Here is a 72,089-nt window from a genome sequence, read left to right on the forward strand (position 1 = left end):
CGACATTCAGAGAAAATGTCCAAGCCACCGAAGTCGGTGTTTCAAGATGGTAACACCAATTGAATTATCATCTCTATGCCCGAACACACGATGCCGAGCCTTTGCATTACTGACATGGTGTTGCCACTGAATGTCAGCAATCCTTCGGAGACAACGATGATCGAACACAGAGAGTCGTCTAACGTCCTCAACTCGGAGAGACCAGGTTTCACAAGCATAGAGCGAAACTGATCTCACCGACGCGTTGTAGATCCGACCTTTTACAGCCAGACTAACATCACGAAGGCGCCAAAGGTGGCCCAGATTGGCATAAGCCGCTCTGGCTTTCACTATACGTGCATTTATCTCATCACTCACACCCCCCACCGGCACTCATACAGCTACCCAGATACACGAACTTCTCAACTACTTCTATCTGCTCACCATCCAGGGTGAGTACAGGATTGGAATCCTGCCAGTCTTGTAGGAGTACTTTGCACTTCGAAGGTGCAAAGCACATACCATACCTACGGACACTGATTGCCAACTGATTAATTGAGGATTGAACGCCTTGGGCACTATCGCACAGTAAGACAATATCATCATCCACATACTCAAAGTCGAGAAGTCTTTCTGCAGGCAACAGATCCACACCACCATTACTTACATTCATCAGAGCTGTTTCCAGAATGTCATCGATGGCAAAGTTGAAGAGGAATGGTGAGATTGGGCAACCCTGCCTAACCCCACTGCTCGAATGGAACAATGGAGAGAGGTGGTTGTGTGCCCTCACTCTGCCTGAGGTGTTTTTATATAGGGCTTTTAGGATGTTAATAAACTTCTCAGGCACACCCTTCTTCAATAGACAATCCCAGAGAACAGTCCTGTCCAACGAATGGAAGGCAGTCCTTATGTCAAGAAACACTACGATTGTTGGCCTTTTATAAGTATGGCGATGTTCTAACATTTGGCGGAGGGTGAAGATATGATCAATACATCCTCGACCAGAACGAAACCCAGCCTGATCCTCGCGAGTCAATCTTTCTCGGGTTTTGAACAACCTACGAAGTATGATGGAAGCCAATAGCTTGGACGCAATCGGAAGTAGACTTATCCCCCGATAGTTGTTGCAGGAACGACGTGAACCTTTTTTAAAGATAGGGACAACTATCGACTCATTCCATGACGTTGGTACACTCTCTAGTTCCCAAACCTTTGTAAACAACGTCGTCAATTCCTTAGTCAGAAAGTCACCACCATCTTTAAAAAGAGCCGGAGGTAAGTCATCTGGGCCAGGTGATTTGTAACGCTTCAAGAGTTGGAGTTCCTTGCGGACTTCCTCCTCGTTTGGTGGATCAGTCGTCACCGGCCATGGAGGGCAGGACAGTCTGACCGATGTTGCCGGAGCAGCAGCAACTCATACGACGGACCACAGTGCAAAGTCGTGCATGGAGAACAGCTGACAGACGCATTCCAAGTAAGGATCGGCGTCAAACAAGACTGCTTACTCTCCCCCAATCTTCTGGATTGTGAAGACCTTCACATCTCAGAGGAAGCACGGTATACATTGGACAGCTCGGAGTCAATTAGAAGATTTGAACTTCGCAGATGACCTGGCCCTTCTATCCTATACACACAAACAAATGCAGACGAAGATAGCTAGTGTAGCAGTAGTAGTGCTTAGCATACACAAGGGGAAAAGCATGATCCCCAAATACAAAATGGAGGACACAAACCGAATAATTATTGATGGGGAAACTCGGGAAGAAATGGATGCTCTCGCATACGCAGACGGCATCATCGATGAACAAGAAAGATCCGATGCACACATAAAGGCTAAGATTGGCAAAGCAAGGGCTATAATTCTACATTTGAAGAATATATGGGACTCAAAATAAAGCAATATCAAAGTGAGGATCTCCAACACATACGTCAAGACAGTTTTACTGTACAGAGCTGGAACGTGCAGAACTACCACAACCATCATCAAATATGTTCGAGTATTTATAACTAGTTTTCTACACAAGATACTCAAAGTCTGTTGACCGGAAACCGCCAGCACCAACTTAATGTAAGAGAGGACGAACCAGTTTCCAACTCTAGAGGAAATAAAGAAAAGACGTTAGAAGTGGATAGGACATATATTACGGAAATCTCATACACATAGTTCCCTTTATCATTTTGAAAAAAAATAAGAGCAAACATTTCGGCAGAATAGCATGAATTCATTTTATTTCGTAGATTTTCGTCATCCGCTTACAACTTGTGATATTCAAAATCATAATTACACAATGGGTTTAAATTACTTGCATGAGAGGTTTGATGGATGTTACGGAAATCCTCAAACTCCACCGCGAGGTAAGCCACAAATTCGAAATCTTGGAAGGAGACGGAAAAGAGGAAGGCCACGAACACATTGCGCTGAGAACTGGTGGCAGACATGAAAGGATGAAAATCGACTGGAATAGATTCTCCAGGACAGGGTTTGATGGAGAACGTCGGTGGATAGCCTATGTTCCTCCATGAGGGGTAACAAGCATAAATTCTGTGAGGTTTGTTTAACCGTTTAAGAATATCAGTTTGGAGTTAGAATTTAGTACACAACACAAGGTAAGTTTGTTTCGTTTTGCAGGATTTATCATCTATCTTATATCACTTGGCTGAGCATGATGAGTTACAAGCTGTAAAGTTGAGTTTGAAGCTATTAAATGATGGATGTCTCCGAACTGATCAACTACTACTTCTAATGAAGTTGCCCTGCCAGTGCAATAATGTTGATGTTCAACCAAATTGTTCGTCTATATTTTTGTCAAACGATGGCTCACTAAACACCGAACTAGTCAACGAAATTTTTCAAGGACAGCAAAAATGTGTTAATCAATTGTAATCCATTAACTAGTACATTCTCCAGTGTTCTTGCTCTGTATACCTCTCGTGTGTACTCTCTTATAAGCAACTTCATAATTCTGGTAAACATTCATTCGTTTTTTTGCAGTCACCAGAACATTCAAATTATATGGATACCATTACGGAGTAATCCAAACTAGTCACAAACTACGATATGCATGTTCAATGTAAGAGTAAGATGTCGCATATTTCCCGTTCTACTGAAGTGCGTTCACCACCAATATTGGTGGTCTATAATCGGAAAATCCAAAAACTTTCCGCTAATTGTGCGGTCACCTCAAGCTGATAATAATAATTCTTGTACAAAAGTGGCTCACACGGCACTGAAAGACATGAGCGTTTAATATTAGGAAAAATTGTGATGAAACAGGGCACTGAGAAGGATATGCCAGTGGCCACTTGGGATCGAAAACTTTCTCACACTATGTTGATTCAGCTTCTGGAAACAAGCTAGCGTTATTTAAAAGTGAACGAAATTAAGTAATTGAATTAACAGTATAAGCTAACTAGACAGTTTCATTATCTAAAATTTTTCAAGAATGTGTAGTGAGCCTTCTCCAATTTGCAACATTTTTCTGACGATATTTCGAAGATCATCAGGTCATCAGATATCACTTAGGCTAATATGTATTATGTAACCCACAATTTGTTTGTATTGAGTAATGTATTACCTCGACGTTGTGTACTATTTTGAATATTTTACGTAATGATGTGGGGTTGGTGTGTTATTTATTGAATATATATGTCGTGAAATGACTTTGTACTGCTTGTTAAAGCTTTTAACGGCTGAACTTTATTGAAAATAAATCTATTCATAGGGTTGATAGCGGCATGTTTTCAAAAACATTACTAAAGTGCCAGCATGTATATTCGTATGCATGCCGATGGTCGAAATCAAATATTGAACAATATTTTTGTGTTCTTAAAGCAGGTAAGAGCTCACAAAGTATCATTCGAAGAGTATGGTAAATGATTTTGTTCTAAACATTCTACACATCGAGTGAAAGTCACGAATGCTGTATTTAATACACTTTTCAAAATCATGGAGATGTAACGCCAACTGACTCATCAGCGTATTCTTTATAAACGCCAGCTTTCGTTGAAATATTGTTTTGACAGCTGCTCGACTACAATCTAAGTAGGAACAGAAGTTTCTGAATATAGATTTACTTCGATAATGTATTGAAGAAATACGCCTCTACCACTGTTATTTATAAAGATCATTTGATGATTTTTATGAAAATTTTGTCCTCAGGTTCTTGGTTTTTTGAATCCCGTGCTAAAAAGCTGTATATCAAGTGAATCTGAAACCAAATAGTTCATGTACATAATTTATTTCAGATTTGTGTAGTTAAGACATAAGGTCTACAGTCCATGTTATTCTTTTTCTAGTATGCTTCTATGAGTGTCTAGTATTCTCTTAAATAAGTCAATTGGAGGTGAGAGCATCATTGCTTCAGGTAACAGGTTCCAAGAATTGATGACTCGCTTTCATGTCTACCGTCCATAAGTTAGGATTGGCCGGTGTCACTGTTTGACACACCGTCTCATCTGCGGACTTGAATAAGCTGATTGCATAATTAAATCTCATCAGAGGTGGGAGGGAAGCTTAGATGGAAGCTCTGACTAAATAGCCCACTGTGTGACATAATACCTGGTGTTGTTATATTGAATGATGTATTCTATAAATACTACTGTTTGCTTTCTGTCTGAAGGCGGTAGTTCGTTCGGAAACTGTAAATCTCACGTGATGCAGAATGTAAATGGTTTAATAGGTAAGTGCAACGAACTCGCTAGAAATTAGAAATTGCTACAGAAATTGTAGATAAAGCAGATATTAAAGTAATTGCAGGAGACTTTGAGTCAATAAAGATAATTTTTTAAAGCAAGTGCTGAAATCTAGAATATTACGCTTACTCATAAGTTTAAGATTTCCGTCTTCGTATAGTTGAAGGCTTAACTCAGTACATACCAGAGCCATTGTAAACAAAAGGCAATTTAATAGTATGCGTGCTTATAAAATATGCCACGTGTCGAAACTTCTAAGTATACAATACATTTACGCCCCAATATGTATTTTTAGATATCTTATTTAAGCAAAGACCACACGCTTCAAACCGGCATATTACTCGAGTTTTATTTGGTTACTGTAGAAGACTATTTAAATTCATTGTTCAAAATATGCGTAAAGCGCCATACCGACGCAAATTGTTATCAAGGCTTACTGCGTAGAAAACAATAAGATAAGAAACCATCACTATAGCTGGGCAGAGAATCTTATTCGTTGAGAGATATACAAAGGTGCATTTAGGTGTTACTCATATACAGCAGTTTTCAGCTGGATTTTTAGTCTTATTGCACTAAATTACTTGGTGTCTTCTCTATGTGTTTTCAAATCATAAATATTATTACTCAATTTACGTTGAAAGTGTCATATCTTTTATTATGTTTGTTATATGAAATGACCTTTTGTACTGCAAATTATGGTTTTACGGCAGTTGTTGATAAGTGCATGACAGGACTGATTTACAGGGTGAAAGTGTAAGATTTTGTTTGCCAAAATGTTAAGCGAGGTTTAGACCTTTTTTTACCGTCTTCGGATCCGATCATTATTAAGTTCTCACGAAACGATAGCTCTTGACGTTTGAATCATTATCGTATTTTCTAACATCAACGATACAAGTGGAAATGATTTGTTTATATTGGTAGAAAAGAAAGAAACCACGAGGGAATTTATTGCTTATTAAGACGATTTGTTGACATATTATATTAGACTATCAATATTGTTCAAGATATTTAAAATAGCCAAAATTAAATTTTTGTCAGGAAGAAAAAATAATATACAGACAAATAAACGATGAATAGATTTCACTCAAAATGTTTAAATTGATCTGTAAATGGATGAAGATTTCATTTCATAGTTATAACCAACATTTTGTATTCCAAACTAACTTAAAGCTTTTAAATATGTCGACCTGTTCATTTAAAATAATGGCGATGTTTAACATGAAAACATCCCTTCGGTGAATTTCGTGTAATATTTTGTGATGTTCTGGGGTTCAGTAATCCCTGAAATAAGGTGTCATATGTTGATAATTATTATGAAATAATGCAGTGCATTTTGCAATGCTAAGATTTCGAACGTTGTTAGACCCGATGTCATATATTTAGTTATCCATTGGTGGCCGTCTCTTGAGGTAGTATTTTCTGAAAACTTTAATTAAAGGTTAAAACAACTTGATGCTAAGAGGCACTAGGATATTAAACTTCCGGTTTTTTAATTGCATGTTCATATTCTTGTTTAGTTGATTTATTTGTTTTTAAATTTAAGAAAATCACTATCGATATTTACATTTCATGAAGTATCCAGTTGTAAAAGAAATATATCCTAGGGAACACTTTCGTTTCTTAAAATTCCACAAGTTAATTTTTGGATGACATACGATGAAGATGAACTCCTTTAATCTTAGCTTTGTTATAAAGTCCTCTAAAATACATTAAAAATAATGAAGCATAGTGTAAATAATATGCGAGAATTACAGTGGATATGAGGTATAGAATACAACACTGGTCAAAATAGAATTGAATTACTCCATTTTTCCAAGGTCATGAGGTTTATGACGTATATAGTGTAGGGATCATATAGATACCACTGTTACGTGTAGTGATTAGAAGTTTATTTTGGAACTATGATAAAGTTTTTGTGGAGGTTTGCTGAGTGGTTTTAATTGATTTGGCTACATATAAATGTGCGCAGTACCAAGAACAGTTTTTCACTGTGAATAGATATGACGTTTCACTCTTAGCTCGACTAGTTAGTTTACACAAAAATGTATACATATTCATATGATTCCACACTAACCCGTTTCTTACTGCATTAAATACATAGTATTAAATAATAGGCATATCACTATATATATAGAACGTTAAGTCCAATTTTCATAAACTTTTAAGTTAATTGATTTTTACAGGTGCACGTATGAACGGAATTATCCGTATTCTGTTTTATTTTCAAGTGTTTTGTTCAAACATATATCATTTACTTCGTTTCGATAAAAGTATACTCACTTTATGTTACAGTAAACTATTTCATTATTTACCCAAGTACTATATGTACTTGTGTTTGTCTTCGTTGATTTGTTGTACTTACTGATGCCACTGATATTCAGGACTAAATTTTTAAATAGGGAAACTGCGTGGTGAACATAATTTCCGCCACCGTCTAAATATACCAAAGATAATTGAATGTTATCATTAAACAGTTTGTAAGAAATTTAAAATATTTCATCTCTTTTTGTTTTTCAGCCATATACAGTAACAAGATTTATTATTATTATATTACACTGAGTTATTCGATTGAACGTAGTTAAAGACGCATTCCGATGAGAGTTGCTGATCAGCATTCTCGATGCGTTAATAATCGATCTCACCCACCTTCCTGTACTTCAGAATGCAGACAACGTGACAAGGATCTGGAAGAAGTAGGTATTCAAAATATGTTTTTTGTAAGACGTTTGAAGCGTTAAACTAAATGTTTCTATCGTAAAACCTTAATAATAGTCTACGTAATTTTTATATGTACTCCTACATTATTTTGACAATGGATCAATTATCAAAGTTAATAATCTAACGCTGAAAAACGTTTTAAATATTTTGTTCATTTTGAACATCATATATGGGTAAGTTCTGGTCAAAAAAATATCAACGCTTTTCAGTATTCAAATTTATTTCCTTTATATGAATCTATATAAAATATAAACCATTTTGATCGACCAAAGTATTTTATATAGAGTGACGCAAGAATAGTGAGGGCGTTTTGTTCACCCACAAGTATTTAACTATTCTAGAAAAATCCTGAGATCTTTGCTATTTTTATTATTACTCAGTCATGTATCTGATTTTACCATAGCAATGTTTAATAACAACACAATGACTTATTAGTTTTGATAATCAGCATCCAAGTTCGTATTCAAATTAGAGAATATGAACATCTTTTTACTTTCTCGACTGTGGTCATTCACGGCAATTATCTGGATTGGCCGATAGATGGGGAATATTTTTTATCTTGATATTTTATTCGAGATAAATGTCGAAAATAGTGATCAGCTAATTTAATTCAATTACAAAAATGAATGAACAGGTAAATCATTACTGTTGTTGTTAGCAAATAACACACATAATGCTCAAGTCAATGAAATGACTAGAGTGGTCTTTGGAGTGCATTTCTCGATGTGATGTGAACAGGATTTCAGTTTAGGGATTTAAAATGGTTCAAAAATGTATTTTTTTATTACTGGACAAATCTATCAGTCCATGTTGATATATGTGTATTGTCGCATTATATATATATATATATATATATATATATATATATATATATATATATATACGTATAAAAACATATTTTAGGACTCAAACTGTGATTTTTTAGGCTCGTTCACGTGCTACTCAACTTGAAAAAACGATGAGATGGTGGTCAGATTGTACAGCTAGCTGGAGAGAAAAATGGGCATCATTACGTGACGAGAGAAATTATTTACGAGAGAAATTGAGTTCAACACAGAAATCTTTAGATGATGCAACGGAAATTATAGAGACGTTAAAATTGGAGAAACAACAATTACTTGAAGATTTTTATCCATCGAATAATCAACTTCATAAATATAATTCTATTTCAACTATGAAATCTACCATTAATCCAATTTGTTCAATGAAACAAGAAACTAGTCAATCAGGAATAACAGAATCGAATGCAGATCAAGATATGTGCGGTATGTGATTTTGTTGTGTGTGTTTAATATCTAACAAACTTGTATTATTTCGGCAAAATAATTGCATATGAATGAATTGGTTATTAACTTTAATGTTCATTAAGAAAAATTGCGTACTACAAACATAGTATTTAATTATCAAGTTAGCAAGTGAAAATAACAACCGAACTGCTTTCGAAGGCATTACTATGCTTATTCATGTAAATGGTTTTGTACCATGGGTTAATATAAATAAAGGATTACTGAATAGTAAAAAGTACTAGGGAACTGTAACGCTCTAGTTTAAAACTGCTCTACAGAGGATTTCTTCTTCTTACGATATACAATCAGAAAAATCTGGGTCTTGCATTGATCATGATGTTATTTGTTCGCTGAGTCGAAGCCTAGAAGTTCACTTTTCCGAATACTCATCGACTTGTAATATGATACAAGTATTGTGCTGTGCTATCGGTAGACATTCGTCTTTATTTTTAACCAGTTTTGGAAAAGGAGTTTTTCTATGTTTTTTCTGAGCGATCGAATTATACTTTAATAGCTCAAAGAACTCAAGGTTTTGAGTTAAAATCGCTTTAGCAGCCATTAGGATAAAGTTCTAAGGATTCTCTAATTTGCATAAATTTACCTAAACTTCCCTTAGGTTTTAGTATATCTTCAATTAGTCCACGATAAAATTTACTGTCATATGACATATAACGATACAAACCCACTGAATTATAAAATGTAGCATCAGCCATGATGTTTTCACACTGTTGGAGAAACTGTAACCAAACACGTCCTGGCTATTAGTAGCATGCTGGTTCAATCTCAAAAAGGACTGAAGTTCTGTCATATTAGTAATTTTCAAAGTTAATCGAAATACACTTTAAAATAATTTTAGTTTATGTAAACTATCTGAAATCATCGTATAATAAAAATTAAACTAGAAAATCTCGATAAATTCACTCGGTTTTCGATAGCTTCAATAAACTGGTTTTATGATCACGTGTAGTCTTTTTTTCAATAAAACAAGCGCACACACTTTGTTTAAAAATTCGATGTCTGTCCAAATTGATAGAAAAGAAAGATTCATTGGAAAGCTTATTAGGTCACTACTTATAACAAATCTCTTCCCAGTGTAACATTTTAATTTCATTCTCTCTTAATTTTGAGTGAAATTATTCAAGTATTTTTACTTTGTTGCTTTATATTTAAATTATTATTCACTCAGGGTTTTACTCTAAAATCAATTGCCAAGAGATCTGTACAGTAATGTAAGTGATCAAATTTCAATTTGAGCAAGAATAGCACAATTTGTCATAAAATAAATTATTTTTTAATGGCCTGTCATCAAAAGAAAGCGATATAAACGACCTACGTAGTTAGAAGTAAAAGTTTGGGAAACTCTAGTTAATGAAGCTGCAGAAAAAGTTCGAAGGGAAGATGAAAAGTTAGTAAAAAGCATGAAAACAATGTTACTCAGTGCAATTAAGATTAGAACATGTTTATGTAATGGATGAAATTTATTTAGTTTGATTTTTCTTATCAAGACAAAGGCAGGTTGACCGTATCTTCTGTATATACTAGTCTAGTTGGAAATATTTGATGACAATGGGCCCTGTAAGGTATACTTGATGTTTGTGTATTATTTCTAAAGCCTTGATGAAATCTGCTTTAGTCCAATAACGACAAAGTACCTGATGATCGTACTTATAAAGTTATTGTTTTATTTCAGGTATGGGTTCCAATGTTCATGTTCAGAAAAACTTCCACAGCCTTTTCGATTAGTTGCTTCTGAATACCGCTTTCACAATTAAATAAAAATTCACAAATTTAACTGGCGGTAGTTTAAGAAAAACACTGATCCACTTTTAATTCATTTAATGAATATTTGGTAAAGGAACCTGATCCTACATAATCTCAGTTTGTATCGATCCACTGAATTCCCCTCATTATATTAATCTTATTCTAATAACATACTTATTTTTATCACAAGCATTATTATTTAAAATCTAAAACTTTCCTTAATTTGATATACATGAATAAATATAAGTTAAAAGGAATATTATCAGAAGTACTCAATTAGTTAATTTTAAAATATCTTCGTTTCTCGATAAAAATAACGTTTAAAAGAAAAATAGAATATGAATCTTCACGACCTTATACATGGGATGTACAGTGGGTTGATAAGATGAAATGTCCTGTTTGATCAGTTCAAAGGAGTTGGCATTTTCATTTTTCTGGTATGAAGAAATGACTACTATCATGAATATTCAAAAACACATAAACTACTTATATGGTTTTCACAACTAGATATTGTTTTTAGTGACCATCCAATTCGGTACACATAGTGTAATAAGTAATTGCTTATGTTATTTTTATTATATGTGGATCTAGTGTTTTTTAAAATGATCAGCATCACTGACTGATATCATTTTGAGAGATATTAAGAAAACTGAGGATCACTAGTGTTGTATCGTATGACTGCAGATTAGACGCTCAGCGTATCTATCGATCGGATCAATGACACGTAAAACACGTACGAGCAGCCTAGAGTCCTGATTGGCCCTGTTTCGCTGTCTAGCCCAGCCAGTTGAGTCCAGAACACAAGTCTCAGCCTCTGAGTTATGAATCATTATATTTCAGACATACTCTATTTACATACCAATCAACCAGACCACATCGTACCATAAAATAGAAAACAACATTTGTACAAAATTTGACAAGTGAAATAAATATTGACCAATAGGAAATGTCCATTTAGAGTCCAAGGACACCATTAGACTTAACATGACAATTATTGGTATATTTTTCCGAATATCCTAACAACCGGAAAAACCGTCTTACTCTAGTTTGGGTCACATCTGAACTTCCATGACCCTCCTTGTCTAACACATGACTAAACAATCAGAATTTTCATTTGCTTCAGTCTGCACAGTATAATTGCGATACTGAGTTAATGCTGTTCGATGATGCGAATTTGCGATTTCAGTGAATTTGTAATTCAGAACCAACTAAATCTATTTTCGTTGGTAGTGGTTAACCGTGCTTCATTACTGACTACGTTGACACTGTAGATCCTGAATTCCTAGTGGTTATTTTTATGAATAAAGAATAAACTACTAAGAAGCATTAAAATTTTTTCAGTTAGTTATATTTATCTACGGAAAGTAAGTAGTATATGTGTACAGACGCACGATCTTTGAGTCTATTCGATTTACATTGTTTCTATTTATTCAAGCTATTGAAAAACGAAACAGATCAAAAGATATTGGAAGTCAGTCAACTGGATTTTCACATAATAATCAAGTGAGTACTAGAAGTATTTAATTTAATTTTCTATAACTATTCTTTCCTGTTTACACTCACCTCTACTATTCAAAGTGTTATTCACTAAAGAAATAGTGAAGTTGTGTTTTATTCAAAAACATAGTATATTAATGTAGATGGTGAGCAATTTTATTTTGGTATTAGAAATGTGCTTTGCAAACGTGTTCTGCATCAGATATAGTATGGTAATTAGATTTAGTTCCCTGCTTTTGTTGACAATAATTAATACCAGGTTATTTGTCACAGAAGCTCTTCTTGAATTTTTGTCTGCATGACAGTTCAAATAAATGTATGGAGCCGTGACTGAACCAGTTAGTTATTTTGTTATGCTACCATCGAGTCTGTATATTAAATGCCGAGTTCTTATGAAAATTCTGACGAACTTTCTATGAAGAGTTAGTAAATCAATAACGACCACGCCCTATTTTTTTAAAGTCTGACACTCATTCTCTGATTATTTTTAGTCAGTGTTTTCCAACTTTTTCAATTTAACCAATGATGTCTGCCGATTCGATTGCAGTGATGACCATCGATTTTCATTGGTTCAGCTTTTCATCGAAAACTGAATTACATCAAGACATTATGGTGCTTTGCCATATCTGTAAACATGTGGTAGCATTTGGGTCATACAAATAGTTTTTCGAAAATGTAAAGTGTAAAATGTAAAGTAACTACAATCTGAATTATCAAAATGCTTAAATTTCCCTCTTTTATTGACTTGTGGAAGAAGGTAAAAGTACAATAGTGAGAATATTTTTAAAAACTCAAAACAGACAGATAAATGCAATTAGATCAAAAGTAGAAATAATGAAAATGATTTTCTTTATTGAAACAAGCAGTTCAAATACCCTGAGTGATTCTCAAAGAAATAAATTTACTCTGAAATTTATGTCTATAACCTATACGCGCAAAAGCTCAGTTTTGTTTTACACAGTTGATATACATAAAGTTAGTAAAATATTTCAGTTTACCTGTCAGTTTACCCGTCAACTTTTTTATTCTAAATTTAAAATGGTAGTTGTTAGCTTTTCCATTTATTGGTTAAGTATTTTTTTTGACTCTCTAGTTCTCTTGTTTTTATATGTAAGTAAATTTATATGTGAACGCTTAATGTAGTTAGAAAGATACGATCATCGACAGTCCTGAATATTAACAATGGGAAATTACAAAACCTTTCTAATATCTCCACATCTAGTGAACAAGTTAATGAGTATCTAGACCCATGTAGCTTGGTGAGTAACGCATCAATGTGGGAAGAGTTGGGCACTAGGTTACAATCTGAACACTGAAATGGAAGTAGATGCGGCTGACATGTTTCTGAAAGGTCGAAACACACTCGCTGGTTTCCACTGTTAGTTACATGCCTAATGTACTAAACTAAGAAGTTGCTATCAATTTCTTGATCTTTCTTTTATCGAGTTTAAAAACAATATGAAGGTTGTTTTGAGCATGGACTATTGGTGCCAGATGAAATAGCATTGAAAACTATAAAGGTATGAGACAATTATTGGATACCAACTTCATTGTTGTGTGGCAAATATAGAAGAAATTCTAACTCTTGGGACTAATTTATGATTTACTATTATTCGCATTTTGATTACATAGTTAGTAGATAAGTGTATTATTGAATTAATATACTCTCCCTATTATAAGCTTCCAGCAGACCTATTGACATTTGTTATACGACTTATTATTTCTTAATTATTATTAATTATAAACCGTGTGAATCGCTTTCTACAACTTATGACATGATTGTAAAGTATGGTACTCTAGACACAACACATCCAATCCACATTGGGAACAATCCAGATATCAGCACACAGGATCTGGGAAAAAATAACGTAAAATAAAATTCCCCGATAGGTAATACAGGATGGATTGGTGTAAACTATTTTAGATACGATTGGATGAAGGAATATGAAGATTGTTCATTATAAAGCTGATATTCATCACGGATAAGTATCAACTATGTAACTATTATAAACAAAAGACCATAACAAATATATATTTAGTTCGGATTTAAAATTACATGCGAGTGTTCCCATAATATTATAAAGTCCAGACTTCAATTTTATATGGATTCATAGGTGCATACTATTGTGTGGTTGTAGACTAATCGGAACATAACTATCTGATACTGCTTAAAAACTTATCTAGTCAAATACTTTTATTATCATTTCATTTTTATTTATTTATCTTTTTATTAAGAAGTTAAACAGTAATCTCGGTAACTCAATTAGTTGCTTATACTAATTCTACGAAAGTGTATAAAAAGGTTTCAGTATTGCTTTCATATTCTGATAGCCAACCTATTGAACATGCTCTTGAAAGTTTCTTGTTTTTAAAGAAAACTTTTAATAAATTAGACGTTTTTGAAGAAATATAGTCATCTATTTACTACTACGTATTTTTGCGTATCTATTTCAATCCTTAGCCTATAAGAACACAATTACTGGAATTGTATTCAACAATCCGTTGGTGGAAGAATCAATGTATGAATTTAGAACAGGAGGTAAATCATTATGATTTCTGATTAATGTATTCATTTTTCTTTTTATTAAATTGGAATCTAAAAGTTTTGTTCATAATGGATATCAATTAGTGCTTAGTATTTCTTCAATAAATCTGAAATAAAAAAGCACTGATTTGATAACTGTTCATGTTAATGAGAAATTAACTTCATTTCTATTAAATTAAATTGTGGCTAATTTTACCGGTTATTGTGATACTTGACTATGAAATATTGTAAGCAGTTGATACGAAATCAATTAACTAGCTAATAAAGTAAATTTCATTTAGATGGTGGTTGGAGGTAGTCAACAGGAAACCCTGGACCCGGGTTTCGTGCTACTTGGCACTCGTCAGCAAGGTGTACCTGTAATCTTGAGGGAACTGGTTCTCCCTGGCGGATTCGATCTCGTGTCACCCAGCTTCACAGTCAGAGACGTTACCACTGAGCTATCCGAGCAGTGTCGAGTCACCTAGACTGGTGGCCACATTGCAACATGATCGATATTATTCGATCTGCACTAATAAGGACTAGACAAGCATGACATTGATCACCACCCAGTGATCAATCAGTTGTGAGTAAATTTCATGTTAGACCATTTGCGCATAGATATTTTACAGGGATTAATAGAAGCATTTTAAAGCCTGTTTTTTTATTTAAAGAAAACATTTTATTTAAGCTAAAAAGGTAAGTAATTTTTTAAAAGTGTGGAAAATTTTGAGCAGTAATATTGAAGTATCCTTTCATGAAGTTCATATGCTACGATAGTCACTGATCACATTCTTCCTAAAATATTAACATCAAAAAATGAATCGTCTTCATTACATACATATAAAGTATTAGATATTCAAAATGATCAAATCAGGTTAAGAAAAAAGTAAATTTTTAAATTAAAAATAACACATAAAAGTGAACAATATGGTTTCCATTTAGATCCTCATTAAGTTTTACTCTTATAAACCGTAATATTTATATGCATATATGAAAATATTAAATCAATCAAGGAAGTTAATGAGTTAGCGATAACATTGAGACAAATTACATGAATAAACATAATAAATGAAAACTATAAATTGGGCGAAACTATAATCGGGTTTAGCACAACAGGTCTTGGATTTTGGCAGAAAATTTATTCATCCATTTGGCTAACTATCATCTTGGCATTTTAGCTGGTGTCAGTTTGTGATGAACACCCTAAATATTATTCCTAACCATCAACTGTAGATGATAGTCTCAATTCATCATACTGATTTATAACCCACATTTAGCCCTGATGAGTAGATGGACATTGGCAGTGTAAAGGTCACTTAAACATCGCTCGAAAGTCGTCTATAAATTATAGCCTCATCATAAATTGTTAGTAAAAAAACAAGTGTACTGGTAGTAATGCGAATAAAAGAAACAATAAAAAATTAAAGAAATTTTTGGGAGTGCAAAGTAGGTCGAAACTTGAGAAAATAGTTGAAGAAAATTAAAATTATCAAACTGGTGTAGTAAACATGCAGTTAATCAGATAGTGAAGAAGATATGCAAAAGGGCGGCGAAGTAAAGCAAAGAATACGAAGAAATTAGTTAGACTGTTTATCATCTTATCCAAGCAAAGAAGATATCGATTTCTTCTAAATAAATTTATTGGGATTGTTAGTTCGAATCTGTTAGGATGTGCAGAAAAATATACCAATAATTATCATGTTAAGTCTAATGGTGTCCTTGGACTCTAAATGGACATTTCCTATTGGTCAATATTTATTTCACTTGTCAAATTTTGTACAAATGTTGTTTTCTATTTTATGGTACGATGTGGTCTGGTTGATTGGTATGTAAATAGAGTATGTCTGAAATATAGTGATTCATAACTCAGAGGCTGAGACTTGTGTTCTGGACTCAACTGGCTGGGCTAGACAGCGAAACAGGGCCAATCAGGACTCTAGGCTGCTCGTACGTGTTTTACGTGTCATTGATCCGATCGATAGATACGCTGCGCATGTAAATCTGCAGTAACACGTCACAACAGAATCCCCACAGCTTCTAGCATTTTTTTGGAGACGAGATCAAATCCAATTATGAAGGTGATTACTTGGAATGCATTAGTTTTACCAAATACATGACGACTGTTAATAAAATAAAGCTATATCTTGTCTTTATTTGACCGTTTTTAAACCATGCAGAGCGATGTTCACTAATTGTTTGGCTAAGTTTATTAGTGTTATGCTCAATATAATGTTCTCCACAGTAGCAAGTGAACTTGTTGATGCACATCTAAGAAGTGAAATCAAACAACATGTCCCTTGTTTGAATAAATATCAGTAGTCGGCTGGAAGACGACGAAGATTAACTGGATAGAAATTCTGTTCAACCGCTCTCAATAGTCTATTATCTAAGACATCGTTAGCTACATCCAAGTAGAAGTGTATTGTTAGAAAGAGGAATTTCTTTTGATCTATTGATAAATATTAAACTTCTTATTCACTGTACTCACGTGCTTCTACAAAAGGACCTAAGGGTGTCGTATTTTGACCAACATATCGTTGATGAACTCTAACTCCTTTACGGTGTCGTCTGAACAGATTATATTTGTTCTGTTTGTAAGTCATCTAACTATATTTTTTTCATAAAGAGTGAGTGTAAGATTAATAAGTGCGTGCGTCGACACACAGAGGATCTCTTTCTATACACGCTTTTGCTTAACAAGTCATTGATTTATTAAGACGTTGAGAACATGAAATGTGTTGTCAAATTCTTTCTCACAGGTGAATGTGATCTTCTAATCTACATTGTTGAATTGACTCAAGAATTCTCTATTGATATTCATATAGAAAATGGTAATTATATCGTCGATATAATGAAGGTGTGAATCGAATTTCTCGTTCACTTCCTATAGGGTTCCACTCTCTAGTTTGGTTAGAAAGAAAGTAACTGAAATCGGGCTCAAAGATGAAGCCGTAGCTGTTCAGTTAAATTGTTTATTATAAATATTGTCGACTAGAAAGTGGACATTCGTCTTATGCCTGAAAAGCAGTTTTGCAAGACTATGTTCAGGGAAGCCAATATTAAATTTTGTTTGCATTTAAACTCAATTGTGAAACACTGGCGAATAAAGGTACGATATCTATATCAGCCATAAGTTTTTTACAAACATTTACGTCTCCTACTTTGATAATGAAATTAAAGACATCTTAAAAATTTCTCTTAACAACTGGTTTGTGCAGAAGTACTAAGTTTCAAACTCTCCATCTGACAGTTTTGTGGTGTGAAGAGTAACATGCATATTGTTCATGCCAAAATAAAGCCTGATGGTGATCTAAATAAAAACAATATTGTCTGCTTTCATGTGTTGTTCTAGTTAAATTTTTGTCAGTATTAAACTAATTCTTGAAAGTCAATGTTTAAAAAAAGGGATGGTAAAAAATTTTCCATCTATGTTTGGTAAATAAACAGGACACAAAATTGTGATGAACGCAAACATACACATGTATACGCATAAGTATAAGGACAAATCAGGATAGAGAAACAGAGAATGAATAGTGTTTGTTTAAATAAGCATGGATTTTGTCGTCTTTTGCTTCGTAGAAAAAAGACAGATTGTTTCCCATGCCATTAGGTTGTTTTTAAGAGAAAAACAGTATATTTAAGCGAATAACTGGTAGCAGGATAAGGTGCTGAATTCTAGAAATAACCCCTATGTATCTGAGAGTGTGATGCATTAGTTTCCGTTGCTTATAAGTATAGATTTTTTCTTTGACTGACATGGATAGGTAAAAATCTTTCAGTGAATAAGCACTAGACGTATAACATGTTAACATATAATATTTATGGGAATGATGTTGTTCAGATGAATTTTATTGACTATTACTTTGACTGATGAAAATAAGTTACGCAGACATGAACTAGCTATTTTATTCATCCAGTATATTTTCAAATTTTCTTACTGATCGCTTTACATATAACCTTCGCAACATGTAACTAGAGGTTTAATACATACAAATGGTACTTAGGAGGTTGTCATAATTCGTAAAATAATCTTATCATAGATTGTCATTCATTGTGTTTCAACTCATTTATTAGGTTGTGTCATCAGACAATCAAACAATATTCCTTAATGGTAATTTTGTGAAAGAGCTCATTATTTATCTAGAGTTTATTTATATTACGCCGCACTAGAATGGAACGATTATGTCTTGTATGATCTAGCGTTATTAATGGCAAATAACTTTATGATCAGTACGGTTTTAATGTTATTATAGCAACAGCAGGGAAGTAATGTGTCATTGTTAAACATACTGATTAAAGAGTTAAGTTTTGTCCGGTGTATTTGTAAAACCCACTATTTTACTGGGTAAATTCTTAAATCATTCGTCAAAAAGTTGTTTATTTAGATGATTTCTAGTGACCAATTAATCATAAGCATAAGTTACTTAACGGACTTACAACAACAAAAGAACCGTTGAAGATTATGGGAACATTAGACGGCTACTTTTGTTGTAATTTTGAACTACTCACTTATGAGCATTTAAAATCAGTCTTTAATGTATGGTCTGGTAGGTTTGAACTTCTAAAGTTTCACAAATGATAATGAAATAACTCTTTAGTCCTCATTGATTCTCTACCGATTCACCAGCTGATTTTATTCTGAGACAAAAACTATTTTCAAAAAAAATATAAGTTCAGTATCAAAACGTAGACTAAATGTAGAGTGATAATTTTCTGCTTTTCTACACTTGTTTATGTGTATTTTTAAAATGAAATTTAAGCTCATAAAATTTGAAGCTATCATACTCAGTTTTCTTGAATAAGTGACTGTAAGTAAAAAAAACTCGACAGTTACGTATTTGTCTAGGAATTAAATAGATTCACAATAAAAAATAATATAGTTGATTTATTGGCGATTATAAGCACATTGTAACAACAAATGATTAGAATTGTTTCAAAGATTTTGTGAGTTGTATACTTCTGTGGTGTGTGCTACTTATGTTGACAGATGAAAGTAGTATGTAGCACCAATCAGAAGTGAAATGCCTGGAAGTAGATGATCGAGAAGGTATAATTGATGAGAATATAAACAGAAAGTAATTGCAGTAACAACAGAATTCAAAGTCGTGAGGCATCTAAACGACAACTGAAGATGTGCAAATATTGTATTTAGTCCATAGTTTTTATATTTTACCAAGACGCTCTGTAATTTTACGTAAAACAATGATTTGATTATCACCAACAAGTCTTCGTTCACTACACTACTTTCGGCGTATTATAGTAGGGAACAGATTAGCTAAGGAAATTGAAGGAAATATTTAACTCTAATGTATACTTTTATTAGTCATGTATTGTGTGATCTGGATTTTTTCGGCGACGACTCACACTGTTGTTTTAGATTATTTTGTCACTGCCTATTTTAAATTAAATTAACTCGTTGGAGTCAGTCAACAGACGCGTCTTGACATACAGCCATTCTATTTACCTGTAAAATAAATATCTGTTATTCAAATTGTCAAAGATTAATTTCTCAAAACAGTCAATAAGGATGTAAACACATATGAAGATAACAAATATCTCTGAATATAATCAATCACTGTTACTGTTTTTAGATAAGAATGATTCAAAGGTTCTGTTTGTAATAATAGTTAACAATCTTGCCCAATAGGCTTCGTAATTAAATCATCCACAACAAATAACGTAGTACTATTATGTTTAGTTAGTACTTAGCGTCAATAGTTACAATTTCAAATAGATTTCACTTGAGACTATTGATAATGGTACTTTGCATTACGAGTTAAATTTTGGTTCAAAAGAACATAGAGACAGTGGAAGATTAAAAGAGAGTAAAAGGTAGGTAACATGAAAAATAAATTACTTAGTGATGAATTGAGTATTTCGTATACATTATGAATCCATTTTTATTCAATTGAATATACACAATGGAATACAATGTTTTTGGTTTCTTTTTTTTCTCATTTACGACAGATTCGCCATCTGTTTGAATCGAATACTAAACATTGGTCAAAGTGTAAAATTTTATCGCATAAAAATTTTCTACTTTTGCAAGAAAATGATCTTTTAAGAAAAGAAATTTCTAATCTATGGTGTATTCGAGATAATCAACATGATGAACGCACTGATCCGATTTCTTGTACAAATAATTATGGACCACAAGGTAAACAATAGAAAATATGCATTGAATGGTAATGTATAAAGCATGATCAGTAATAATATGAAGATTCTTTCATTGTTCATGATACTACAGTATCACAGATACTAACTTAATACATGCTACGATAAGCGACTAGTCTTATTTGATAGTTGATACTAAAAGACTAGCAAGGATGCCATAATTTCCTATTAATTGGGAATATCGAATTTTTGATTTGACGTTTAGGGGTTTCAAGGATAACGTTCTCACTACCAGACTTGAAGCTTCTGAGGATGAATACATACTGCTTAAACGTTTTAAATTAGGATTTGACAGTTCTGAAGTGCTCTTGATCCATTTTATCTGACATCATTTGATGGGTAACACAGTTTCAAAGTTGAGCTTATCTATACAACCAAGTAATGTGTCAACTTATGACTAACTTCTAAATAAATTTCCATAATTCCTAAGAAAAGGCTTAATCCAGTTGATTCAAGGTTATTAATAATTAGTCAGGCATAACTAATGGGACTGGATGACAGTCGTATAATTTCACGAATTCTTTGACTTTGAAAATATGGATCATTCAGTTTGCTACTCAACATCCAAATATCCTATGTTCACCATAAGACGTGAACGTCTAGGCTTCGATCCAAAATGAAGTTATAAGTACAAGATGCCGACGAATCTCACATTAAGATGAAACAACTCTCTAGTGCTTCACAGTTTTGAATGCTTCTACATCTATGGCTGTCCCACAGAAAAGGAGTTCAATTATATAGTCTATATTACTATCCACGATTGTTGTATAAAAAAGCAAACTCATGGTTTTATCAATTGTCGTTTTATTGATTATTTTCATGTTTCAAGCTTTTGTAGATCAAAGTACTTTAGAGCTGTTGCATTCAATCAGCTCATATTCTGATGAAAAACTGATAAATCATACTACTTAAGCTCATAGAATAGCCACTTTTCAGTAGTAATATCAATCAATGACTAAATGCCTCCTTAGACAGGGCTCTGTATATATTCGGCGGATTTTTTCAGCTTATTTTTTTTACATTATGCTTAATAGATATTATTAAACATGAATTAAACTTATGACTTGTTGATAGTTTTTTTCTGACACAACATTGAGATTCTTTCTGGTCATTAATAAATTAACAGCCTAATGAAGGATGTTCAATTCATATTTGTGGCCATAGTTGATTTATAATTGCTACAGTGTACTGATCTAACTAATATTTTGTAAATCTGTTCAAAGTAGAAATATACAACTGGAATGCAGAAATAATAAAGTATTTCATATATTTTTTATTCAATTAGTAAAACGATTCGTTTATTTTATACATATCCATGCATGAATAATTGCGGTTTCCTATTTACTACCGAATTATTTGTTACTTCTCTGATATTTGATGAAGAAAAATGCTTTCTGTTTTATCTGTCACAATAGTCGATTGGTGCACGGTAGTTTAATCGATCCCAATTATGATTATTGGTTATACTGCGTATGGTGTAAAAACGACAGTAACATATTATACCTAACTGTCTGTACCACTAATGACCTTCATAGGATTTATTTATGTTGAAAACCAGTTTTCTCTACTACTTTCCTAGCTTGTATTTTTGTTCAGAGAGTGATCCGAATGCACTTTGTTTTCTGTCAAATAATATTTTAGAATACTGTTTGATTCAACTACTTTTGTGTTGTAGGAAGTCATCGATTGTTTGAAGTTGGTATTAGTTAGAAAACTGTTAGGCTAGTGAAATTAAATGACTAGCTATACATAGACATTCTGTTGTTTTATAGAATCTTTTGGTCATTTGTGAGAATATTTTACTTGACTTCAGTTAAAACTCATGAGTTATTTTAGATAACATCAATGATGGATCAGCAAGATTATTTCGTTGTGCAACTGGTTAAAATCTCAGGGCTATAGTCTTTTGACACTATCCTCGGTGATGTTTCAGAACGTTTTTTTAAACATGATATTTATTTGCTATATTTTAACTAAGCAATTCGATTTTATTAGTCTTTTACTACACCATATTGATGTATATTCATGTTAACAATGTTTCATCAACCCAATTCTTATAATTAGGTTGAAATTTACCTCAAGTTCTGATTTTAAAGTATTACCGACTATATGCATCTGATGAGAACCAGATGAAATGAGAAGATAATTCCGCGTTATTCTTGTTTACTTTTCAAGTTATCGAAATGAACCTGAGCACTGTTGTAGTTCAGAGGTCAATATTTTCCGAATTCTTATTTTGATGGAGAAAACAGCTCTTATTTTTTGGTCTATATTATTATCTTTTAGAAAATAACCAAATTATTGGTTCCTAATCTTTGTAATACCGATATCGATTCGAAATGAAATCAATCCTAACACCTTAATGTAAATTCTTGTTACATACATCAGCGTTGTGGGATTTTTATTTTCTATACTGTATTTAAATCGAGGCTAACAGTGGTATCTCATTTGCCATTAACCAACTAGATGTATCCAAAATCCATTGCTGAATTTCATAATAAAAGTCACACCATGTACCTATGATTTCAAACGTCAACGACTGACCGATTGCATTCTTCATTTTTAACAACTGGTGATGTGATAAGTGTTTACAAATGTTTAGTCTGCTTTTGAAAACATTTATATCATTCATATCAATAAACTGTTAAAACATCGTGTTTATAATGTTTATTCTTTCAGTAGAAATATGTTCAAGTGATTGAACTGAGTACAACAATGACGGTTTTCAAGACTAACACATCAGTGAATATATTTATAAGATTGATTGGAAACTAATATGTTGAACTACTTAACTGTTGGCTAGAATTTACCCATTTCAGTTTTTTAAAATGGGTTGTCCCAGTTAGTACAAAATAATCAATTTATTCACTGTTGATTATAATGGTAATTGATATAAAATAATTATGGAAGTTTATTCAATAAGTCTTAGTGATGATTTGCGAATATGCTTTTGGGAATTTAAAAGGTTTCATATCGATAAATGTGTATCGTTGCATTATATATATATATATATACTTGTGATTACGCAATAGCTGTTGTCATATGCACTCATTTTTGTGTTAATCGAATCAGAATTGATCAATTTACAATTTTCTTTTTTTAGTTTTAATGACTTATTGTTGGTTGCAGTAAGTTTTCGGAGTTAATTTATCTTCCGAGTACCCTCAACCAATATATATATAATAGCATAACATATTACACGTAATTTATTGCTTTGTACTTTAAACGTTTACTGTTTCTTCTTATTTGTTTCATTTCTATTCATTTTAGCATCAAATGAAAATATTGAGTGTGGTACATGCAAACAAAATGTTAGTAATATTTCTTTACTTGTTGTTTAATGTTTACGTTGTTATAAATAAATGTTTTTCTCGTGAAGTATGAAATTATTTAAATAATATAACTTCTAACTATAGATTGTAAGGGGAATGATTCAGAGCCAAGAGGAACACTGAACAACGCTTTTCATTTACATTGAATGTATACGATTGAGAAATTACAAACGAGATGTTGTTCATCCGTTCTCCAAGCAAGCTTAATTTTTAGTACAGAGGTAATTACAAAAATGTACAAATATATTATCAGAAAACTATCCAGCATTTAAGTTTATGGGTATCGTTTTTTAATTACTCTGAAGAAATGACCTATATTAAGTCACGAAACCTCAGAAATACAATTTTTTACTCATTAGGATATAACAAAATCTATATTTATTATTCAACGTATAGCTTGATAGATTGATTACTTATTACGTAACATAAATAATTTGTGAGTGGATGGTTGATTAGTCCAAAAATTTTATTTCTGCTCATTGAATTACAATTTATATTTCTTATCTAACTGTCGCAATAAGGTCATAATCTCGTGATCACATTAATACCTGTCATCATAACAAGTTAGACTTGGAGTTAGGTAAAACGTTTACACCCAGCTAATGAATTAGACTAGTTGATGCTTAATTTGCTTACTTTATTCAGTGATGAGATTTCTGAATAAATCAGAGTTAATGTTAACAACTTGCACTGATTAGCATGAAGTAAATGTTCACACACACACACACATAACAGGTTTTGTACAGGTTGTACAACGCATTTTTAACTCATCGTTTTCAATAAATATGAAATATTAAGATAAATAATTTAACCAGTTCTCCTTCAACTTTCCTACATGATACATAATAAAACGAGAAAAACAGATTTAATATTCAGTTATTATTGGTTAATAACATTAATTTCATAACAAGAATAATTGTTTACCGGTTATCAGTAAGAACAAAACTTGGTAGTGAAAATCTGTGACTCTTTCCTTTTCATATTTTAAAAACACATTTCATCAAGTATTTCAAGACAATACAAAGTTCATTTTATGCTAGTTTGTTATACATTTAGATTTTGCAAAACAATTTTTTTGATTATTTCAATATTATAATCATAAAGGTACATTTGGTATTGTAACACCTGCGACTTAAGGTAATAGTGAGGCAATCCGTACATGATTCACATATGCCAATAAGAGAATGATCAATTACAGACCTAAACATCAAAGGGAAGATTCAAACAAACAACACAAAATGAATTTAAACTTCTCCCCATTGCACAAGTAAGTGTCCATCAGGACTCAGTAGCTGCGTGGATAACACGATGGTGTTTGAAGCGAACGGTAATGGGTTTGAGTCCCGGAGTGAATATCAACTGTGTGATGCAGGTACTTCTAACTGACAAGTCCCAAATAGGGCTAGACACAATTCTTTGATTCCACTGCTAACCACTATCCATCTTAGCTCATAATCATGAAAATAGTCGTAAACTGTGTAATAGTGAAAAGTATTCCTACTAACTGACGGTCACTTATGAGCTCTTTTGCTATCGAAGTGGAGAATTATGATTTCAAAAACAAAATTCTATACATTATGAAAAGTGAAGTATTTGATCGATCAATAGTACATTACAATTGGTTTCCTGACGATTACAAGTCATTGTCATATGAAACTCTGGTTGTTTTTAAAACTAATAAAAGTGTCTCGAATAGAAATAAGATTCTAGAAGTTCTTGTCTACTCACCGCTTGAATAAGAATCTAACTGAAGAGTTTATTCATGAGTTAGATTAATCAAATTTAAGTAATCTGTTAGCTTTCTAGTACAAATTCATGCAAATTTAATAATAACTGATTTTCAGTATTTACATAAAAGATACAATCTTTTAACGTTTTTGAACTTTCAAAGAAATTTTTGTTGCTAAAGGACCAACTTGTACTCATTGGTTAGTAAGTGTTTCTTAACATACTTTTCATTTGTTATCTTTCATATTAGTTAGTTTTTGTATTTCAATAATACATTCGAGCTTTTATCAGAACATTAGTGTGTTTATTCTGTATCCTAATTAACCGACGTGATAGATTAAGTTTACCCAGAAACACCTTACAAAACGTTTTGTTAATTATATTCATTCGATAATGATAACTTGAATCTTGTTCAATAAGTACTGAACTGCGGTTTCAGTAAATTATATTGATGATACTTAAATGTCAGCTCGTTAAATTTCTTACAGTTTTAAACACTGTGATTGTAAAATTATTTTGATTTAAAAAATTTATATAAGTATTATCAACTATTTTCACAAACTTCTTTTTGTTTTCTAGATTGAAAATAGAGAAACATCAGTCGAGGATTTATTATTACAATTATCTGAAAGAGATTGTCAGCTAGATTTATTACAGCGTCGTTTATCTTTTATGTTACACGAACGTAGTGTACTTTGTCATCAATTAGAAGAAATGAGTATAGGAAAAGATAAATCTGAATATAAAGTAGGTTCATTAATACATGTAAATTCGTATGAATATTGAGTTAAATAAATTAATTATATTTTGTTTATTTATTCACTACTTACCAAACTATCACTTCAACAAACTGACATAATTAACAATTGCAAAGTAGGTTACTTATATTCATGAAATTCAAATTAAATTTATTTGTCGTCTATTTATAGATAGTTGGTTTGTTCAGACATATTTTATCACTGAATTAGTTCAGTTTGAGAACCGTTGATAACCCTGGAGGATTAACTCATTCCAGCCTGAACAAATTTTCACGAACCACTCATTCAAATAATAATAATGATAACATATAGGCTTTTAAAAGTACTCCCAATATTCTAGTGTCTTTCACATTTGAAACAAGCCATATGGAGATTCAAAAAGTTGTCAGTGACTCCACTGAACGATGGCGACCCTACACTTCAAATCATCAAAAGTCGAGAAATAGGACCTTTGAATTTTGGCTCACCTGTCTAAAGATATTGTGATCACTGCAAGATAAAAATATCTTGGTTTTGGCCTTGTATTTATCATGAGCGTACTCTTCTGTCATCTGATCTATTCAACATTTAGTAAAGAATATAATTGGAATGAAAGAGGGAAAAAATATACACCAACTAGGTGTAACACATAGACACTAAGGTGATAAAATATTGAGGATTTAATGGGTGGTAACTATGATAAATAAGTAAATACAATTTCACTAATGTAAGTAATTAAAATTTTGACCTTTGCTTTGCGTAATAAGATTTCAACATTGATTGAAAAGGGAGTTAACAATATTGACTATAAAAGCTCGAAATAGTTTGCTGGACTAAACTCTTAAACCACTTTAACTTGGGTCATTAAGATTATTTCAAGCATAATTTTCATATATAATGTTTTTTGCATTCCTGGCACCTGGATTTCGTAAAATTGATTCTTTCAATTTGACAAATAATCATATCTATCCATATGGCTTTGTTTTCGTGTTGATTTAGCCTTCTATTTAATTGGTGAATGAGCGTCTATTCATTACCTATCAAGCTGTGAAAGAAACAGTGATATAGGTAGTATGTAAGAGACAATTCAAGGTGCTTAGTTATCAGACTATTTAATAAGCGATTTGTTTTGAGTTAACTTTCGGATAGTTTCATAACAGAAAGATTCATCTTAAAGAAGTAAGACTTTAAAATAATGATGTCAGTCAGTCAGTAACAACGTAGAACTTCGTACGTACGTACATCAGTTCGAGTTGCCACACCACATTAGCACACAGATGCAGTGGTCGATTCAAATCCCGTAGTGGTAGAGGCAATAAGAGTATAAGCAGTAATCGGGAAAATTAGTGTTTGGAGATGTTATTCAAAGAGTATAATATAGTGAAATAAATTTGGGAAGAGAAAAAAAGCGACAAGGAGGAACAAGGAGATCAAAATTTGGGAGAACACAAAGAGTAGATGCACCAGCGCCATTGCAAACGATTTTGAGCCATGTCAATCAGGGTCTCTAACCATCGGTTGCTATCATCTCGCGGTCCCCAACCAGGTAGTCTACACCTACCAACATGATTCAGTCCACTTGTCAGTGACTTCATGGATTTGTGCCATGTTGTGGTCTGGCCACCCCTAGCTTTCTTCCAACCTACTTCTACATCATAAAACATCGCACGTCGAGGCAGTCGGTCGTTGGGCATACGTAACACGTGTCCCAGCCATCTCAACTGATGAAGTTTCACTACATCATCAATTGACTTGCCATCCTTACCTAGTACCCGTTTCCTAACAACTGCGTTACTTACTCGATGGTCCCAGGAAATACGAGCAATATTTCGAAGACACCTATGATCAAATACTAGTAGCCTACGGATATCCTCTACTCTTACCGGCCATGTTCCACTGCCATAAAATAGGACGGAACGAACTGCTGCGCAGTAAACACGTCCTTTGGTTGATAGACAGATATCTCACCTACGCCATAAATGACGCAAGTTGGCAGAAGCTAGTCGAGCCTTCTGTATCCGTGCTGAGATTTCGTCACACACCAGACCACAAGGGCTGATGAGACTTCCAATATAAGTGAAGCGATCGACACGCTCAACTACTTCACTCCCTATCACTAGTTCGGGTGTCAATGCAACGCAATCCTGAAGCAACATTTTGCATTTCGAGGGAGAGAATCGCATGCCGAAAATGCTTGCACTGTTGCTTAGAGTGGTCAGAAGACTCTGCATTTTGTCAGCGTCTTCACCAAATAAAACTATGTCATCGGCATATTCCAAGTCAACAAGTGAATCTCCTGGTAGAAGTTCAACCCCTGGAAATTTAGATGAGGAGAGTGTTATCTCTAAAAGTACGTCGGCGAAAAAGTTTTTCAGGGACAACTAGAAAAACAGTTAGATCCCAGAACATGGACACACATCCAAACGCCCCACAATCGTAGTATTTCTTGACCTTAAGGCGGCATTCGACTCTGTTGATCGTGAGGTTCCATGGCAGTGTTTGCCACTGAAGGAAGTACCAAAGAAGTATATTAACCTTGTAAAGTCTCTCTACTCGAACACAACTGGTCGAGTGAGAGCTTATTCAGAACAACAATGGAAACTTTACACCAAAATCATGCAGCTCATAAAGTACACCATCATTAAACAGGTACAAGAACCGTATACTGTTTACACCAACTAAGTGTACTTCGTAATTTGACTAATCGGTGCATGTCAGAAAATATAACTTCTGGAATTCGGAAATGTTTTATTATTTTTGTTAAACAGTATCTGTTTAACAGAGCTGCCAGTTCCTGGTCTTGTTTGAAAACCCATTTTTTGATAAAAACCCTAATTAGCCAGTAAATCAGTTCGATATAAAAATAGACAGTTACTCTTCAAAATTCCGTCACAGATTGTTATACCTTTTTTAATCTAACAATGAATATACATTACATTATCCAATATATAAGTGTAATATGAAACATGTACCAGCTATTCTACTCCATGTCAATCTTTATAATACATTCTACCTATCTGATAATACGTGATTTTATAGTATCAATATATTTTTTTACTTGTATGCAAGTAAGTGTCATAAATAACCTAAGACATGTATATATTTATTCTGCTTTTTATGACTAGAGTATTAGCTTTCGGACACAATCGAATATAAACTTAGTACTAAAATGATGTCCGAAAATTGGAACATGTAAATGAACCAAAATTAATAATATGGAAAGAAAGAAACTGATTTATTTGTATCTTTAGTGTGTCTATCATAAGCAAACACGATGTAATTTAGCATGATGTGTATTTCAAAACCATTGGTTATTATTCTTACTAATTTCCATTGTTTTCTTGCAAATAACAGTAGGAGTTAGTATAATAATAATAATAATAATAATAATAATAATAATAATAATAATAATAATAATAATACTTAGAAATTCTGTGGTATATAAGGTGTATATTCTGTCTAGCCTGTCATATAAGACGAATTAAATAACTGTAATTTCTTGAAACATGGATTCACAGAACAGATGAAAATTTCAAGTAAAAGCATTCGGATTTAAGAAGTCAGGTAAATGATTACATAGAAAAAGAATTTTCTAAAAATTTGAATGTTAGAATACGGAGCTTGTTGAAATTGTTCATCTCGAGATTAATTTTCATTATAAGGGGATCACAACTAAACATATTTATGCTAACCAGATGATAGCGAACGGCTATTTTGTTTTAGTTTAAATCTGTTTTGTAATGGATATATATTTAGGATCCTAAACGAGATGAAAGCCAATAATAGTTAGTTGATTTAATCTTGTATTCATAGATCCCAGTATCTTTATGATTTGTGAAAGTAAAATGTTATGAAACATATGTATTTTTTTATATTAATGTAAATCACTTTTGATAAAACTAATCCTGTTAAGATATTAATTAAATAATTCCAAAGAGTTTGTCATATGCTTCATTTTATGTAATACGACATAAAACTGTTTTAAATAACCGATTAGTTTATTTTTATTTCAGAAAAAAGTTTTCATTCGTTTTGTGGAAGGATAATACCTTAATATCTAAACAGTTGATTTGCTAACCAAGAATATTCTGTGGCGGTCGATATTCAGTGTAATCCTTAAACTTCGTATACTGTTCGTCCTGATAACCGTCACTAGATAACGTCCCAACGGTGTATTAATCAGAAGGCGAATCCGTAGTGTTGACTAAGTTTATTATTACACCACGCAGAGATCACCAAAATTACAGGTACGCTAAGCGAGCATGAAAGAGTAGTGCCGAAAAGCAAGAGGGCAAGCGAGTGAACGTGAGAGTCGAATGAGCGAGCAAGTGAGCAGGAATAAAATGTACATGTATATACATAGTGACATGAATGAATGATCGAATCAGTTAAGCCACTAATAGTAAAGCTAGCACAATGAGTATATGCGTAGGCTGTAAGCAATGCTCAAACATACATATTCATATAAGTGCAACAATAATAAAGGTATAATGATTTAAGTTTTTATTGTACGAATGACTCTGTCCGTTAAATGGGTTAACAAAAGTGCTTAACCATATTAAATGTGAATAAACTCAATTGCATGTGAGCTGCTATAATTCTTTGTAGAATATTTTTATAAGTCAAATTACTTGAACTAATTTTACAAATAAATAAAGTAGAGGGAAATTTCGGTTTTTTTTCCCAAATCACAAAAAATGTTATATCTAAGCTGAATGTAATCATTAACTGACCTTATTCAACACTCGATGTAACTGCTGGCTTCATATAAACTGACAAACTTGGAAATAGAAAAAAATTACAACTAAACAATTTATTTTATTTACTTCCATGTAGGTAGACAAAAACTAGTGAGGATCTTTAGGCAAAGATGGATAGTGGTTGGCACTGAAATCCGGGACGCGCGTTTCGTCCTATTTGAGACTCGTCAGCTGGATGTACTCGCATCCCAGAGTTGATGTTAACTCCGAGACTCATGCAGGTACATGCAGCTGACAAGTCCCAAATAGGACGAAACGCGCGTCCTGCAATCCACTGCTAGCCACTATCCATCTCTGCTTAAAAAGCTCGTGACTTAAGGCTATGTCGAGGCAATCCGCGCAGGATTCAAATACTCCAACATGAGACTGATCAATTGCAATCCTAAATAACGATCGAAGATACAAATAAAACAACATCAGGTGAATTTAATTAGTGAGGATGATATTAAAGTAAATACCATTTCCAAAACATTTCTCACATATAATTAAAAAATAGTATCATTTTGAATACTAATTGAAGTAACAATAATATTACATTGATATCGATTGTTATTTTAGAACACTATTCAAATCAGGATCGTATGTTTTTCACAGGTTTCATTGTTTAATTTTTTTCTGGCTAGAGTTTTTTTTAGCGAGTTAGTTTTCTACGGGATAGTGTTGCTAACCTCATGCACAACCCTCCTCCTTTATATGGGCTTGGGACCGGCAGTAACCCCAGAGAGGGCTCCAATTGCAGTTAGTTTTCATTATATACTCCCATTAAATTTACACATTTTACATAGCATTGAAGTCACTGGCTAACTTCAGTATTATCCATATGAAAAACGATTGATAGAATTTCATTTATAGTACAAAGGGACGAATGTTGGTCTGTGTTCTTTTTCAAGTATTCCATCTAAAATCGTGATCTTGTTGCATTTTTTCTTTTATGTTTAAACAGCATATTATATAATGAATATTGTTAAATTTACCAATGTTACTTTCAAGATTATAGATATATTAACAGTATAAAGACACTATATGACCTTATAAATGGCAAGACTTTGTTTCAATCAAAAGATAATTTGATTTTTATCAAACATTTAAATTGATTCCAATTAAATATCTCTTCTTGTTTTAGACATATCTTACTGCCAAGAACATAAAAACGCATTTCATTGAAAATATTGAAACATTAAAAGATGATTATTCAAAATACTCTTATAGGTAAGATGATATTATTAATTCACTTAATATTACAATGCCAATCATACGAATGATTAGCATGATGTAATGAAGTTCTTATGACAACATGAATGAATTTTAGAATTCCCCATTAATTTCTAGGTAGTCATCATAACTTTTTACAATATATTATATTGTGAACTTATTAGTCGGAACTATTTTGAATTCATTCAGTGTGCTTCTATTACTGGTGTTTATTTAATGGGGTTCTGTACATCAAATGAACACAAATGTTAATGTACAGTAAGAGATTTTAATAATTTTCCAGGCAAAGGAATTCATGATTCGCAAATCCTATCTCAACTAATGGCCTAAATGGTGTTATTTGTCAAATAAATGAGGTATTGAGTTAAAACTAACTAAATACAGATTATTTTTGTACGTTGTTAATGTTGATCCATTAACCATGTAACATTATTGTTAATGGATTAGGGTTCTTTGAGGAGAGATTGAAATTCATAAGCTCGATTCTTATAACATAATAACTACTAGTGGTGTATTGTCTGAGAGATCATAAAGATTGAAATAAATGTACATCGACAATTGGATTTTAGTGGTTACTTGAATTAAATAGTCATATAACCGCAAAAGTCGTATAACAGCGACACTGAGTCTAAAAATAGAAGTTCGCAGTTACATACGGTCTGATTAAGACAAAAAATATTTCATTTCATAGTATCACTAATAAAGAAGTAATTTAGGGGACAGAAAACAAACGAAATAATTAAATTATCTGAATAAATTAAAACAGAACAGTTTGTAAATAATGGTATACCCAAGTGTACAGATTATTCATGCGGTAATAAAATCAGTGTTGGGATATTCAGAAAAATATCCCAAAAATTATCCTGTTAAGTCTAATGCTATTCTTGGACTTGAGATGGTATCATTTTCCTATTGGTCAATATTTGTTCCAGGTGTCATCTTCCTACTGGTCAATACTTATTTCACGTGTCAAATGTTATTTTCTATTTTGTGGTACGATGTGGTCTGCTTGATTGGTATATGAACAGAGTGTTTGAAATATGGTGATTCATATCTCATAGGCTGAGACTTGCGTTCTGGACTCAACTGGCTGGGCTAGACAGGGAAGCGAAACCAATCGGGACTCTAGGTCGTTCTTACGTGTTTAACGCGTCTTTGGTCCGATCGATAATTCGCTGCCATCTAATCTGCAGTCCACAAATTATAACGATCAGCTCTTATTTAAATGGCATGACTAAACACCACAACCCTTGTCTAATGCTCTGTTGATAATATGATATCATTTTTATGTATTCACCCTTTTCTTTATAGTTTATCCATAATGTGCAAGTACTTCATTCGGATTACAGACGGTTGTGATAATCTGATTAATTCAATTAAAAAGATAAGTTAGTTACATCAAATCGCGATCTGTCCAAAGCAGTTCGTTATTACTCATAAAATCCAATTCGACTGAGTTTATTCCTTACCAGTGAATACCATCATTTCTATATAACACTTATAAACGTAATAGTAAAAGTTAACGGTAATTTTATTTCCTGTAATTGAAGTACTCAGTAACTGGCAACATAAATATATAGATTTACATAACTTGACGCAATAAGATCGTGGGATTATCTGTCACGTTTTTAGTGAGTTAATAAGTATATGTATCCAGTATTTTCTCCGTTCATTTATTGGGGTGGGGTGCTGTATAGAAGTGAATAATATTTATTGAAGATTTCAGTTGATGCCTTAACATTCACTATACATGTATTTTTCATTCATTATCTTGGGATGTACAACCTTGATGTATTTATGGAAGACAGTTATGTGGATAACTTCACACTCTTCAAATGAAATGTCGAGTGAAAATCACTTTCTTAAATAAAGCATTCATTTACCAAATGAACTTAAAATGCCGGGCATCACACACATATTGAACGGGTGGATAACGTCATATATAGAATCATATGACACTGACAAGGCTCTTCTAAGCTCTGCATTTGAACGACAAATGAGAACATTGTAGTAGTCAGAGGGGATAACATATTCAATTGTGAGCAGATTTGGATTAATGTGAGACTATTAAACGGGAGTGTCTCATTTGAGGGTTACCAAGAGAAGTCATAGAAGTTTGACCATGCGCTTTCAACTAGTAAAGTCGATTATAATTAACAGTATTAGTATTGAATGTGTGCGTATAAACCATGTTCTACATTTTATTTTCATAATTTCTACAGAACTGAATTAGATTCAAACTGCGAAACAGAATTCACCTCTGAGGTACCTAAAAGCGTCATAAATATATTAAATGATAAATTAGAAACAATATCACCATCTGATGAGTTCACATTTATGAGTAATAAAATTACTGAATTGCGAAGTGATGCGACTGATGGATCATGAAATCCACACATAAACACTTACACTTTTTGTATTTAGTAGAAAACTCAACATCCATAAAGTATGCAGAATTGATAGCTCTTCTTTTATGTTTCAAATATGTTCAAGTATTTTACATTGATGTGTGTATACAACGAGTCGTTGAAGAAATACAATATAACCTGTCTTATGAATACACAGATGCATTGAGAGAATCATCTAATAGTATATATTTATATTTATGTGGATATATAACTCAAGCTTACAAAAATAAAGTTTTATCAACCTGAAAACCTACATTTACCCCACAGGCCAATATAATTTAAACTAGTATCATTCAGAAATTTTGGATTGAACTTTACGTCCATAATGTTTCTTGATACTTTTTAAATGTTTACCTTTACGTAAAATACCTATTTTCTCTAGATTCATTTTTTTCTATTCATCATATTTCATATCGAAACTTGTTATCTTATTCACTCTATCAAAACTGGTGTTTCAAATAAAACAGGAATTATTCAGTGACTTTTTGTTATCATACATAGTTAATCCAAGAAAGAAACGAAATAACTTCATAGAAACGTTACTTTACAAACATTTGAGTGTATCATTAATGTTTTTTCTTATTTTAAAACGTGGGTAGTAAACCCAACAAGATAGATTCTGCAGCTGCCTTGTTATTTGGCATTTGATCTTAACTAGATATTTTGACATGATGGAGTATACAGACATTTTTATTAGAATTTAAAATCGATATAGTGAATCGGCGATCAGAACGTAGGAAAGACCACACACCTTAAATGTTTTTATCAAATTAGGTGGACAGTTTCCTTAACCTTGGAGTCTTTACTGGAATGTTTGATGCACTTACTATTTTCTTCAATGGATTATTTTCATTAAATCGCCCTTAAGACCTTATGATTTCTTCTAGAGCTTTAGCAAAAACCTTTGTTGCAAAGTCCGCGCATTTATTGCCAATATATATATATATATATATATATATATATATATATATACATATTATATCCCAATGAGTAGGAATATTTTATTTCTGGCGTTTCGTGACTTGACATAAACCTCCGAAGAATCAATTTACATTAAGTCACGAAACGTCAGAAACACAATTTATGTGACGTATGACTCAATTTTTTAATAAAAATAGTAAACGCCAGGTTGTGGTAAAGGATTATTAAATTACATCCTATTACAACAACTGACGCTAGTTATTGAATTATGTTTTAAAAACTACCACCATACGAAAAAGTAGCAAGAGTATGATTAAAATTCTGTTTTTTCTACGGTAATGTATAGTTTTAATGGTTGAACTATTTGTGCAGATCAAGTATTTGATCAAAGTAGATGGAGACTAGTAGATGTAAGCAGAATTTGCAAGAAACTTTAAATATTTCCAAGAATAATATTAAGCAATTATTAATTAAATTGTACTAAGTCACAATCATTATTTCCTTGTAGACCAAAATCTGACTTAATGAAGACGGATGTAGATGATATCATATTAAAATTACTTCCTATTTATGTCTGTAATGTGATACAGTAAGATGCCTTTCACAAAACAATGTCAAATAGTTCATAAGTTGCTTAGATATAAATTTCTGTATAAAACACTCTGACAATTTTCAAGTTATAATTATTCCACTTTTGTGTTAAGTTACGTAGGTTCTGGTTCAACCTTAACCCAGAATAAAAATATCCAGTTAAACTTAATTAAAAGTGACCGATGTAATACTCCTTGAAAAATAGAGGCGGATAAACCAGTGCGACTGACGGAACTTGGAGCATTCGGGACTTATTACTCTCTCTTTCTTTTGGTTGTTGACTGAATTATAAAAGCCTCCATATCTCAGGAGAAGCATGGAATACAGAGGACACTTAGGGATCTGTAGATAACTTAACCCTTCTATCGTATACATAGGAACAAATGCAAATGAAGATACACAGTGTAGAATTAGCTTTGACAGAAATAGGTTCCAAGATTCACAAAGGAAAAAGTGAGATCCTGAAGTAAAAACAGCGAGCACCAACCAAATCACTCTTGATGGAGAAGCTGTGAAAGAAGTGGGAACTTTTACGTATCTGGGCAGTATCATCGACACACGAGGAGGGTTTGACGCAGATATGAAGGTATGAAATGGCGAAGCAAGAACAACACTGCTATAAGGTTAAAGTCATAAGTTCAACACTATCGTTTAAACAGTCCATTTGATAACAACTAGAAAGGATAGTGGAGGTGTAAATACCTGGTTGGGGGCATATGTCCCGAGACGGGTAATATGCTTAAGTTTATACGTCAGGTAGCATAAAGTTAGATCGACATCAGGTAGATGCACATGTACTTCTGTTCACTATGACCGACTGACCAATTTTAATAAAATTGGTCAACAAACCCAACAAAATGAGATGAATTCACGATATTTACTTCAAATTGTTGTTCTAGTTCCCTTGAGAATCAGACTTCGTAGCAAGGAGGGGAGACAATTAATAAAAATAGCAGAGATAAGACGTTTTTTATTGTAGATCGCATTATAAGCGATTGGAAATGGATAGACAGCAAAAGTGTTCCAAATAGTAATTACAATTCACACGTATTTCTTATTCAAGGTTAAATCAAGATATAAACGGAAGTACATTACCTTCAAGTTACGTTCTCCAATTATTATATATGGATATTTTCAGGAAATTATATCTACGCACTGAGAGCAAGTAAAGCACTTCAAACTAGAACATAGAAGGGCGAAAGAAAGACATTTTAGGAGGTCAGATTTCTGAATATACAAAAAATCTCTTATTCTGGAATGGCACGTAAGGACAAAATACGAAGGGCTTCTTCCGGAGTTAGTCTATAAACACCTAATTCAAGTAAAGGCCCAAGTGGATCGTTATCACGCTTCTGTTGGCTATTCATTGATTCCATGATAGTTTCTCTCAATAATTCGGCTGTTCCACGCAATAAATTTAGCAGAACACATGCATCACGAATTTGAAAGAAATATGACTCAGGACGTTCAGTATACAAACTGAACATTGGATACAAGTAGTTAGTAAGATCAAAACGAAGTTGTGCAGCACCCAGAGGACTAAATCGATTTGATAGAATGAGCTGTTGGGAAAACAGGTTAAAAATGAAGATGTTAGACAATTATCAATTGTTGACATTACATTCGCTTTAAATTCTATCATCATATCACTTATGTCTAATTATTGACAGAGTCCCCAAACAGAAAGTGTTTGGGGAATGTAGAGTAAGAGGTGCATATGACGTTTAGAAAGTGAAACTCCAACGCGATTTCATCCTAGATACTGAATTGTGAACTTTGTAAATTTGGTCAACAGTTAAATAGATGTGAAATTGTTTTACCAGTTCTAATCTTTAAGATGAATCGATCCGAGCACACATCTAAAAGCCTAGAGCCTGAACGAACAAAATAGTTGCCTAATATCCACGTCATTTTGGACTGGTTAAACAAACACTCGATCGACCTGAATGTTTTCGCCTTGAAGTATCTGACGAATTATTTTTTGGTACTTATACAACCAAAATTGACTATAAAGCTAAAATTCCGTTATAGTTTGGTGTGTGACAGGAAACATGAATTCATATTTCTTTAAGATGTAGATAAGTAGTAACAACTTCAAGTCATTTTAAGTTGCCGGAAAGAATATGGAAGTATATAATAAATACGTCGAGCAGATAAAAAGTTCAGTGTCTCTGACTAGAACACTGATGTGTGAATTTTTGAGGTAACTCATTTCTTAGATATTGGTGCACAAAACCTTGGTATAATTATTCCTGTTGTTTCTAAGTATCTAACATGATATTAACAAGTGTAGAAGATGGAATAATTTCCATGAAAATTGTGGACTGTTTATTCTAGGAAGGAAAGGAAGCAAAAGTGAAAAAAGAGGCTGCAGTGACTATATATATATATATATATATATATATATATATATATATATATATATATATAATTACATTTTTATGAATTCATACGCTTTGAAATAGTGACAGGAAGTTTAGTTTGTTCTGATATCTAATCTACCATTCTCTTCACCAACATACTCCTAAATTTGTCTATGATAATCATTCACAAACCTGTTAGTTAGTTTACTTCTTTGCCACGTGCATGTTAATGTATTTAACCTAAAGTGTGAGGTCAAGTGACATTATCCAGCTGGCTGAACCGATATTAAAAGCCGATAGTTGAACAACATAGGTGACAATATTTAAAATCGGTAATAGGTGAAAATATGAGTACATTTTCCCATCTAAACTATAAACAATAAAAATCTACTACTCTACATTAATGTAGAGTAATACACATCATCATGATTAATTCAGCTGTTTTCACTTTCCCTAAAAGATCATTTGAACACATCAATCCATAGATGTAGCCAGATTCAATATTGCTTTATCCATCACCTAGTTATTTATGTCACAAGTGCAAAGTTCGAAATTATGGGAGGAATAGAGGTAAAATCAAAGTTGGCTCAGTTTAGGCAAACTCAACTAATAGATGAATTAAGTTGTCACAACATACCTCATTATACAAATAATCATCTAATTGTGATGCAATTTCTTTCCATACATGTGTGAAAAGTTTTGGATGTAATGATTCTGATAACTGATACAACCAGTCACGTAATGCAAGAAAGAATACTGACGCATTAGCTGACATCATTAAGTTGGAGAGTTCACTTTTCATACTACTTAAATAACCGGAAACAGAACTAGTTCGAAGCCAGTGATCAGTTGCATAAACATATACCCAAGATTTACTTTTTAAATCTGTCAATGTTAAATCGACTGTTTCTTTCAACATATTTTTAATTTCACCATTGTACAATCTTAGCATCTGTTGAATTGTTGAAAAAGAAAATATAAAATAAACACTATTGAACAAGGTACGACATGCAGTAATCACCTATTGAAAGTCTGGTAATAAGCTGTGAAACTGAAACAAAACAAGCGACAGCAGTATTATGCCGTGATTAACAAATGCAAGTTAAAAAAAAAGAAAATACTCTAAACACGATCAAAACTTTAACAAATGAAATGGTATCAAAAATAGATTGTTGATTAGTGTGTAGAATTATGTGAAAATTAATTGAAGTATATTAAAAGTTATCACAAATTAAATCTTTCTGCAAAGCCCACTTGCAAAGTTAGTAGCGTTTCTTTAGACATTTATTGCATTGATATTTGAGTTTGTCAGTGTTACAAATACATAATTAGTCAAAAAGTATCTTTAATAACAAAAGCTGACTATCATAAGTAGACACGGAAATCAGGTTTCTTCGTAAGTGTCGTATACTTGGTAGAAGGGAAACTGACAAGTGGCTTACATGAACAGATTTAATTCATGCAGCTTATTTGAAGCATACTTATTCATGAAACCTACTAACAAATGTACGACTTTTGTTAATACTTTATTTTGAAATATAATTTATTAGATTAATAGCTGTTCAACGGTATGAAGAAAAATGTTCAGTAAGAATTTATCCTTTGTTACGCAAATGAAACATGTGACTTCATAATCGTATACAAAATTATGTACTAAGCTTTGGAAATACAGATTTTTGAGTGTGATAACTATTGACCCCGCCACAAAACATGAGGATGAGAAAAGTTTGGACATGAGACTTAATGATTAGGAAAAAGTATTTTAACCACTATGGATTTATTTTATTTATTTATTTATTTGAGTATAAACAATGGCACAGGGGGGCACCATATACATATGCGATACGTAATAACCATGAGGTTGTGAAAAGATAGAGGTGGAGTGCGTATGATAAAAAAGAACAGCAACGAACAGAAATTAGTATATAAGATTGAAATAATAATAATAATAATAATAATAGTAATAATAATAATAATAATAATAGGAAAAACAATTCAGTTAGCAAAAATATAATCAGAAAGAATTCTTTCAATCAAGGAAATTACGTTCACTTTTATGAAGGTTACAGCAGAATCGTCACTTGCTTCTATTCTGAGCCATGCCTAACAATGTTTCTAGCCACTATGCTGTACCATCTTTAGGAAATCAACCAGGAAGTCGTAAAGGCCCAACAGAAGCCAGTCTTGTACAACTTTCTTTCATACCACGACATGTAATATACTGACCACCCTTACGCTTTTTTCAAACAGTCTCAGCGTCGGCAAATAATGCACAACGAGGAATTCGCTGAGACGACATTCGTAGAACGTGTTCAAGCCACCATAGTCGGTGTTTCAAGATGGTGATAACCAGCTGAAATATCGTCTCTGCACCCGAACACACGATGCCGAACCTCTGCATTACTAACATAGTGTTGCCACTGGATGGCAGCAATCTTTCGGAGACAACGATGACCAAACACACACACCCTCAACTCAGAGAGGTCAGGTCTCACAAGCATGAAGCAAAACTCCTCTCACCGACGCGTTGTAGATCCGACCTCTTACAGCCAGATTAGCATCACGAAGGCGCCAAAGATGGCTATCTAAATACACGAACTTGTCGACTACTTCTATCCGCCCACTACCCAGGGTGAGTACAGAATTAGGGTCCTGTCAGTCTTGTAAAAACACTTTGAACTTCGAAGGTGCGAAGTACATACCGTACATACGGACATTAATAGCCAACTGATTAAGTGCAGATTGCATGGCTTGGGCATTATCACACAGTAAGACAATACCATCCGCATACTCAAGGTCCAGAAGTCTTTCTCCAGGCAACAGATCCACACCACCATTACTTACATCCATCAGAGCTGTTTCCAGAATGTCATCGATGGCGAAGTTGAAGAGGAATGATGAGATTCGGCAACCTTGTCCAACCCCTTTGCTTGAGAGCAACAGTGGAGAGAGGTGGTTGTATGCCCTCACTGCCTGAGGTGTTTGTGTTATAACCCAGTGAAGATTAAGTTACAGGTAACTTCCGAGGACTGTAAATAGACTAATATTCTATAAATATTCTTATTGTATAGTTATTCAATAATTACATTATGTGTATTTATATTCCCCTTATTGTAAGCTTTATTTTGACCTACAATTTATTATTAAACGATTTACGGTTCTTAATCTATGTTCAGTCTATTAATTATTACCTCCCGCATTCACAGCCACTTTTTGGCTTATTTGTGTACACATGTTATTTTCTATTTTATGGTACGTTGTGGTCTGTCTGGTTGATATATAAACCGAGTATGTCTGAAATAAACGATCCAATTCATATTGCAGAAACTGGTGTTGTGTTCTGGACTCTAATGGACGGGCTAGGAGGACATAGGACTAATAAGGACGCTAGACTGCTCATGCCGGTTGAACGTCATTGGTTTGGCATAGTGTGAAGATTTGTATAAGTCGTATTCTGATTGGTGAATAAGTCGCGTGATAGAAAAGCCAGACATCAAGGTCATAACAGTTTGTACATAGGGCTTTCAAGATGTCAATAAAATTCTCAGGAACGCCCTTCAATAGGTTATCCCAGGAAACAGTCATGTCCAACAAATCGAAGGCAGCCCTGATGTCAAGAAACACTACGATTGTTGGTCTGTGATAAGTATGACGTTGTTCTAACATCTGGCGGAGGGTGAATATGTAATCAATATTCTCGACCAGAATGAAAGCCAGCCTGCTCTTCTCGAGTCAATCTTTCTCAGGTTTTCAACAATCTATGAAGTATGACGGAAGTCAATATTCAGGACGCAATCGGAAGTAGACCTATCCCCTGAGAGGTGTGGCAGAAACGAAGTGAACCCTTTTTGAAGGGAGGAACAACTACAGATTCATTTTGTAATGTTGGAACACTCTCTAATTGCTATATCTTTAGAAATAAATAAGTCAGTTCCATGAAAAAAGTCGCCACTATTTTGGTCAAACTCGTGGTCATTCGGAGAAGACCGGTGTGCTTCAATGAGTTGTAAATAGCCTGAAGAAACCCAGTGCTTATAAGAGGGAAATTTCGCGAAGTCTCAAACGACTTAAATCGCCATTTTCATAGCGTCATGCAATTGCAACCAGTGCTCATCTATACTTTCTGATGGGATGGTAGCTAACCATGGACCTAGCTCGGTCTGATATTTAGTTGCAACATAAGCTGCAACCAATTTACTGACATTGATCCGTTTAGGATGATGAATTTGCTGGCCAATAAAAAGTAAGGTAAAATTAGCGCAAACAAGGAATGACCAGAGTCCAGTGCTGCCTCAGCTCTAGCATTTAGTACGATACGAACTCCGGCAAAACAAGCGATGCCACAGGGTCTCCGGACAAACTTACAGAAAACAAGCTATTCGAAGCGACAGATGAAGGGCGAATTTGTAGTATTTCATAAGAGTCTTCAATATAGGTCTCGGATAGACAACAGACATAGATATTGAGACTTTCTAAAGACATAGCCAACCCCATCTATTGTCCGCTATGCATTAGTGTGCGGACGTTGAAAGAGCTCAGTTTGAATGGCACACGCGGTTTCAGAAAGACTGGCTCAGTATTCGTAGTCGGTGGTAGGATCCAACCTTCGACCAGTCAGTGACTTGAGATTGTTTAGACAGGCCAGGGTTTCTACCATAGGCGAACTGCTGTATAAGTTAAAATATAAAATACGCAAAATGAGTATCAAGAGGAATACATAAGCAACTAAGTATAAAATAAATAAAAACGAATGTTATCATATGATTGTGAATAAGATTTGTGTAAGCCAGTGTTGAAGCAATAGTAGTTATCATAGATTTGTGTGAGAGCTGTGATACTGCCCGGATCCCCGAACCGAAGCAGGTGGTTTTCTTAGAAGACCACTTTCCGAGCCTTCGACCTAAAGGTCTGATCCACAAGGCAGTGGAGCAACATTAGGAGGTCCAGTTCCATGATAACCGGTGACCAACAATTAGTTCATACACCATTCGTTCCTTCAGGATCTCGGAGCCAATGTGCACCACTGATTTGGAACCAAGGTTTTCCAACTCTCCTGAGTGTATCCTCCGTGTCCACCAACCCAGTTAAGTGCCGAACATTCGCTTTTCGTTTTCTCAATTTCGCAAACAACACTCCCGCCGCGAGAACGCAGTAATTATTACTTCCTTGGCATTGGCTGTATACGCGGGGTACGTGTGAGCATTTCAATAGAGCGGATCACTAAGGATAGATGTCTGGAAACTTATTTATGGTATCTAAAAATCCAAACTGTAGTGTCTAGTGAATGATAATGTATTGGTCGTAAAATCCAATGGCCCCTGATTTGATTGCAATTATAGTTACGGGTGGGCATGATTAAAAAGTCTAAAAACCGATTGAAACGGATTCCCAAAGCGTTTTATCTGCATAGTTGATGAGATTCGGCGAAGGTCACTATTGGATATGAAGGTCGTATATATGAAATATTCGATTGAAATGTTTTGAAACCTGCTCAGGAAAATTGGACTCAATAACTTATCGGTAACGTCTCGAATGAAACCGTGAGTGACGCAAATTTTCCGGAGAAATATTGTCTGTAAGTAGGATTAGACAAAAAGCTTTTTGTCACCGTATAAAATAGTACGGTGAATACCTGATACTCATCAAGTCACTATATAATTTTGGTAACTAATGTACAGAATAAAATAAAACCTAAAATATAAAGTTTACATCAATTATTATCAAATAAATGAAAGACATTATTAAATTTACAGTTATATATCACAACTAACCTGACTGAAAACACCACCATGTAAACCAAGGTAAGTATTGGAAGAATGCAACTCGTCAAATGTTTCATTTTTAAGTTCATTCTGTTCTGACTATTAAAAAAGACAGATTATAAAACACCATAGTTAGAGAAGGATACTAGAAATAATTGTAATGTGCTGGAATGCTACTAGTAAAAATCATGATATAAAACATGGTTGTTCTTGCAAAAACAGTTATAAACCAGGGCATGTATTATCTAACACAAATAAACAATTTACAAGCACTGAGCTACAAGTCAAACAACAAGTGTATTAAAACTATGAAACTGAAGCGAGTTATCAAACCAATCACAAAATCAAAGAGATAAGCGCTTAATAATTAGGTTGATGAAAATACAAAAAATGCCTTGGGTTTATATATATACACAAACAATGAAACTATACTGTTTTGGCATTGACTTTGGTCATTTCTAATTGTCTTCAAGAAGTTATGAGAGACGTTTAAGATTACGATCCAAAATAATAGGCTTCAAATAACTGAGAAATGACCAATTAATTAATCAATTTTGAGAGAACATGGATTTCATGCTATTACTTTGAAAGCTAGATATCACAGTAGAGGATTATTACTGAACTATGTCTTAGTCGTCAAGCGGACACGCGTGTTTGATAACTGGTGTGAATGATTTGACACACGATAATGACATTTGGTTCAGCATGCTATTAATCATTAACTCCATGAATTGTCAACTAATAAGCATGGTGTTTATCATTTGATAAAATCAGAGATATTTCTCTACAAAATAATCATAATAGGAGATCCTTCAGATTATTCTAAACCCCGTGGTTGTTTTTGAGTGAGAATAGATCTAATTGTTGTACTTATTGAAGTAATGTACTGGTGACATGACTAGACCAACTAGATGTTACATATTTTTTGCTATTTCGCAACAAAAACATGTACTACTATAAAGATTTGAATGACCACTGGTGTTACTAAAGTGATTCTGAGAGCATCAAGTGTAATAATCTTTAAAACAAAGATAACTACAAATGCTTCACAGTTTTTCTGATAACTTTTCGGTATATATGAGTCCACCTAATCTTGAATTTGAGTGAACGGAGATGCCTGCCTATAAGGTTAAAAAAAAGAAGGATTAAGTAGCAGATTTCAGATTATTTTAGATATTTTTAGTACATGGGTATTTTATGAGTATATATATATATATATATATATATATATATATATATATATATATATATATATATATATATATATATATATATCAAATCACTAACCTCCTTTACTATTTCATCGGTAACAAGAGGACAAAGACCAATGTCAATTAGCCAAGGATCTCCAAACTGTAATAACGCGCGAGTGCTTAAATCTTCCCAAAATGTTACGTAATACTATGAATTAAAAGAGATTGAAAAACCACAATATTATTTCAGGATTTTATGGTAGTCATATTTTTGGTGGCAACTTTGTCTTCTCTTGAAATCGAAACCTGTATCAGACACTTAATAAAATGGTTTAATGGTAAAATGATCTGACTTTAAATCCGTGATAGAAGTATTACTAGCCTTTATCTACAAAATCTATGACTACAACCCGAGTGCATGGACCTGTAAGTGATTACTGATATATATGTTGAAATCTAGTGTTCAGGGTATATTCATATGTTGAGGTGGAAAAATTTCAGCTTTACTACTAATACTGATACTAATAATGGTAATAAATAATAAGAATAATTTATTCAAGAATAATAAGTTACATGAAGTATGTCGATTTACAGGCAAGATAAAATTGTTACGAGTGGGCTTTAATCGAAAGATCTTAATACTACAGCATAGGAAGAAGGAAGCGTTAACAGAAACCAGAACACCATGTGACTGTAACTCCAAGTAAGATTAGCTTCTTGTCTGATAATAGTTGTTTTTTTTTATGATCTAAGATTGAAATATATATTCCACTAGTTAACTATGATGAAGATCCCCATAATCAAACACTAAGTTCTATTTATAGTATATATATAGATATAGTATAGATAACGTGCTAAGTTCAATAGGAGCTTCTTGATTTTAAATCAATAACAAACAGTAGATAACTAAAAGACTAACGGACTAGTTACGTATGAATCAATAAAACAATAATCTTATTCATGTAATTTAGAAGTACTGTCCACGAAAGCTTATAAATACACAACGGTCAACTAACTTGATCATTGGCCCATTCCAACATCACATCGTGAAGACATTTGATTGCGTTCAACACAATTATCCACCGAGAAGATAATTTCTGACCAATCCCATCAACAAAACAATTGAATAACTGATTGATGATTGAAATTTTCTTAGTTTCTGAACTAGCGTTTGGCGAGCGACTACGTGATGAAAACAAACTTCCAAGCACTGTTGTTTTAGCATTGCTAACTTCAGATTTGTTTTTTGACTGACCAAGGTCATTTGAGTCATCATTTTCGAATTTTCGACGTGCTGACAACACGATATCATTAAAAAATTCACGAATTAAATTCAGCTGAATTTGGACAAATCTAGCCCGTGATATTTTGTCAGATAGTTGTCGACTTCTAAAACCTACAGCATGGAGAAGTGCAATGAAATCATCGACACACTGGGGCCTAAAGAAAAGAAAATTTTAATAGCATAAGTTCTCGACGCTATGAAAATTTTCATATTTTCAGTATCAAAATATATTGATTCGGTAATGAAGATGGACTATGACAAGATAGAAGTTCACTAAAGAAAACATATGTTTGCTCAATAAGTAAATAAAAAACTGTCTAATAACCACTTTAAAGTTTTTGCAAAGAAGTAGTATACACATTAGAGAGAAAAGCTTTAATAGAATCACTTTGTTGTGAATACAAATGTAAAGATTAGAAGCTCGAAATTGCCACTTGATGCAACAAAGCCAAAAACAATATATCTCTGAACATAATTTGTAATACTTTATACGCAGGAAAGATTATAATCAGAAAACACTTCACAAAACATAACAGGACGTATAAGAGTAAACACCAAAGATTTTAAGCAATTAATGATCAAAATTATTTTTAAGTCAAAAAATAGATAGTGATAATATTTACAAAACTAATAACATATCTAAAATAATTGAAGCTTTTAATTGGTCAGAATATCGATTTGTAAGTGTTCATACTTTCCAGGACTTTGTCCGGACAACCTATCTGTATATCATTGACAAATCACATCAGTGCTAGATTTCATATAGTTAAATATATATTTAAAAATTCTAAAATCACTGAAATTCGTTGGAGCTGTGTTAGATGTCTAAACATTTGACTCTATCATAGGTTGATGAGTAGGAATCTCATTTCACCCGTTTAGTTTCTGATAACTAAGCAGTATTGCTTAGCGCTTTACAATGAATGTAGTTCGTACTTCAGTGTTAGTCAATACTTGACCAGATATAACAATGAACGTCTTTGGAATCTTGAAGGATATATACTGAAGCATAAAGAACTAAAGCTGCAGTTAACTATTTTACTTACCGCTTTTCAGTTTCGTCAACAACAGACCAAGATGAGAAATTCCCGAGGACAAGCTTTAATCTGTCAGAAGCTAAACACTGTTCTAGTAAAAGCCAACGTGAAAAAACTTTGGGATGTGAAAGCACATCACTCGGTTTAGGATAACCATTTGGATATGCTAGCTGAGTTAATTTCGCATCCGTCTGTAATATGACATCAATTAAGTGGCTGAAATTTTGTGCATTTTCTAGCAATTCACTACTAGAACTATTACCGGGATCAGAGTCCATAAGACAACTTAATATTTCAGAGTTAGAACGTCGCATTTGAAATTGATAACCAAATCGTACTGGCATAAAAGCAGATATACCAAGGTCATAGTGTAGTTTGTCTAATAGCAATGTGACCAAACCACGCATGAGCTGCAACTAGAGAAAATAGCAATGTCATCTCATTAAATTATAACTCTAAGTACAGTAAGCAAAAATTCACAAGCTGATCTAGATGCAAGTACAGCCTACCACTGAACTAGTGTATACAAATTTACAGACTTATGTACTACACTGAGCTTTTCGTGGTACTTCAGTTGTACAATTAATACCATATTACTAACTTACGTCAACTCCTTGATAGTACTAAGTTACGATAGGTACCTTTCATTCAACTAGTTTAGTTATTTTTATGATTTGCTGTGAGCAAGGTTTTGGCTTAGGTGGCCTATGCTCCTCCACGAGGAGCAGCAGGAGTAAGTGATAAAAGTGTGATGAACTTCGCGTAATTTTCGGGTCGATACTAGTAGTCAAGTTGTGATGGCACATTCTACTTCTTTTTCTGAGTAGGATTTCGTAAAAGTCCTGAATATCAAGTGTGTGAAATAAACCATCAGGTTCTCAATCCACCTTTGTGTGAATAAAAACAGCCAGTACCTAAACAACAAATTCTAAATGAAAACTGAGTAAGCCATTGATTTACACGCTACTAAACATCACAATATCCGTGAAGACTAAGCAGGGAGTCTCAAATCTAAATTATTTGCTAACAAAATTTTCAGAATGATACTTAAAATTAGATAGGTAGCATATTTGAACGCCACTTGAACAGTAGCCAAATTAATTAGAAGTGAACTCACTAAATAGTGAATATTCAACCGTCCTCATTTGTGTATTGTAACTGAACAACAAAACAATGCAGTAGTGGCAGAATCTGCACCCAAACGCGCTGGGTACGGCCGAGGGTGGGGAGAGTCAGCTGTCCCTCTCGAAATGCTTTCACATGGCCACGTGCATACAGCCACTGCCAGGGACGTCCTACTCACTGGCATCTCACGGCAGAGGTGTTATTTACGAAATTGAGAAAATGAAAAGCGAATGTCCTGCGCTTTAACCAGCTTGGTGGACACGGAGAGTTCACCTAAAGGAGTTAGAAAACCCTGGTTCCAAATTAATGGTGCACATGGGCTTCAGTATCCTGAAGGAATAAATGGTGTATGAACCAATCGTTGGTCATCAGCTACCATGGGACTGAATCTCCCGACGTCGCTTCATTGCCTTGTGGATTAGACCTTTAGGTCGAAGGCTCAGGGAGTGGCCCCCTAAGAAAACCACCTGCCTTGATCTGGGCACCCGGGCAGTATCACAGTCCACACACAAATCAAGTGACTTGTGTGGCTCATATGTATTCGGTGCCCCTTGTACCAATATTTATGTGTTCAAATAATAAATATCTTACAAATAATGTAGCCCGAAACCGAGTACATAAACATGTACTCGCCAAATGAGTTACATTGATAACGATTGATAGAAGTCATTCTCGATGCACTTTTGACGCTAAGTGGTTCTGAACAATCCATTTCTAAAATGTACAGCCTAACTTGATAACGGTGTTGCTGTAATACAGTTTACACCATGTACAAACGACACTCGTAGAGTGGTGCCTTACTGGATAAGGCGTTTGACTTTTAGTCACTAGATCCTAGGTTTGAGTCCCGCTCCAACTGTGGTTTGGACAGACGGCCAGTATCACTAGCACTCACACTTAGAGTATGGCTCATATTTAAGTACCTAAACAATAGGTTAATTGTTATTTTGCTTTCACTGTAAAAGGCAATTACCAAGCTTTAAAAATGATCCATTCCAATGAAATCCATATAACCAGCTGAAGCCTGGAGTTTACAATAAAACCTAAATGAAATTATAAATTCAGATTATAAACTTTCTTGTCAAGAAGCCCTACGGTTGATTATGAGAAAAACTAACACAAACTAATGATGTTAATCTGTACACATATAGTGATGATAATGAAATGAAAACACTTTCGAGTTAAATGTTTATTTCACACTAAATTATGAATATACTCGTGGTTGTTGAATGAAATACCAAATTAACGACTGTGTAAAAGAAACTGAGGTCAAGTCTGACAAAATATAAAATACATTACTGCGATTGTGATCAGATTTAAAATGCGATAAAAAAGTAATAATTATGATTGCCAGTTTTATTTTCAAACTCACTCGGACGCTAACAGGAGTATTGTCTTTCTCAGAGATAAAATCACGATCGACCACTGTAACAAAATAATCGTTTGTTCGGATCCACTGAAGAACTTGTGACATGTACCATTCAGGCTAAATAAAAGTTTGTGGTTAAATGTGTATTTGTAAATGTACCATATCGATTCTGTTTGTCTTCTGAGAGCCACAAAAGTGATAACGAAAACGCTTCTCCATAGGAGCCAGAATAATATGCATTGGAAAGCATACATCTATTAGTAACGGTTTCGATATTAAAATATTTAGATGACTGATGAGGAGTTAAAAGGATACGGCTTAATACTTGTGTAAATTATGAAAACAGAGGGAAATAAAACCATAGATCAATGATTGATGAGTACGCCACACATACAGTTTAGTACTATATTACATAGTAGTTGAAAAAGAATCAAAACACTAGCGTACATTCATGACAAAGAAAAATCATACAAATTAAACCACAGTGAAGGGCATTAAGGTGATTCTCAACAAAAAATTTTAGTTAAGCGTGATCCTGTGACAATAATGCAGTGTAGTAGGAAACTATAGGATGGACATCAGCTTCTATTCCGAGCCATACCTGATAACGTCTTAAGCCACCTGTAAGGCTCCAGCCGAGTCGTGATGGACCAATAGATGCTAGTCCCATGCAACCACCTTGTATACTACGAGGTTGCGTCATAAACTGGCCAACTCCACATTTTATGTTCAGTCTAAAAGTCTTCAAATAATGGGTGATGTGGAAGTTGCTAGGATGACATTAGCAAAATATGATCACCCCATTAAAGTCGGTGTCCCAAGATGATGGCATCAACCGAATCAACGTCGTTACGCCAAACACGTGGACGAACGCGATTTCGTCACCGAATGTCAGTAATCTTTCGAAAACAATGATTATAAAAAAATAATATGTCGCTATACATCTTCAGATCAGGAGGGACAGGTTTCACAAACAGGGTAGAACACTCACTGATGCGTTGTAAACCTCACCTTTAGCAGACAGACTAATGGATACCAAGGTGGAGCAAGGAGAGTGTTTCCTTCATCAGTAATTATCATCATATTTATGTGTGATCTAATCAAACTGCTACACAGATTTGTCTTCCGGTTTTTTTTGCTTTTTAGTGGAGTTTCAAAACAAATTAAAAGGCCTTCAAATAAGTAGCTTCATTTGAACCTGGAGTAAGTTGTCTTCAGTGTAGCGGCTAACTAGCATAAATGATTCATTTTAAATTGATTTCTTTATTCATGGTTCATAGTTTTGGCTTAATGTTAATAGTCTGTTCATGAAAGGATACGAAATATCGAATGTAGAAAGAGCTTGAAAGTCATTGGAAAATAACTGCAAATCGTCATCACACCACGTTTGTAATCCTCCTTCCTCAAGAACTTCAGATACAATAACAGGAAAATTTAGTTTCTTTAGCAAGCACTCAAAATCCCTAGAAATAGCTTTTAATTTATAAATTCTTACGTCATTAAATATAGCAACGAATCTAAACACGTTTTATGCTGCTGAGGTTGTTCCAAAATAGAGGGCAAAATGTCTGGATCAGTCGATAACTGAGTATTAAGGAAGGAAAAATATTGTTTAATTGACTCAATTAGAATGTCCTTGTCATTAATTATTCTAGCAGATAATACACCAGACCTTACAGATAATATATAGATGAAGAGAAGTGAAATTACTCAAGAAATGACAAGTGTTCAGCGAATTCCAAGATCCTCAACTGCTTTGTTAGGGCTTCACATTCTTCTATTACTGGATATGCTACATCGTGCAAGGGGGATACTTTGGGAATTAAGCCCACCATATGTTCTTGATTTTTTGATATTCCCTCAAACAACTTTTCCATACGAACTTTTAGATCTTCAGACGCATGACAAACATGAGAGATCTCACAATTTTCTGAAAGAAAGATCTTTAATAAGATTACAAAGAAAAAGGAAACTACAACTTACTATTTCTTTTAGATGCTCTATTTTGGCTTCGATGTCCTTGATTGCTGACAAAAGTTGTTCTTTGACGTTCCCTGTTGGACGAACGATTTCGTTGAGTCTTTTAGTATATAATTCTAGTGACATTTCTAAAAAGTTAGACAATTTAATGGGATTTGAAACTCAAAGTAAACAAATTTATATGCGAGTCTTAACTAGTTTACAAATATGGTATTGAGTTCAAGTATGACAATTTAACTAAATAGCCATGAAATCAGTTTGAATAAGATAGGGACAACAACTGAAACAGAATAATGTGGGTTTGTTGTACTCTCAGGGTTTTCATTAGTTGCCTACAACATTACTCGTATTGGAATATAACACTAAATAATGAACAGTAGGGATAGATTAATTGAAATTATAAAAGTTATCACTGTTATTATAATTATATATATGGAGGATAGGTTTAGAGAAAGTATGGGTGAAACAGTAATTATCTGAAACTCGAAAATTAATGCATTGAATATTAATTATGGGTTTGAAGAATTTACGTTTTTAGAACTGGATAATTTAAAATTATCCTGAGTGAAGGCGTATTTTTGAAATAGGCAAGATAAAAACACGACCGTTGCTGCTAACTTGACGCGTTGGTCGGGATTGCCTATCGTGATGAACCAGTCGGGCTACATTGGTTGACCTTGGTGTCCGTCAAGGCTGTCCACTTTCCCCATTTTTGTTCAACTTCATCATAGACATATTGATGGGAATCACGTTCTCGTAGAATGAATTTCCAGGAATTGATCTTCCAGGAGGTCCACTTATCGGCTTAGAATATGCAGATAATATAGTCCTGTTTGGTGAAGACGCTGATAAAATGCAGAGTATTTTGATAGCACTGAGCAACAATGCCAGGATGTTTGGCATGCGTCCCTCTCCCTCCAGATACAAGTTGTTGCTTCAGGACTGGCCTCGTCAACACCTGAACTAAGGATAGGGAATAAAGTAGTCGAACGCGTCGATAACTTCACTTATCTTGGAAGTCTGATCAGCCATAATGGGTTGGTGTTTGACGAAAGCTCTGCACGAATTCAGAAAGCTCGTTTGGCTTTTGCCAACTTACGTCACCTATGGCAAAGGCAAAGTATCCGTCTATCAATAAAAGGACGAGTATACTGCGCGGCAGTTCGTTCCGTTCAGCTTTACGACCGCGAAATGTGGCTATAAAGGGTAGAAGATACTCGTAAGCTACTAGTATTTGATCACAAATGCCTTAGAAATATTGCTCAAATCTGCTGGGATCACCAAGTAAATAACAATGAGGTTAGACTCATGGTATTAGGGAATTATGGCAAACCAGTTGATGAGGTTGTAAATCTTCATTGACTGAGATGGTTGGGCCACGTGTTATGTATGCCTGAATACCGACTACCACGACGCGTAGTGCTGACTAGTGTTGGAGACGGTTGGAAGAAAAGTAGGGGTGGCCGAACAACAACGTGGCATCAGTGCTTGAAGCCACTAACCTCTGGTCTGAGCCATGTTGGTAGATGCAGACTACTTGGTTGGGGTCCGCGTGACTATCGTAACCAATGGTTGAAGACTCTTGGTGACATGGCTCAGAATCGATCACAATGGCGTAGGTGTATACACTCTCCTTCTTCCCTTCAACCGTGAGATTAAAATCGTCTCATATCTTTCTACGAATTAATTCTTTCTTCCTGTACTATATTCTTATATGCAATCTTTCTTTTTTATATTAATACCATTGAAGTAACTACTATGAATTTGGTGTTCATCGTGTTGTGCTAATGATGTATGGCAACTTGGACCGATGCATATATGTGCCTGGTCCTACGTTGTGGCTGACTGTAATTTGGGGTAAGACAAAAATGGATGCAACTGCGCCATTGCAAACTATTTTGAGCCATGTCATTCAAAGTTTATAACCATTAGCTACGATAATCACACACACCCCAACAAGGTAGTCTACACCTAATAACATGACAAAGTCCAAATGTCAATGACTTCATGGACTGATGCTGTCTTGATTTGGCCGCCCCTGGCTTTCTTCCAGCCTACTCCTACACCTACATACGTAACACATGCTTCAGCCATCTCACTTGATAAAGATTTACTACCTCATCAATCAATTTGTCATCGTTACCTAATACCCTATTCCTAACTCTTACTTACTCCTGTTACTCCCAATGGAGCATAGGCTGCCGACCAGCATTCTCCAACCCATCCTGTCCTGAGCCTTCCTTTCTAGTTGTATCCAAATGTTGTTCATTCTTCTCATGTCTCTCTCCATTTCTTGGCGTAATGTGTTCTTTGGAACTCCTCTTCTCCTTTGGCCTTGAGGATTCCAAGTGAGGCCTTTTGACGCAGTTGGGTGCGTTCCTCAATGTACGTCCTATTCACAATCTGTTAACTCCCGAGCAACATGGGTTTCGTAACAAGCGGTCATGCTTGACTAACTTATTGTGAGAGAGGATTGGACAGCAGATTTAGATAACGGTATGTCTGTCGATGTGATATTGATAGATTTTAGCAAAGCGCTTGATAAGGTTTCACACTTAGGTGTTATGCAGAAGATCTCGAGCTTCGAGATAACAGGTGCTGTACAGGAACGAGTAGGAAACTTCTTATGTGACCGCAGACAGTGAGGGTTAGTGGAAGGCTATCCGAATGAAAGCCGGTCAAAAGTGGTGTTCCCAAAGGCACCATCTTAGACCCTCTACTTTTCCTTCTCTGCGTTGATGAATTATTGTTTGCAGATGATGTCAAAATTTGGAGAACAATAGGAAGTGAGGTTGATTATTTTGATCTCCAAGCTGACTTAGACAAATTAGTGGCGAGACTCTAATTTATGGACGACCTCTGAACGAATCTTAAGTGACATCGAGAAATAATAGCCAATCAACAAACAGTCAGTATAGAGTAAAAATATGTTATACAAAGCCAAGGAAATAAAGTGGATACACTTCTTATACGTGGTTCAAAAACGGCGAGACTCTAATTTAGCGACGAGCCAATCAGAAGCGTTTGAGCAATTTCAAGGTCACGGAGCCAAGTTCAAGACGCGATGCTAACATACGGTCGGTTCACAGCGGATTTTAGAGAGGAGGTGATTAATGAGAGGTTAAAACAGATGGGACGGCGAAACTCTAATTTAGGGACGAGCCAATGAGAAGCGTTTGAGCAATTTCAATTATTAGCCAATCAGAAGACAGTATAAAGTAAAAATATATTACAAGAAAGTAATGAGTTACAGTGGATATTCTTCTTTTACATGATTTAAAAACTTGTTAAGGTTTGATAAAGGCTCAGAAGTTCTGAATTCATAATGCATATTGTATAGAAACTCGTCCATAGGGTTAGGGTTTGGGGTTAAGGGTTAGGTTAAGGTTAGGGTTAGATTAGGGTTTAGGGCTAAGGTTAGGGTTTTGGGTTAGATTAGGGTTTAGGGTTAGGTTAAGGTTTAGGGTTATGGTTAGGGTTAGATTAGGGTTTAGGGCTAAGGTTAGGGTTTGGGGTTAGGTTAGGGTTAGGGTTTAGGGTTATGGTTAGGTTAGGGTTTAGGGTCGGATTAGGGTTTAGGGTTAGGTCAAGGTTAGGGTTAGATTAGAGTTAGGGTGCTAACATGCGATCGGTTTACATCGGATTTTAGAGAAGAGGTATCTATTGACAGGCTACAACCCTAACCACTAACCCTATGGACGAGTTTCTATACAATATCCATTATGAATTCAGAGCCTCTGAACCTTCATCAAGCCTTAACAAGTTTTTAAATCATGTAAAAGAAGAATATCCACTGTAATTCATTACTTACTTACAATATATTCTCACTTTATACCAACTGTCTTCTGATTGGCTAATAATTGTCAAGGTCATTTAAGATTCGTTCAAAGGTCGTCGCTAAATTAGTCTCGCCTCAAAAACTTGTCAAGGTTAGAAAGAGGTTTACAGGTTCTAAAATCGTAATGCATGCAGTAGAGGAAATCATCCATACGGCTACAGAATAGTCGGCCCCGGGAGCCATGATAAATTCTCAAAAACTCTTTCAGCCTCGACCACATAGCTTCAATATTGTTTATGTCCACTCCAGTTGTTGAGTGTACAAAATGCTACCTGTGGATAACGACACGATGCACATAAACAAGCCTATTTAAGAGTGTGTACGCTCTCCAAACATCCGTATATATTGTAGTATCTGGCTGCTACCAGTATTACCGATGCTTTTATTATCCATTTTGCAATTGGTGAAAGGTTTTCACGCCAAATTCCGAGGTCTGTTATCTTATACCTGATTGAATCGTCCACAAATTATAGTATCGCCGTTTTATTTGTTATATCCGCTGAATTATCACGTTTTGTACAAAATTCCCTGTGAACCGATCGTACGTTAGCATTAAGCGCTGAAGGTAGAGCCGTACCCTTGAAATCTCTAAGGCGCTTCTGATTGGCTCGTCCATAAATTAGTCTGATGGGCATGAGGTTGGGGCTTATAAGTCAATTCTAGGAAGAGTTTGCTCATGTACATCGAACACGGTTGCGGTTACCATTATACCATTGATGTTACATCTCTTCCACGAGTTCAAGAACATAAAGACTTAGGAGTAATAATAAGTCATAACTTTAAAACAACTACGCATTGCAACGCAGCTACTGTTAAAGGTTTTTGTGCGTGATGGTCATTTCGCCGAGCATTCAAATACTTTGACGAGGAAATGTTTCGAATTTTATATCCCACCTATGTAAGATCACACTTAGAGTACTGTGTTCCATCAGCCCCATCAGTGAATATTTTCAAAAAGCTGGACCTTCACTGGAAGGCGATTTGTCAGGATTAACACAGGTTCACCAACCTTATTACTGAAGACTGAATAAAACAATTTCACTGATTTAACTTCACGGTTACATATTCAGAAGTTACGAGTCGCCAAGCAATGTTTGGGACTCGATTTGAGCTTTACTCGATGAATAAATAGATGTCAAAAACATAGAACTCCATTAGGATTCAAATTCACAAACCTCCAACTGAGATCACTTGCTGAATGTTATACGGGTTATGATATGTCAGTCGTATGGTCATCTAAATGTCAGTGAAATCCAGCCATTTTGCAAGTGAAGCCGATATTATGCATGCCGTGGATCACTGTAGTGGTTCGAGTCTAACCAGGTGCTTTGTACTAAGAAGGGATGGAGAGTAGCGAGGGGATGAAAGAGAACAAAAATTGGGTGACCGTGCCAGAAAGAGCACACAAAGCACTTAAATTTAACACGGAAAACAACAACAATCAGGAATAACACAAGCTTAAGACGATTTTGCGGTGAAACCTAGGAGCAAATATATGTGAAAATCATATTCGAAATAGTCCTGGCGATTGAAATTTAAATAATTCAAACGTTTCGTCCAGCCAACTTGTCAGGACTTCTTCAGGGTAATAGTCAAAATCAAAACAGTTTAACTCACTGTAGTCACTGGGATTCAAATGACTCGACAAGGTCAAGGGCAAACAACGTGTAATGATCACTCGTTGATATGGCTCGACCTACACTAGTGGCCAAACTTTGTACTGATTTTATCTTTGTATTGAACCTACAGTATTTTTGATGAGATTTCGTCGGGTATCTAATAGCATTAAGGGAAAGACTACCCTGGAGCTAGATTAGAGTTAAGTGAGGGTAGGAGGTCATCGCCTAGTTCAAACATATCTTGAGACCTAATGAAAAGCAGTTTAAACAACTGGTCATGAAATTAGTTCCCTCTGTGTTTGAATAAGGTTGTGACAACAGCTGAAACAGGTTTCTGCTAATTTATCAAGCTTCATATGCAACATAGACCCAAGTCAAGCAATCGCATCATTCCACTAATATTGCTCGAAATTACTGATTCTATCATTTCTATTTATATGAACCAGATCGTCTTTCAGTAGGTGTTGTTATTCTTCGCTCACTATTGTCTAACTTTGCAAATTATTGCTCGTATACAGTGTTTTACTGTACCATGAAATATTATCCTGCTTCAGCTAACTAATTTGATTGGTACAAATAACTAATCAGCTATGGGTAAAATAAGCTATTATGATGCATCAGGAAACACAGTTATGTAGATGTTCATGTGTAATATGTTTGTTTAAATGTCAACTACGTATAAATGTAGCTTCATTTAAAGTGAACGTGTAGTGGCATTGGAACATAACCACACAGTCGTCAAAGCTGAACATGAAACTACTCGGAAAATAGTTATTCAATATTTAACGCGGAGAAATACCTAACGATGGAGAAGGCGCGAACAAGGAATTCGAATGGATTGGAGTTGATCAAATGACATGGCTCGACCATGCAGGCGTGGTCTCTGCGGAGTATTAACTTATATCTTTTATTCATATTAAATATATTGTTCATTCTCTATCCTAAACTTGTTCTTCATCATGTATTGGTAGTTGTTACAATGTAGTGAGTTGGTGTATACGATGATGTGACTCCCTCGTAAGATCTTATAGATTAGGCAGTTATATCATGACAAATCTACGATTTTAGGATTAGGTCTATTATTAGAGCAGTACTAATATCATAGTATACCATAATTCTACAAACGCACACTGTTCTGAAAACATTCCGCTTGATAAAAGCGAAACTCGGACAGTTGTTGGTTTGAGACTCATCTGCCTGTTTTTTATTTATTCTCGATGTTATTTTTACTTTCTCCAGGATACTAACAAACTCAACAAATTCAAGATAGTCCTCAGCAATAAGTTCCAGGCCTTTCATGATCTACTCAATGGAGAAGGAACTACTGTGGAGAGCAACTAGAAGGGGATCAAAGAGGCAATCACTTCAACATGTCATGAGGTCCTGGGTCACACGAAGCATCATCACAAGGAATGGATCACTGTTAATACACTGGATAAGATTCAAGAAAGAAGGAACAAGAAGGCAGCAATCAATACCAGTCGAACAAGAGCAGAAAAAGCCAAGGCACAAGCTGAATACACAGAAGTAAACAAACAGGTGAAGAGGAGCATCAGAACCGACAAACGTAAATACGTGGAAGATTTAGCAACGACCGCGGAAAAGGCTGCAAGAGAAGGAAACATAAGACAATTGTATGACACGACAAAGAAACTCTCTGGAAATCGCCGCAAACCAGAACGACCAGTGAAAAGCAAGGAAAGCGAGGTAATCACCAACATTGAAGAGCGACAAAACAGGTGGGTAGAACACTTCAAAGAACTCTTGAATCGACCAGCTCCACTGAACCCACCCAACATCGAAGCAGCACCCACGAACCTCCCAATCAATGTTGGCCCACCAACAATTGAAGAAATCAGCATGGCCATCAGACAAATCAAGAGTGGCAAAGCAGCGGGACCAGACAACATTCCAGCAGAGGCACTGAAAGCAGACGTAGCGGCAACTGCAAGGATACTCCACATTCTCTTCAATAAGATTTGGGATGAGGAACAAGTACCAACAGACTGGAAAGAAGGACTTCTGATCAAAATACCGAAGAAAGGCGATCTCAGCAAGTGTGATAACTACAGGGGCATCACTCTTCTCTCAATACCGGGAAAAGTCTTCAACAGGGTATTGTTAAACAGGATGAAGGACTGCGTAGACGCCCAACTTCGTGACCGACAGGCAGGATTCCGTAAGGATAGATCGTGTACAGACCAAATCGCAACTCTACGGATCATTGTGGAACAATCAATTGAATGGAATTCATCACTCTACATCAACTTCATTGACTACGAAAAGGCATTTGATAGCGTGGACAGAACAACACTATGGAAACTTCTTCGACACTACGGCGTGCCTCAGAAGATAGTCAATATCATACAGAGTTCATATGATGGATTACACTGCAAAATTGTGCATGGAGTACAGTTGACAAACTCGTTCGAGGTAAATACCGGTGTCGGGCAAGGTTGCTTACTCTCATCCTTTCTCTTTCTCCTGGTGATCGACTGGATCATGAAGACGTCAACATCTGAAGGGAAACACGGGATACAATGGACATCTAGGATGCAGTTGGATGATCTAGACTTCGCAGACGATCTGGTCCTTTATCCCAAACGCAACAACAGATGCATGAGAAGACGAACAGTGTGGCAGCAGCCTCAGCAGCAGTAGGTCTCAATATACACAAAGGGAAAAGCAGGATTCTCCGATACAACACAGAATGCACCAATCCAATCACAATTGACGGAGAAGATTTGGAAGATGTAAAAACCTTTACGTATTTGGGCAGCATCATTGATGAACAGGGTGGATCTGATGCAGATGTGAAGGCGCGGATCGGCAAAGTAAGAGCAGCATATTTACAACTGAAGAACATCTGGAACTCAAAGCAACTGTCAACCAACACCAAGGTCAGGATTTTCAATACAAATGCCAAGACAGTTCTACTGTATGGGGCAGAAACCTGGAGAACTACGAAAGCCATCATCCAGAAAATACAGGTGTTTATTAACAATTGTCTACGCAAAATACTTCAGATCCATTGGCCGGACACTATTAGCAACAACGTACTGTGGGAGAGAACAAACCAGATCACAGCGGAGGAAGAAATCAGGAATAAGCGCTGGAAGTGGATAGGACACACATTGAGGAAAGCATCCAACTGCGTCACAAGACAAGCCCTCACATGGAATCCTCAAGGCCAAAGAAAAAGAAGAAGACAAAAGAACACATTACGCCGAGAAATGGAGATAGACATGAGAAAAATGAACAAGAATTGGATGGAACTAGAAAAGAAGGCCCAGGACAGAGTGGGTTGGAGAATGCTGGTCAGCGGCCTATGCTCCATCGGGAGTAACAGGCGTAAGTAAGTAATATTATGCTCTCTTTTCTTAACCAACCACTGCTCAGTTAATTTCTAACTTCTGAATTCTTTCTCATTGAACAAAACGAAGGTATTAAGAAAACTTGTGGTGAGTTCGCACTACACAGCCTTAACACTCTTAAGCCACTTTAGGACCCTTGCTTCTGAAAATACCAAGTATGTGGTTTGGAATTTTTGGAATCTGTGCTCAGTAACTTGCAAATCCTAGAATCAACTTAGTAACAAATGGTGATTGCCCTGGCGTCTCTGGAACTTTTACTATGAGGAATGATTAATCATTTTATATTCACTTCAGTGCATAAAAACAGAGCGAACCAGGCCAGTTTCGTAACCGTTTTAAATGATGTACCATGTTTGCAATACCTAATAGCGTTCGGCAGTTAATTTCAAATAAACTAGTCACATTTAGTTTCATAAAGGCGCCATACGTTATGATGGAGATTATTAGTATTCAAGGGATTAATTGAGTAAAATTATACTATGGAAAGGCAGATCGTGTCCACACAAAGCACACAGCTTGGATTTTTTCTAGGTTCTACGCCGTAATGCGTACTAGGGGTGCAATCATAACCCTCGGTTGTTTACTTTTGTCTAGTCACTAGATGTGCCATCCAAACTGGGTCAGGTATCTTAAGACTTCCCTGCATTCCTTGTATTCTTTGACGTTAGTCATGTCATGTACGCTTCCATATGCGCCTGGTTGATATGTGTCTGCCATCCATATTCTAAATGGCTGCTGACAATTTATACATTACCACCTTGTATGAGGACTGACTGACAAATTATTCATTTAGTATGCGCATTTGCTTTCTCTGTTTTTCGTCTGTTATTATCAGTTTCCATCAATGTATGTTTGGGGTACATGTTTCCCAAAACACTTGCACTTGACTTGTTTTATGCATTATTTACCAGCGCAGATAAGTTGACGAATATGTGTTATTTTAAATAGGTGATGAGCACTAAAACTGTCCCTAATACATTCAGTGATTGATGTTAAAGACTAATTTTCTCCAAAGAGATCTTGTCACAGCTTAGATTGATTGGTTGGTCAATAGTTCACCTCAAACAACTAAGCATATGTCAAAACAGTATAGTTCAAGTATTCATTCACTTCCCTATTTTGTATAGGCGTTATATTTCCTATTATCTTATATTGAATGATGAAAGGCTTCGTTTGTCTGAAAAAATCATCCCACGCTCCACTGTGACTGCGCGAAGATCTAAATAAAGACCTATTCACTACTTGTCTGGTTTCTTCTATCAATACCACGAGGGTTACCTAGAGACACGAAAACCTTTGTAAAATGACCTTTGTTACCTGTACAGCTTTTTAAACTTTATCCACCAAACCTCTGTTTCCGATATGTACAACATATTTTCATGGTGAGCTGGCATGAGTAAATTTAGTTTTTGGATTTCCGTCTGCATGTTAAAAAATGCTTTCAAGTTCTTGATAGTGTTTAGTGTCAACAAAGTAGTCGCCCAGTCACCTGTGACGATAAACAACGCAAATTTGATTGCGTTGTGTACATTCGAGGCCGTTGGTGAACTTCTATTGACAATGAGATGACATTGAACCATCACAATAAGTCATCTTTAAAACTAATGATACATCAACTTAAACGAGCACTCTGCCCATCGCCCACTTGAAGAAAAATTTATTTGGTAACTTTGGCGAAAACCGCATGACTAGGCCATGCAGACGTGTTCACTACAAATCTCTTTTATTGATACTAAATATATTACTCTAGTACCAGTCCGGATGGATCCAAAAGTTCTGACAACACAATAAGGATGACTTTCAGACAACGACGTGACTTCGATGTGACATTATATGTATCAAAGAGTCCACAATATTAGATCATACCTCGAATTCTAGTGGGATAGACAAGAGGAGTGATGCATATTTTTTACCTTAATTCCACAGCATCTCGGTTTATATAGGCACTGCCATCTAAACACGCCTGTGCAATTGTCGCAGACGTAAACTGGCACATCTCATGCAAAACGAACCTCTCCGAGTGTCAGCCTAAAAGTCATTGCTGCCGTCTCCATTGACAAGTAATGTTCCGTCTAAGGCTGCAGGCAAAGCAAAGAGTAAGTTGCAGCCGAAGACAGACAAAGGAAAGGTTTTGAGAAACGATCATAACAGCGCAGAGCAAAAGGACAACACGAAATAAAAAAAGTAAGACATAGTGATCTTCACGAATAATTACATACATTCGTATAGCAAGATCTTACCTGAATCAGGATTACTGAATTCTTCCATATCTACAGTAATTTTATTGGTGAGTCTCTTGTTTAAAACTCTAAAGGCTAGTATATATTTTTACCTTCGTCTTAGGCCTGATGTTTTTATTTATCTTTTCCTTTGCATACTTTATATTTTCAAGTTTACTCGTAAACTGACGTTACAATATACACTCCTTGTTGGCTGCAAACATACGACAATAGACAGACGAACGTCAGTTCGTCATAGCCTTCTCACTGCATCGGTGTGTCTATTTTTGATCAGTGGATAGTCACCTACGGATGAATTATTCAGTTTCTATTAACTTCTAATATTTCTTATTGATTAAATATCCTTAGCATCCTTCTGAAGCTGTTCATTGAATCGTAACGTCTGTGAATTACAAACCTTGAAACAGGTTATAGCTGAAGAGTTAAGGTTTGGATTGCCGAGTAGAGTAGTCTTTGTTCATAATATCGTTGTTAACAGTGATATCACATGTGGTTGAGTAAAGGCACATTTGGCATATACGGTAAAATGTTTATGTTAATTCCATGATGTTTCCATGCTTTGGGCTTGATGCTCATGAACATTATGGTCCATATACCATCAAAATTTATAGTTACACTAAAACGCGATTGAATACAATATGTTTATTTGAACTTTAACTCCAAAATTTCAACCTATCAGTCAAAGACAATAAATACCATGGGTGAAGTTTCGTGACATGTTAACGAATAGTAATCTAGAACAACTGACTAGCTCACTGTGCTACCGCAATAAGCCGCTGAATCTGTAATATTATGGTTTATTTCAGTAATAGTACATTTATGTCTACTACCATAATGATAGGCTGTATCCTAATGTTGTTAATTAGTCATGATGTGACGACTAATCTGCAAGATCTTACATGGACATCACTTGCTGGTCTACACTGTCTCGTCCAACATGACGATGAGCAGCATAATATCTAACACTTCTGCAAAACACATTTTGGGCTGGGCTGAGAGTTATATATTTAGTATAAAAACAAGGGTTTGCTTGGGGTGACCATGCCTGCATGGCCGATACATGACATTTCGCTTTTTGTTGCCGTATCCACCATTGATGGCCCTTTCTAAGTGTTGTATGCTAAAGGTTAATCTCTTCGACAATTATATGCATGGCTTCCAAGATCATGCACTTAGGATTCAACGCCATCACAAATATCTCAAGGATTTGATCAGTAATGAATCTGCTCCAATAAAATATTGCTCCTAAAAACTCATAGCTATAAAACACTGTTAGCATAGGGGCGCAGGACCGTGTTAAGTCAAGTCAAGGCCAGGCTATTGGAAATTTGTAAACCTTATTTTTGCTAGTCTCATAACTCGTGTTGTACACAAATATCAATGCATTATCCTAAAAATGGTTATTAGGAATGAAAGTCAGGCTGATAAAAGCCGGGTTTAATTATTACGATATGCACTATATCATCCTTTTCCCCTTTTATAGCGTTATTGCATGATCAAGTGAGAGGTCCAAGATTATGTACTACTGGTTAAACTTCACCTTGAAAATGAGAACTTTCTTTCGAATAAGAATGTATGGCAAAGAAATCTGTTGACTGATTCTGACGTTACAAATTAGAGAAAGTGATAGAAAATACTGGGATCTACCGTAGATTTTATGAATAGACGGCCTTAAATTTTTCATGTTGTTCTTCGCTCTAATTGTCAATATCCCCACCCGGTGAGAGAAAACATATATTAAAATACGAACTCCTCACACATATGTATTTATATTGTCGCAGCGCATTCGCACTCGTTGTGCTTTATAGTAGTTTCTATGCGCCTGGTTTATTTTTCATAAGACACTTTAGATCATACAGGCTAACATTAATGTCATTCAATTTGCATTTATTCTCAGCTAGGTCAGCTAGTATTGTTATTCTGACAGTTAGTCGGTTAACATACAGAATTTTTATATCTTCAGTACAATCAGATCAATATTATGGTTCGATCCTTAGATTTAAACAGATAAAAGTAAATGCCGAACTTACGTAGCCTGAATGAAATAACTCTTAGGTTCTCATGATGTATTGCCCACTGCACATTCGCATAATTACGACACATCAGGACCAGAAGTGAACTGCCTCACTCCTCAATTTTTCGTTTCCTCACGTTTATCTGTGATGTATGTGGTGTTATTTATTTACAAATCTCGTGCCTTTGTTTCTCACAACGAATTGATAGCGTTTTCAAATTAAAGATTGATTAGGTCCTAATTAGACTATGGATTTTCACGCTGAAGTAGAACTGAAGGGTTGGAGATGATATAAAATTGTGCAGTACGGGTAGCGTATTTTAGTGTTGGTGTTATAAATAAGGTAGTCAACCGACTCTGAAGTACGGCTACCATGTATGAATCGTCCAAATGTTGAGACACGGCCCTGTGAATTTATGACAAATTTTATATCGACAGCAACAATAATTGTCAACAAGGCAAAATAAAACAGTTGTCATCAAAAACGGTCATAGAGGTAGTTATGAAAATGAGGAATAACTGATAGAGTGCCTACTTCGATTCGTATAACCCCATGACTGCTTACATATCCTGCTGTAGTGGTTATACTGACGTCCCGAACTATGCTCGACTGTGATGAGCTTATTTTTGCTACTGGACTATTTGACTTAATATAGCATGGTCTACTGGTCATACTATGACCTCCTAACCTATATAATATCATATCTTAGTCGTTTAAATGCCTATACTGGTTCTCTCAATGTGACAGTCAGGGTCATCACTTTGTAGGGATCACCGAATAACAAATACAACTTGGCTGAAGGAACAGTATATTTAATATAAAGACGAAAGATTTAAATAACTTAACCACACCCAAATGGCTGAGCCATCGATTTTTAACAAAGCTTCTCGTTGGCCTCTATTAACTCTCACTATTCTTCGTCTGCCAATCAATGTGTAGCTTGAGCCTTCTACGTTGATTTTCATTCAGAGTAAAGTATTGTATTATTATTATTATTATCACTATTATTATTATTATTATTCACAAACATCTTATGGGTACATAAGTGTTGTGAAGAAACCATTTCGGGTTTCTTCAGAAAATGCAATAATACACAATTTTCAATAATGTTAGCATTATACTTGCCATATTAAAAAAAATTTAGAATAATAATAGTGGAATATTAATAATAATAAATGGGGTCTTTGTAATTGAGAAGAATATTGAATTGAGTTTAAAGAAGGAAAGGGAGAAAATAAGGGAATAGAAATAAAGGAGACGTGAAATGCGCAAACAGTCTAATAGGCGTGTTTATGAACACAGGACAAGAATAAACGACTATGTGTGTATCGTTAAATTAGTAAGAAAAAATAATTTATCATTGTAGTAAGATATGACACTAGAATAAATGTTTGTGCAGTTATAATTTAGAGTGATGCTTTGAAAGTCACAATTTAGTGAAAAGGATAATAAAATATCACTATGTATGGGTCATATATGCATAGTGAAGATAAAACGAATCTGAGAAGTTAATTAAAGTGTAACACAAGTTATTGTTTTAATTACAAACTTCGTAATCTTAAGAATAATATTTATTTAGAGGGAAAGAAGAGAAAGAAAAGAAGTGAACACCTAGTGAAAAGATTCATCCATGATAAGAATAATAATTGTGTAATGAATATCAAGCTCAGAAGGAAACCAGAAATTTAAAAAAAATAAAATAAAAATCCTTTAAAGCACTCGGATGAATACATTTAGATTTATGTAATAGTATACAGAATGAAACCGGATATTAGTATAAATATTTGTGCAATAATAATTAAGATTGATGCTATGAAAGTCAAAATTGATTTCAAAGGACAATCTGGAGTTAAATATGTTTAAAAGGATAAGAAGATATAAAAAGAATAGCTAATGTGTCGGGGAACTAGTAATGATATTAATAACGGTAATAATGATAAACACGAACATAATCAGACTTCATATATTAAGATAAAGAGAAATAAAACAAAATAGACGTGAAAAGATTTAAAGTTTTTATTTTGCTTTTCAAGCAGTTAAATAAATGACGGACCTTGTTTGTATAAATCATTGTTGAATACATTGATATTCAATAGGTGACATAATCCACTTTCGGAAAGAAAATCGTCAAGCAGACTTCTGAACCGGGTTGTAGTTTCACTGCAATGGAGGTTCACTGGCAGTCTGTTCCACATGGTTGAGTAGCGAATAAGGAAAAAATTCTGACGTAAGTTTGTGTGGGATCTTGGAATCGCTAGAATATTCTCCTTATTGTGTAGATTGTGGGATGATATTATAAGGTATGAAGGGGTAGATACCGATGAGTAGGAAATACCGTTAATGAGCCGGTAGATAAAGACAAGATTTAATTTGATACGTCTGATCCAAAGAGGTTCTAAGTCGAGTTGTTGACATCTTTGGTGATAGTCTTTGTTATCGGAATATCCCAGAACAGCTTTGGTGAACTTTCTTTGAACACTTTCAATTTTAATCAGATCATTATGTCTACAATTACTGTAAACTAAAATACCATATTCAAGAATGGGTAAGATACATTTTCTGTATAATAACAATCTCGATTCGATATTATTGAAGTTTATCATTATCAATACGATCAGCTTTCTAGCTTTGGATACTTGAGATATAATGTGTTCAGAAAAGTTCAGACTGTTGCTATATCTTAAACCCAGGTCACGAACAGTGTTGAGAGGTTTGAGTGCATGTGTCTGTACAGTCAGATTTAAGTTAAGACAGCGACCAATGTGAATAAATCCGCTTTTGTCAACATTAAGTGACATATTCCACGAAATAGTCCATTCGTACAACTTGTTTATTTCCTCCTGGATTACCGCTGAAATATAGCTTTCTTTCGTGGGAGAAGAGAATGAATAAACTACTATTGTTTGGAATCAGTTTTATTCCGCTATCGATAAAACTTCGGGTGAGTTAACAATGAACTATCGTCTAGGCATTGATCAAATCAAACGAGTAAGCTCTAGCTGACATTAACTATATAGCATCTATCATACAAACCAATTTCGATTGTGATTGATAGCGCGCTTTTCGAACAGGAAGTTTAGTCCTAACGTGATTTGCATTTATTAAACTTTTGCTGTGTTCTTACGCATCAAAAGTACCATTTCTGACCAAAAGAATCTATCCTGAGCTAAACGTACAGTAGATTACTTTTTTTTAGTTTCACCCAATTTAATAGTTAACTGTGGTTTTGCCTCAGCTTACTATTCGGTTTTTTTTCTGTTTTTCACTTAAAGACTAGTTCAGTTTATCTCATCCGTTTTATCCATTTTTGTCCGTTTTCAGTATATTTTTTAAGGTCTTAGGCTTTTGCTAGCATCTACAACACAGTTTACGTCAATACAGTCATGAAACACTCGTGCAAACGACCTGGATGCCGTTTTGCTGTTACATCTGGCATGCAGTGCGACAACTGCAAAGGTTGGTTCCACGAAGCGTCCACAGATCTCACAGCAACTGCTTACAACAGACTCAGCAAGTCTGATCATAAGTGGGAATGTGTTACGTGCAGCACGGATGTTGTAGTCTTGCTGAGTAATATCATTGTCCTACTGACAAGTCTGCAGAGCAAGTTGTCGGCAAACTTGGGAAAAGACAGTCAAAAAATGGATAGACAAACGAGAGAGCGCATTGAAAACTAGAACAGGGATGTCGACAGGTCTACCAACGACGGAGCATGCGACAGCATTAATGACGACATGCTGAAACTCAGCACCATGATTACGACGACGGTACTCGACTCCCTCAGCAAACTCGGGTCTCACGGCTCAAGGTCCTTGAACGCGACAGCGGTTCCCGAAAACTCTGTAGGTGATTGAATCCATGTCAAAAGAGATAAAAAGGGCCAGGCGTCGCAGTCTAAGTTGAACATCCCAGCTGTTGAACGGAAGTCAACTGGTGCTCTGGTCGCACAGTCTACCTCCAAGTTTGTCCGTCCGGTCATCAATGAGCCAAGGATTCATAAACGTGCTTCGACTCACAAACAACAAGGTGCTAAACCTGAACGCACCGGAAAACCTGGGACGACAATAACGGTTCGTGATGACTCTCTCATGATCATGAACTTCAAAGACACCCATGACCTTACTCTCAGTTTCCAGTACAAAAATGATAGAATGCTCTGGGGAGAATTGAGCAAGAAACTTGGACTCCCAAGAATAGACCCTTTGACAGCCACACGGCTCACTCGGGGGAAGGAATCTAAGCATCAAAATCACCCGAGGCTACTTCGTGTAACACTTAAGAATGCTACCGACGTAGAGGATGTCTTACTACCTAGCCACTTACTGAAATCAGATGGGAATGTAAGAATACTGCCTGACATACCGTATTCTGAGCGCAATCTCATCCGGAATATCCTCAAAGAATCTCGCGATCAGTTTTTCCGCGGGAGGAATATAATCGTGCAAGGTATACCAGAAAATACGGACCCTACTCAATCAAAAACCGACATCAGGTAATGGAAATTCGTCAAACAGTCCTTGAGGCTCAAAAACATACTGACTCAGCATGTGACGAGACTGACCAAGAAGGATGATGATTCTAGACCCCGTCTAATGAAGATGACCTTCCCATCTCCACATATGGCGGCTGCAACTCTGGAAGCATTTCGTGCCAACAGACGTCGACTGCCACCTGGAATCCACATGCACCCGGATAGGCCATACGAAGCTAGGACCAAACACAAGGGCAAGTTGGAGCTGACCGTTCCACTTGTGGACTGTCTAGACGATAAAAAAACAATAAAGGACAGGGTCTGCCGCCTCGGCAAACCTCGTGTAGGTGGGCTACCTGTCCATTCACGTAAGGCTCATACAGACAAACAGGAAGAAGCTCACGCGTTTCAAATTGAAAACATAAACTGCTTATATATGAACGCCGCGAGTCTACCGAACAAATTGGATGAACTACGTAAACCTAGCAATGCTAATAAGGCCCATCTGATAGGAATATCTGAAACCTGGATATCTTCTCAGTTCTCGAACCATGAGCTAGCATTACCTGGGATGTCTTTGTTCCGCAATGACAGAAAATCAGGATTTGGGGCGGAGTAGCTGTTTACATACGTTCTTGCTTGTAGGTGCATCAAGTTCATAACCTCGAGTTTACCAATCTTGAGGAATCTATATGGTGCTCTGTAAGATTGTCCAGTACTTCCAGGTGTCTAGTTGGAGTCATTCACAGGAAGGCAACTGCCGACATCGAGTACGATAGTCGTATGCTGGAAGGACTATCCCGCTCTACTCGTCTCGGCTTCACACACATCCTGATTCTAGGAGACTTTAATCTCCCTAGAGTCAACTTCGCGGAACACACGTATACTGGAGGCGACAACTCAATTGAAGCTCGGCTCTTCAACCTCATCGATGACTTGGGCTTATATGAAAATGTGAGGTCGGCAACTCGTTGGAGAAACAGTCAGACACCATCGCGCTTAGACTGTGTATTCACTAACGAAGAATTCCTAGTCGACAACCTCTCAATCCTGGCTCCTCTGGGAAAAAGCGATCATGCCGTCATAGCCTTCAGTTTTGTCATCAAAACTAAGCTAAGGTATCCCAACAATAATTTGCGTTGGAATTTTAAACGGTTAAATGTGCCAGCTCTACATGACTATCTACAACAGGTGGTTTGGGATGTTCACCCCCAACTCGATATGGACGGGCATTGGGACTTTTTACTGCACACGCTCTTACGTGCCACAAACCATTCAGTTCCTCAAACGGTTCCCGAAAGCTGCAAGTCACCTACAATAATCAAGAACCGTACCCTTCGTCTGCTAAGCCACGAAAGGCACTGTTGGGCGGAATACAAACGAACTGACAACGAAGGAGAGTACAGGCAATATAAACATATCAGGAACATATGCACGAAAGCTATAAGAGAAGACAGGCTTCAGTACCAGACAAAGCTTATGGACAAATTTGCCTCCAATCCTAAAAGCTTATTCAGTTATGCAGCCTCTCTTCGTCAAGCCAAAACTGGAGTTTCCCAACTGCCAGGTCCTAATGGCTCGACCAACAACGATGGCGACGCCACTAACCTTCTGGCTGAACATTACTCACAGACATTTCAGCCGATCGACATTAACTTTACTGATGACAGTTTCGTTTGCAATTCCACAGGACTTTCCGAAGTGAACGCAAGCGCTGGTATGATGTTCCGGAAACTGCAGCACTTAAGATTAGACATTTCTCCTGGCCCGGACATGGTCCATTCCGCTATACTGAGGGAAGCAGCCTCAATCTTGGCAACGCCGCTTAGCTTGATGTCCCCACACTCGCTAAGTCGAGGAAAACTACCGGAAAATTGGAGGCTGGCTCACATCACACCAATTTTCAAAGGAGGTGGACGCAGCGAACCTTCAAGTTACCAACCGGTGGCTCTTCTCTCCATACCCTCAAAAATCATGGAGTCCCTGATATGCGATGGTATAAATGACTATTTACTGTCCTTAAATTTCTCCTCACCCCAACAGCATGGTCTCAGGAAGGGTTACTCTTGTATTACCAACCTGCTGACTGCGG

At 35.1% G+C, this 72,089-nt stretch overlaps 2 protein-coding genes across 3 annotated transcripts; one reads left to right on the top strand and one right to left on the bottom strand.

Moving 5' to 3' along the window:
• Nucleotides 1-3,547: 3,547 nt before the first annotated feature.
• On the top strand, nt 3,548-35,851 carry MS3_00003622 (uncharacterized protein). Of its 2 annotated transcripts, XM_051211466.1 has the most exons (10): nt 3,548-3,606; nt 7,192-7,367; nt 8,318-8,657; nt 11,875-11,942; nt 14,398-14,475; nt 20,431-20,620; nt 23,908-23,948; nt 26,277-26,444; nt 32,318-32,403; nt 34,629-35,851. In XM_051211466.1, exons 2-10 carry the CDS (start codon nt 7,269-7,271, stop codon nt 34,792-34,794), a joined length of 1,236 nt encoding a protein of 411 aa, XP_051071529.1. In that variant the 5' UTR covers nt 3,548-3,606; nt 7,192-7,268; the 3' UTR covers nt 34,795-35,851. The 2 variants fall into 2 exon arrangements, with proteins under 2 accessions (XP_051071529.1, XP_051071530.1); XM_051211467.1 differs by having other exon boundaries at nt 3,548-3,602; nt 32,318-35,851.
• Nucleotides 35,852-36,182: 331 nt separating this feature from the next.
• RINT1 (RAD50-interacting protein 1) lies at nt 36,183-58,184 on the bottom strand. Its single transcript, XM_051211468.1, has 13 exons — nt 57,896-58,184; nt 52,444-52,568; nt 52,171-52,403; nt 51,956-52,132; nt 51,780-51,923; nt 50,620-50,752; nt 50,464-50,577; nt 47,976-48,382; nt 46,661-47,084; nt 45,739-45,852; nt 44,461-44,550; nt 39,327-39,641; nt 36,183-37,888 (listed from the first exon to the last, which is right to left on the bottom strand). The coding sequence occupies exons 2-13, from the start codon at nt 52,564-52,566 to the stop codon at nt 37,574-37,576; spliced, it is 2,589 nt and encodes an 862-aa protein (XP_051071531.1). The 5' UTR covers nt 52,567-52,568; nt 57,896-58,184; the 3' UTR covers nt 36,183-37,573.
• Between the last annotated feature and the right edge of the window lie 13,905 nt (nt 58,185-72,089).

This window comes from Schistosoma haematobium, chromosome ZW (assembly GCF_000699445.3).
Source record: "Schistosoma haematobium chromosome ZW, whole genome shotgun sequence".
Lineage (NCBI taxonomy): Eukaryota > Metazoa > Platyhelminthes > Trematoda > Strigeidida > Schistosomatidae > Schistosoma > Schistosoma haematobium.

Coding starts and splice junctions, on each gene's coding strand:
- MS3_00003622 (XM_051211466.1), top strand. CDS start 7,269: ATGAGAGTTGCTGATCAGCATTCTCGATGCGTTAATAATCGATCTCAC. Junction 11,943..14,397: donor GATTTTCACATAATAATCAA/GTGAGTACTAGA, acceptor TTCAATCCTTAG/CCTATAAGAACACAATTACT. Junction 26,445..32,317: donor AAGATAAATCTGAATATAAA/GTAGGTTCATTA, acceptor TTCTTGTTTTAG/ACATATCTTACTGCCAAGAA.
- RINT1 (XM_051211468.1), bottom strand. CDS start 52,566: ATGTCACTAGAATTATATACTAAAAGACTCAACGAAATCGTTCGTCCA. Junction 52,404..52,443: donor TAGAGCATCTAAAAGAAATA/GTAAGTTGTAGT, acceptor ATCTTATTAAAG/ATCTTTCTTTCAGAAAATTG. Junction 51,924..51,955: donor TCGTTGCTATATTTAATGAC/GTAAGAATTTAT, acceptor AGCTATTTCTAG/GGATTTTGAGTGCTTGCTAA.